At 32.3% G+C, this 72,089-nt stretch overlaps 1 protein-coding gene across 1 annotated transcript; it reads right to left on the bottom strand.

Moving 5' to 3' along the window:
• Positions 1–27,800: 27,800 nt before the first annotated feature.
• LOC115724588 (auxin-responsive protein IAA20) lies at positions 27,801–30,844 on the bottom strand. The gene is made up of 4 exons (XM_030653906.2): positions 30,319–30,844; positions 29,982–30,226; positions 29,704–29,785; positions 27,801–28,074 (listed from the first exon to the last, which is right to left on the bottom strand). The coding sequence occupies exons 1-4, from the start codon at positions 30,597–30,599 to the stop codon at positions 28,023–28,025; spliced, it is 660 nt and encodes a 219-aa protein (XP_030509766.1). The 5' UTR covers positions 30,600–30,844; the 3' UTR covers positions 27,801–28,022.
• Between the last annotated feature and the right edge of the window lie 41,245 nt (positions 30,845–72,089).

Genomic DNA, 72,089 nt, shown 5'->3' with positions numbered 1-72,089 from the left:
ATGATTGGTGAAGGGTAAAGGTGTAGGGCGAGCAAGAGAGAAAGAGAAGACCGATCAAGAGAGCGTCGCAGTACAATTTCATGATTATCCATTGTTACAATCCTAATAGTCAAAGATCCTCTATAGATGATCTACACTAAATAGGGACAAATTTACCGTTCTACCCTTCAATGTATTTTATCCTTAAAACACTTAGCTACCTATAAATGATACTTCAGTAAACTAATGTCATTACTAAAATGAGACCTCAATCATTTATCTCTATTCAGCCAAGCTCGAAGGAAATCATCGTTTCACTTCTAAATGCCTATAGAAGCTATAGATTCCATATCTATGATCAGCGCTCCCACTCAATTGAACTACCATGTCCTTAATCTATATGTCACGAGAAGATCTAATTGGTCGACTTTAACGAACAAATTGAAGAACATAAACAATACAACTAAGTTGAACCTAACAATATCAGGATTAACATCCATAGACCTAAGATCAACCATTGATATTGACTAAGAAAGATATACCGGTAAGTTTATGATATCTTATCTAAGATCAATATTGGTTCCTTCCAATGTATACTCCATACATCCGATACTAGTAAACTTTGCTAATGCCATGGAAAAGACATAACACTTATCCAAGGTGTAAGTATACCTTATCGCTGATTATCATGCCAGTCTAAATCCAGTGAACTGACAAATCATTGGAATTAAACTTTTAAACATATAATCATGATTACATTCCACTGTGCTAACGACAATATAATCATGAACAAATATATACATATTTATATATGCTCTGGACTTAATAAAATTTATACATTAAACATAATTATGAAATAAATCATGTGAACCATGCAACATAGGATGATTTCTGATCTTTATTAAAAAGTAAATCTAATTATATTGAAATGGGTTTATTTAAGGCACAAAGCCCAACAATGGGAATACTTTTTGCAAGTGCATGGAGAAGAGTTGAACTTGAGTAATAGTTCAACTCCCTCCGCACTTGCGACCCTGTAAAAGACTATTTTGAATGAAATAGTAGCTACAACGCCAGGAGTGAGCACGCTGGAAGTGGTTACTCAAGAGAAGACTCTATCATCATTCAGGAGAAATCTCCGGGCTACCACCCAGGTCGCCTAGTTAAGAGATGGCCAACAGGGCTAATGTCTTCGATCGCCTTGGGAAACAAAAAGATGTGAGGAAAAATGTCAACTAAAAGTTGTTGGTGGAAGCGGGATCTTCTAGCTGTGTCTCTTTCATACATGCAGCTAATACTCTGACTGGTACGCATACCACCACCCACGGAGTAGGTAGGGTTGAATTTGAAACTCCGGGCCTTAGTCAAGGATATGGCTAAGCTAAAGCCAACAGAGTATGAGTTGGAAAGAGAGCGGTGATCACCACTCTCTACATGATTGAGAACCTTTGAAATTCCCTCCATGTAAAAAAAAATCTAGTGTGGCACCTGTACACTGGTAAAGAAGACCCACTGTCTCATATACATAACTTTGTGAACTTGTAAAAGCTGTCTACAATTAGTTTGCCTCGTCCCATCAACAATAAATCGAGCCTAATGATTTTTTTGACATCAAACAATAGAACGGAGAATCCCCCAAGGATTACATCCAGAGATTTTTGGATGTCGCTACCAAGACAAAAAGTCTTAATGAAGATGGAAAAGTCATGGCCTTAGCAACTGAACTCAAGGAGATGAGTCCTCTGTGATCAGACCTTAAACTAAATTAGTGTACACTTTGCATGAGTTTCTTGATATAGCAGACTGTTGGAAATTATTTTACCAGGATCTTAGATCTACTCACAAGTATGTTTATTAACACCCTAAATAAGAACTTTCTAAAACGATGAAATAAACACATATAAAGTTTAGTAAACCTTACATTGGGTGCAGCGGAACATAATGACTCCTTCCGTTCAGATATCTAGCCCTTGATTCCTTTCTGTAGCAGAGCATTATCAATATCAGAACCTGGATCTCTTCCTCTGAATCTTTGATACTGAAACTCCTTCTTGCTGAAAGTCTTTCTTCACGATCTTCCTCACTATGATTGAGGTATCACTTGTTGTGTGTGGGCACTACTCATACACTAAGAATTTCGAAATCTCAATGAGGAAGAGAGAGAGAGTGGATTCGGCCAAAGATAGGGAGAGAGAAGGCTCAGGTTTTTCTCTGAAGGAAAAATAGAAAATTTAAGTGTAATTTTCCTGAAGCCTTCACTATCTATTTATAGCATTCCACTAGGGTTAGGTTTGAATTATTTGGCATTAAAATAATGAAAATATCAGAGGTAAATTCCTATAAAAGTGGCCGGCCCTATACTAGTGGATTTGGGCCTCACTTTTTGCAATTTTGCAGTTTTATCTTTTCTGCATCTGATTTTCTCAAAAACGCCAATTTTCTAATTCAACCATTTAAATGCCAATTCTAACTATTTAATAACTATAAATAATTATTAAATATTATTGTCATTTATCATATTTATTAATTGAACCATACAAAGTATCATAATTAACAAATATGCCCCTAACAACTCTTTCTTTACAATTTCGCCCTTACTTAGTTAAAAATTTCACAAATAGACATAGTCTAGTTTGTGAATTATAATTGAGTAATCAAAACAAATTACATGAGTCTTACAAGCAATATTATCTCAACTAGTACGGGGACCATGGGTCTATATAACCGAGCTTCCAATAAGTAGATCAAGAATTTAGCACTAAAATTCACTAACTTATTAATTCTTCGTTGAATCCACGCATAGAACTTAGAATTGCACTCTCAGTATATAGAATGCTCTATATGTTCCACCATATAGATGCATCATTAGTTATCCATTGTTATAATCCTAATGTGATCAATGATCCTCTATATGAATGATCTACACTGTAAAGGGATTAAATTACCGTTACACCCTACAATGTATTTATTCCTTAAAACACTTGACCCCGTATAAATGATATTTCAGCTTATGTGAAATGAGTACTCCACCATTTATGTTCGTTTGGTCAAGCTCGAAGGAGATCATCCTTTGCTTACTATTCGCCAGATAGAAGCTAGAGATTCCATGTTTATGATAGCGCTCCCACTCAATTGCACTACTGTGTTCCCAAAATGTACGTATCACCCTGACCTAAAAGTAGGCTTAACTAACAAATCAAAGAACACGAATAGCCTTTCAAGAATGAGCCTAATCATAACAGGATTAAGAACATTTGATCTAGGATCAACTTGGCGATATTGACTTGAATAGATTTTACGGTAAGTTTAATTAGATCAAAGTCAAAGTTCAATATCGGTCCCTTCCGATGCATACTCCATGCATCCAACCTGAGCTTTACTTTAACCAATGCTCTGGAAAGAACATAGCACTTCTCCAAATGCAAGTAAACTTTGTTGTAGATTATCATATCAGTAAAACCCTATGTCTGATAAATCTAGGAAACTTTATTCACATAGTCATGTTTACTTTCTAATGTGTTGACGGCACAATAAACAGGATCAAGTATGTGAAAAGGGTTTCAGATGAATTTATACATTATGTACATATAATCACGAAATAAATCATGTGAACCATGCAACATTAAATGTTAATTCTGATCTATATTAATAAGTAAATCTGATTATATTGAAATGAGTTTTATTTAGGGCATAAAACCCAACAAACTCCCACTTGCACTAATATAAAACAAAAAGTGCGTTTCAAATAATCTCAACACCTTGATATACAAATCAAGTGTAGTAGTAGTAAAGTCCTCGTAATAGGATCTGAAAGGTTGAATTAAACACAACCTTTTCTCCACCATTACTCTTCCTTTAATCACAAAATCATTGATAATGTGAAATTCCTCTCTATATGTCTACTCTCTTGGGATACTGGATTCTATATCTTTGGCAACTACTTTTGGTTAATCAGGAAATTAACACTAGTAGTTTAAGGCAATTTGGAATGATGCCAAAAATGTATAGAACTTTCCTTAGACTGAATAAGTACCTTTCCTGCAACTTTAACATTCAGTCCCTCTCTGGTAGACCTAGAGACTTCAGATAGGTTTTTACACTTCTCCAAAATCACTATTCCACCCCCAGAGTAACAACCATCTTATCAGAAAGATTTACTAGCACAAAGGCAAATTTCGAAATCTGATATGGTGTAGTATAAGAGTTTTAAACACACCCTTATAGACTAACATATAGTTCCTCTTCTTTATCTTAAGATTTACTTGATTGTCTTCCAATGTTCTTCTCCTGGATTAATCTGATACCTACTTATTACTCCCAGTCAACAGCAGGTGTCTGGTCTAAGGCATGCAAAAGCATATCTAAGACCTCTCACTGTTGATTTAAGAAATTCTTTCATGGCTTTATCTTTTCTGGAATAGTTGAGACTTTTCCTTAGATAAATAAAATCTATGCCTAAGAAGTTGTGAAGCTTCTGTAGATTGCCATTAGAAAGAAAATGCTTCAGCATCTTACTAAAGTAAGTTGCTTGCATTAGAGTAAGTAGTTACCAGGTATACCACAAGTCATAGGTTTAGATAAACTCAAACCTATAATACTAGGAACAGGAAGTTTTGTTAAGTCCATTGAATGGACTTATAAACGAAAATTTCCTTTTATGTCCTTGTAATAGAAAACTTTAGGTTATTCCATGTGAATGGATTAAACCATAGTTCTATTGGCTTTTCTTCTTAGTTTCTTATCTTGACAATCCATTACTTGTTTAAACTCACAATGGATTTTAATCACTAGTGTCTCCCAAGTCATAAGAAGGTGAGTTCCTAGAAACTCTCCCACTACGACGAGGTACCGTGAATTATGTCTAAGAAAACTAAATGGTATTGATCTCTTCGGTTGTCACAAGACAACAGAGGCAGTGGGATCATCATATATCAAATAAGATGATAGAACACTTTTGGAATCAAGAATTAAATATCTCCTTTATTTGCTACTTGTTTTCAGACTTAGTCATTATCTTAGAAAAGTAGTATTTGTTTGAACAAATACTTTCTTATCTATTGACAATGGGATGGTCCACCCCTAATCACTTAGAATAGCTAACAAACCATGGTTAACAGTTCTAGCTTTTCTTAGGATTTTGATTAGGTCATCCATGAATCTAGTAATGATTTACATTAAGTACCCAACCATTACATCATTCTCAAATTGTATTACCATAGAAGGATTTAGGCAACGACTAGTAACTAATCTTCAATATGCAACTCGAAATTTCTGGGGAGGTAAGTTTGGATATAATTCAAAAATCAAATTAATGATCTTTGAACTGCATATCTACTAACTATTTCTCCACCCCTATCAGTTCGCAAGATCTTTAACCACTTACCTTAATGGTTTTAACCATTGCTAGAAATTAATGAAATTTTTCAAACATTTCAAATTTCTTGCTAAAAGGTATGATCTAGAGTTATCGTTTTAAGAATACAACGAAAAACTCATATCCACCCCTGAATGTACATCCATCTGCGAATGAGATGAACTACTTTCAGTGGATATAGGCATATCAACTCTTTGCAGAGATTGATCTTGTCAAATCCACTATGAACAAGATACAAATGCCATAGATAAAAAAGATGTGGTAGTGTCTTTTGATGACATAGGTTTAGTTACATCAAAGAGTTCTTAGAATACTGCAAGTGGATCCTGGTCACAGAATACCTAACTCATATTCCATACAGTTTGAATCCATTAATAGAAGATGGATATCAAACACTTGAGAAAGTGTAACTGTATTGTATTCTGGAATTAGAAATATAAGAAAATTTCTATTTGGAATCTAAAATTAAAGTCAAAGACTTAAATTTATACCAAATATAATGAGTAATTCTATCTTGGACCAGCACTACTAATACAAACTCTAAGTCAGATTTGCCCATACAAGTAGGAGATTTCTAAGATTGAGGATTTATATCAATTGGGAATAGAATTTCGGGATTATAATCATATGTGTCATTTAATTTCTTAAGAGAAAATATAATGACATGAAATGATTTATAGACCATTCATCCAATGATATATTATTGAGCTAATTCGAAATGAATAAGCTAAGAGGAATTAGGATAATTTCGTTTATAAATAAGAATCCAACGATGCTTCGATTAGCGAAAGACAAAGTAATCTTATTTATGTAATCTTCTTGTTTCATATTGTAAAAATACTAGTCTAAGGTGTCATCAATTGATAAACAGCTAGATGTTGCATATACAATATTTATCTTTCGCGATCTTACACTATTATGTATGTCTAATGGTGAAAATCCATTAGGGATTTATCTCATTAGAAAAACAAACATGTTAGACCAACAATGAAGATTTGAAATTAAACTACAACTTAATAACAGAAAATAACATGGTTCAATATAAATTCATACACAATTCAGAAATTATAAACATATAGCAAGTAGGAATGACAAGTGAAAATACTAAAACATACAATCCTAAATAATTTCCAAGGTTTTCAACAAACTGATACAGTGTCCCGGTAGGCGAGAGTCAAAGTATCATTTATTGAATAGAGTTGTCAGCTCATCTAAAATAGAAACCATTCTAGCAACCTTTTATTCGATCAAAATAAGAATCCAACGTTGTCCCGGTAGGCGAGAGTCAAGGTTATTCTTATTTTATGAGCTTCCACCATTGTTTCATGTTTTATGAGTTTATCTCTAAGTAGTCACCGTAGGGGAGAGTCTAAATAGAGACGAAAACTCACAAAACACTTATCAAATGAAATCTTACGGTGTTAAATGCATTCAACGAATAACCATCCATAGGGGGACGAAGTCTAGCGTCTCGAGGTTATATTGAAAACATTTAACTTTTGTAAGACCAACAATGGAGATCGAATATCTTAATAATAATCAAGCTCATTATTTAAAGTGAGTTGTATTTTCTTTGATTCTCTTTATTTATTTTAAATATATATTTATTTAATTAAAATTTCCAATTTAGAATAAAAATTCTAAATGTAAATTTTAATTTAATATTTATAAATTTTACTTAGATGGATATGAAAATAATATGAATTATTTCCATCTTAGTAATAATTTCCAATAAATATTTAGAAAAATATTCAATTTAAGTTGTTACAAAATTAATTTAAATTAATTTACAACTCAAATTTAATTTTCTATAAATATATATTGCATTTCGAAAAATTAAAGTATTTAAGAATACAATTTTCGAAATTGCATATTAAAATAAAAAATTAATCTTGGAAAAATTATTCTAATTTAATGTTGGCCCAAAATTAATTAATAAAATTAATTTACAACAAAAAATTTAATTTTCCTATTTAATTAAATATATAAGAAAAAATTTCAAATATTTAAGTATGATGATGAAAATCAACTTAAATATTAATTTTCTATTTAATTAAATACACTAGAAAAATACTTCAAGCAAAAATATCATCTAGCTAGATTTTCCTTTGACTAATTAATTCAATTTCTAATAATATACTTTAATTCAGTTTATTTTAAATTAATCAATAAATGAAAAAATCATTGATTTAAGTTGATCCAAGAATTAATTAAAATAAATAATTAATTTACAACTGAATCTATTTTTCAAGATAAAATTCGAAATTCCAGCATTTAAGAAATGCAATTTCAAAAATTTGATTAATAAAATAAAGAAAAAATATATATTTTTAAAATTATTTAAATTTAGTTGAAAAATTAAATTTCAACTAAAAATAATTTTCTATTTAATTAAGTGTCATGAAAAAGAAATATTTAAGTATCATGATGAAAATCAACTTAGATATTTAATTTTCAAGTTAATTAAATTCAAGAAATAAATAATTAAGTGTAGAGAAGGCTTAATTATTAATCTCTAGTTTAATACTAGGAAAAATATACTTAAAATAAATTGTACCAAAATTAATTATATAAATAATTAATTTCACAATGTATAATATTTTCCTTTTAAATATTAGAAATAATAAGTAGTCTAGAAATAACTATCTAGAAAATATCTTATTTGACTAAGTATCTTTTCCACAAAATTTGAAAAAATATCTAATTTAGGTTGTATTAGAAAAAATCTAGAACTTAAATATTTTTCAAATTTAAATTTAATTAAATATCAAAAATTAAGTTGTAACCACTTAATTTAAAAATATTCCATTTTAAGTTAATATTCAAAAAGATATTAACTTAAAAAATATCTAAAATATTCCATTTTAAGTTAATATTCGAAAAGATATTAACTTAAAAAATATCTAAAGAATCTTAATAACCAATGCCTAAAATTCCTCAACTTAATTTTGAAATTTTAAATCCAAAAGATATTCAGATTTAAGTTGGTTAGTTGAAGATAACCAAATATCAACTTAAATAGGAATATTTAATGAAAAATTTAAATTAAGCTCCACAAAGAATCTAGATAGTTATAATTCTATATTTAATTAAATACAAAAAAAATACATATAGTTTAGCTTAGAATAAAAAATTCTTTAAACTATAATTTTCTTAAATTAAATTCAAAATAAATGAAATTAATTATGTTGCTAATCATTTTTATTAGGTTAAACTAGTTTAATTAACCTAGTACAGTTATTCAAATCAGGCAAATGGGCCTTCACAATTGGGGTGGTTCATGTGAGGGGGTGCTGGGTTCAGTATGTCGTACCCACTACTATGGCTCCCAACTCTCACACAAGGCCCAAAAGAGAAGAATTTAACCTTAATAAGAACAACTGTTATTAATTGAATAGGACCAAAAACTAAATGGGCCTAAATAAATTCTATCAAGAACTATGATAATTTATTTTAGCAACAGCAACCTATATGCATCTATAATAAAATTAAACACATAGGCTCACACAGACACACTTTGGATGGGTCCTATCATGTTGCTAGGTCATACACAGATGAAAGAAGATTGTAAATATACCTGTTACAAATTATTAACTTGACCAAGGGAGCCATGAGTTAAAATCAGATCATTGGATCTGTCAACAAGTTAACCATGGCTATTTGCAATCAAGCAATAATAGGTTTTGAAAACTTACACATAAGCTAAAACACATACTCCTGCAACAAGGTTAGCTGGATAGTTGGATGTAGGATTTATTTAATTTTAAATTAAATAATTAATTTCGAAAATAATTAATTAAAAAAAAATAATTTTTCGAAAATTTAAAAAAAATTTGAAAATTCGAAATTTAAAAAAAAAATTTAAAATTAAACCTACAATTTTGAAAAATTAGGTTTCAACCAACCTAAATATCATTTCAAAATTTGCTAACTACTTTTAAAAATTAAATGTTATTTTATAAATAAAAATTAAATAAAAAATTAAAAAAAGATAAATGAATATCTTTTTCAGATTTTAAATGTAATTTAAATAAGTAAAATAACAAAATTTAAAAGTTAGCAAAATATCTTACACCTTTTTAAAATTAAATGATTATAGTTATGTTATTTTAAATTTAAATAAAGTCAAATTATTTAAAAAAAAAATTAATTTAAAATATTTTAAATTTGACCTTAAATTTAAAAATAAGATAAGATATAATCAAATTTAAGCAAAAAAGATAGATTATTAAGCAAAAAAGATAGATACTAACTATTTTCAAATTCAAATTACACTAATATCTTGAATTAAATTTAAAAAATATTAAATTAATTCAAAATGATAATTAGAATTGAATTAGGAATAGTTTTAGTATAAATACAGAACTACACAAAAAATCGGAAGTTAATTCAATGAAAAAGCATGAAAAAACGAAGAAAAACGAAAAAATTGTGAGCTGTACGGACAGTTTTTGCGATCGCAGAAAAATTTCAACACAACTCCGATTTTTTCGAATCTTCAAAAAATCATAACTAATTCAAATTAAATCGAAATTGAGTTCTGTAAAAAAGTAACTTGCTTAATTTTTTCCATACTATCTAATAAAAATAATTTCAGAAACAGATATTCAATTATTTTTAATGATAATTCACAAACACCAATCAATCATCAAATAACACTCAACACAACATGATACCATCCAAAAACAAACAAACAATCGTTTTAAAGTCCAAATTTCTTGCAAGTAAATCAATTACCTTGGCTCTGAGGCCAGTTGTTGGAAATTATTTTACCAGGATCTTAGATCTACTCACAAGTATGTTTATTAACACCCTAAATAAGAACTTTCTAAAACGATGAAATAAACACATATAAAGTTTAGTAAACCTTACATTGGGTGCAGCGGAACATAATGACTCCTTCCGTTCAGATATCTAGCCCTTGATTCCTTTCTGTAGCAGAGCATTATCAATATCTGAACCTGGATCTCTTCCTCTGAATCTTTGATACTGAAACTCCTTCTTGCTGAAAGTCTTTCTTCACGATCTTCCTCACTATGATTGAGGTATCACTTGTTGTGTGTGGGCACTACTCATACACTACGAATTTCGAAATCTAAATGAGGAAGAGAGAGAGAGTGGATTCGGCCAAAGATACGGAGAGAGAAGGCTCAGGTTTTTCTCTGAAGGAAAAATTGAAAAATTTAAGTGTAATTTTCCTGAAGCCTTCACTATCTATTTATAGCATTCCACTAGGGTTAGGTTTGAATTATTTGGCATTAAAATAATGAAAATATCAGAGGTAAATTCCTATAAAAGTGGTCGGCCCTATACTAGTGGATTTTGGGCCTCACTTTTTGCAATTTTGCAGTTTTATCTTTTCTGCATCTGATTTTCTCAAAAACGCCAATTTTCTAATTCAACCATTTAAATGCCAATTCTAACTATTTAATAACTATAAATAATTATTAAATAATATTGTCATTTATCATATTTATTAATTGAACCATACAAAGTATCATAATTAACAAATATGCCCCTAACAACTCTTTCTTTACAATTTTGCCCTTACTTAGTGAAAAATTTCACAAATAGACATAGTCTAATTTGTGAATTATAATTGAGTAATCAAAACCAATTACATGAGCTTTACAAGCAATATTATCTCAACTAGTGCGGGGACCATGGGTCTATATAACCGAGCTTCCAATAAGTAGATCAAGATTTAGCACTAAAATTCACTAACTTATTAATTCTTCGTTGAATCCACGCATAGAACTTAGAATTGCACTCTCAGTATATAGAATGCTCTATATGTTTCACCATATAGATGCATCATTAGTTATCCATTGTTATAATCCTAATGTGATCAATGATCCTCTATATGAATGATCTACACTGTAAAGGGATTAAATTACCGTTACACCCTACAATGTATTTATTCCTTAAAACACTTGACCCCGTATAAATGATATTTCAGCTTATGTGAAATGAGTACTCCACCATTTATGTTCGTTTGGTCAAGCTCGAAGGAGATCATCCTTTGCTTACTATTCGCCAGATAGAAGCTATAGATTCCATGTTTATGATAGCGCTCCCACTCAATTGCACTACCGTGTTCCCAAAATGTACGTATCACCCTGACCTAAAAGTAGGCTTAACTAACAAATCAAAGAACACGAATAGCCTTTCAAGATTGAGCCTAATCATAACAGGATTAAGAACATTTGATCTAGGATCAACTTGGCGATATTGACTTGAATAGATTTTACGGTAAGTTTAATTAAATCTAAGTCAAAGTTCAATATCGGTCCCTTCCGATGCATACTCCATGCATCCAACCTGAGCTTTACTTTAACCAATGCTCTGGAAAGAACATAGCACTTCTCCAAATGCAAGTAAACTCTGTTGTAGATTATCATATCAGTAAAATCCTATGTCTGATAAATCTAGGAAACTTTATTCACATAGTCATGTTTACTTTCCAATGTGTTGACGGCACAATAAACAGGATCAAGTATGTGAAAAGGGTTTCAGATGAATTTATACATTATGTACATATAATCATGAAATAAATCATGTGAACCATGCAACATTAAATGTTATTTCTGATCTATATTAATAAGTAAATCTGATTATATTGAAATGAGTTTTATTTAGGGCATAAAACCCAACACAGACAACTTTAAAAAACTAAAAGAAGTTGTATCTTGCGGTAAAAACTCAAAGAATTAAAAGAAAAAGCAAGACTCTCTTGCTCTGTAGACTCAGGCGCAAGGGCAGTTAGAAAGGAGGGAACTCTGGGGGGAAAAGGGAAAAATGGTAAACCCAACAAGTCTTCCAAAAGAAAGAGACCCAAGACGAGGGATAAGACCTTTTAGGATTATGAGCCCCGGTTAACCACTTATTCCATTCTCTTAGCCCCTAGGGAAGAAATCTTTATGGGTGTCATATAAGAAACTGCGACCTTTAAAAAGAAACGGGAAATTATGATATGAACAAGTTTTGTCAGTTTCACAATAATTACAGTCATGATATCAATGAGTGTAATCAATTGAGGAATGAGGTCGAGGTCCTCATCCACCAAAAACATGCTGCCCCTAACGATATGTACCAACGACAACCCCTTAAGAGACTGTCGCACCTCTCTTACCTACAACCATTGTAAGACAGTTAGATGTGATTGTTGGAGGCCTACATCTAGCTGGAAACTTGAGAAAAGCATTGGAGAGATGTAACGCCTTATCCTATAGGGACGACACGTGTGTAATTTTATAAACTAGTTTAATAATAATTAAATAATTAATTATTAAAATCTGTGATAATATTACAAACTTCAGTAAATGAAAACACTAAAAATAGACATCATAACGACACTAAAATTGTGTTCCGGGGATGCCTGTTTTAAAAGTTTTACAAAAAGACTAAATACAACGACAAGTCAATATACAAAATCAAAATACACAGCGAATACAGCCCAAAACAACTCCTAGCAACTCGGCACACAGGCTGGTAGGGTCAATATTTACATTGTTGGAGAAGATTATGTTGGGTTTTATGCCCTAAATAAAACTCATTTCAATATAATCAGATTTACTTATTAATAAAGATCAGAAATAACATTTAATGTTTCATGGTTCACATGATTTATTTCATGATTATATGTATATAATGTATGAATTCTATTTAAGTCCAGAACATATCAATTTGTTAATGATTATATTGTTGTCAGCACAGTGGAATATAATCTTAATTATATGTTCGAAAGTTTATTCCTTGATTTGTCAATTCACTGGATTCAGACTGACATGATAATCAGCGATAGGTATTCTTACACCTTGGATAAGTGTTATGTCCTTTCCAGGGCATTGGCAAAGTTTACCAGCATCGGATGTATGGAGTATACATCGGAAGGGACCGATATTGAACTTTGATTAGATTTGTTAAAATTTACCGTAATATCTATTCAATTCAATATCACCTGTTGATCCTAGATTAAATGATCTTAATCCTGATATGTTTAGGTTTGATCTCAAGAGTATTATACATGTTCTTTGATTTGTTAGTTAAGCCTACTTTTGGGTCAGGGTGATATGTACATTTTGGGAACATGATAGTATAATTGAGTGGGAGCGCTAACATAAATATGGAATCTATAACTTCTATAGGGATTTAGAAGTGAAACGATGATATCCTTCGAGCTTGGCTAAACAGAGATAAATGGTTGAGATCTCATTTCACTCCGCTGAAATATCATTTATACGGAGCTAAGTGTTTTAAGGATAAAATACATTGAAGGTGTAACGATAACTTAGTGCTTTTTCAATGTAGATCATCTATTAGAGGGTCATTGATCACATTAGGATTATAACAATGGATAACTAATGACGTATCTATATCGTGGAACATATAGAGCGTTCTATATACTGAGAGTGCAATTCTAAGTTCTATGCGTGGATTCAACGAAGAATTAATAAGTCAGTGAATTTAAGATATAAATTCTTGATCTACTTATTGGAAGCTCGGATATATAGAACCATGGTCCCCATAATAGTTGAGACCATACTGCTTGTAAGACTCAGTTAATTGATTTTGATTAATCAATTATAATTCTAAAGTTAGACTATGTCTACTTTGTGAATTTTCACTAAGCAAGGGCGAAATTGTAAAGAAAAGAGATTCTAGGTTTATTTATTAATTAAGAGACTTTATATGTCTAATTAATAAATATATTAAATGACAATATTATTTAATAATTAATTTTTAGTTATTAAATAATTAGAATTGGCATTTAAATGGTTGAATTTGAAAATTGGCGTTTTTGAGAAAATCAGATTCAAGAATGATAAAACAGCAAAATTGCATAAGTGAGGCCCATTATCCAAGCCCATGGCCGACCACACTTTATGGGTTTTATCATTTATTTTAATGCCAAATAATTCTAACCTAAAGCTAGGTGGTTAGCTATAAATAGATAGTGATGGCTCTCATTCACACTTGAACTTCTGTCAGATGAAAACTGAGCCTCTATCTTTTCTCTATAGGCCGAACCTCTTCCCTTCTCTTTTCTTCTCTAAATTTCGAATTCCTTGAGTGAATGAGTGAGTGCCCACACACATTAAGTGGTATCTCAATCATAGTGTGTAAGACTGTGGAAAATCAACCAACAAGAAAGAGATTCAGCATCAAAGGAAGGAGAGAAAGAGATCCACGTTCAGATATTGATAATGCTCTGCTACAGAAAGGAATCAAGGGCTAGATATCTGAACGGAATGAGTCATTATATTCTGTTGCACCCAATGTAAGGTTTCCAAAACTTTATATGTGTTTATTTTATTGTTTTAGAATTCATATTAGGATGTTAATGAAACATACTTGTTAGTAAATCTAGATCCTGATAAAATATATCCAACAGATTTTCACCTCATGGTTGATCTCCTTCCTTTGCATTTACTTACCTACACCACATAGGACCCATGAGTCACAAGGACTCAATAAGAAAAGTAATATCAACAATCATATAATGTATTATTTGAATATTATCATTTATACTCAGACAATCAGAATCAAACGATCACGCATTACTCATAAGATGATTGGTAATACAAAACCCTTATGCCAATAATAGAAATCATATTCATTTAATAATATAAATTATATGTATGTTACCTCATAAAGTAACCATCTTTATTAAATCACACTGCCTAATCAGGCAAGTCGATGCTTTAATCTGATAATCCTGTATTATATTGCCTAATCAGGCAAGCCCATGCCATAGCTTGGCACCCATATATCGCACAATTGCATCACCAAACTAGGTGAGCTCGTACCATAATTTAACATCATACATAATATCATTGTGTCACCTAATCAGGTGAGCCCGTGCCATAATCTGGCACCAATATATCACATCACCTAATTAGACGAGCCTGTACCATAGTCTGGTACTCACATGTCACTGCCCCCATACCTAATAAGGTACGCTGCCAAGAAGAAACCCAACAACGAGTTTACTGTATGCCATGACCCGATATTCACATATCACTACCGACCGTACCTAATAAGGTACGCCGCTGAGAAAAAACCCAACAACAGTTTCAATCTATTCCATAGCCTAGCATTCTCATATCACTGGTGCCCGTACCTAATAAGGTATCGTTGACAAGTATATCGCATCACCTAATAAGGTGAGCCCGTATATCACATTCATGGTATATCATCACATTATCATTGCCTAATCAGGCAATCTTTTCATTACATAACAATAAAAACTGTATCTTAATCCCAATATTAATAAATTCTCAACAATAATAATTGTATTGCAATATAACATGCTATGCAATACAATATACTTTTCTTACCTTTAATCTAGATTCATGCACGTCGGCCAACTCAAATGGAGAAACCTGCCCGATAAGTCGGCCCTATGTCACAATAATGGTAAACCAATAAGTATTTATCTCAAAACACTGCTTAATATTCCCGTCACCATCTAGGGTTTTTCTACCAAACCCTGCGACATAAATACACTAAAATAATACTTATATTTTAGCTCTAAAACGTACACTATAATGTAGATCTCGTCGAAAGCTTCAAAATGGTATATAGAACACCCAAAACAGACACCCAAGTGAAAAATTATGACAAAAATACAATTTCTGATCTCCTAGGAATTTCTAAAAATAGTCTGGCACAAAAATTCCAAATTTTGTACTCACCGAAACACCCCATAAACCTATTCAAATCATTACAAACTTCACGCGGCACATATACACTACAAATATAACAATCCTTACGTAACATAAATTAAAATCAAGCCCTTGAATGAAAAATACCATTAATGTTCGAACTTAAGATTTAAAAAATTTCAAACTCAATTTCTAACTCAAAATCACCTCAAATTTCGAAACTAGTCCCATAGCTACCAAAGAACAATTTTACGAAGTCAGAATCTCCATAACCACTCTAAATCACAAAGCCACTATATAAAACCAATCGTTTTTAACTTAAAACAAAACCAACCCTTACCTTATGCTCTCCTTCTTCAATGATTTACTATCCTGCTACTACCAAAGCTTAAATACTAAGTTTCGAGTTAAAAATCAAAGAAAATGAATTAAAGGGGTAGAGGATTTTGTCGCACCGAAGGGGAGGATATCGTCGCTCTTTCAATGAATCAAGCCCTTATCATCCCCTCCAGCTTAATTCTCTGATATATTCTTCCTTTTTATATTTTTCAATGCCCTTTGCTGTGATTTTATATTTATTTATCTTAAAGTTCTGCTTCACCTTCTTACTCACTCCCTTTCAAACATCATTTCTTTATGCATTCTATTTATTTTTTCAATTTCATTTTTCCTTTCACTGACTTTCTACATCCCACTCTCCAACAATCAAAATTTGACACCTCAGTATACCCAAGCCTCCTACTTCACCTTCTTCACTGTCAGTACACCCACACCCACCGCTAGCCCCTTTTTCCAGTATCAAATCTATTATTTATATCCTCTCATTCGAAACCTCTCTCTCAAAAAACCTCCCTTCAAATCTCTCTCTCATTAAATTGTTCATATTTGGGTCAGCTATTATTCTTCCTCGATTTCTCTTGTTATTTTGTAGATTTTAATTATTATCATATTTATTTCGTTCCTCTTCCTTATTTATAATAATAATATTGTTGGTATTCGTAGTGCTTCTTTCATATTTGCAGTTTTAACTTTTAGGTTTTTAAAAATATACGTATTGCCTGATATATGTATACACATAATATATATAAATATATACATATATGTATGAGATTTATTTAGGTATCAAGTTTACTGGTTTACTGTTATTTTGTTATTTACCTGATACTATGATCTGTTATTACAGTTAGCATATTAGTTAGTATCTACCGTGTATTTAGGTGATTAGTTCAATTAGTTATGTTGGTTTCTTTTAGTGATTTTACTCTGTTCTCTTCTTATCTCCTTGTATATATATACCTCTTGTAATTACCATTTCTTTAATCAATGAATTTAGTTTTCTCTCTTTCTCTTTCAATCTCTTTTTCACTTTTTTTCTATCGCAACATGGTATCAGAGTGGAGAAGCAGACTTCTCCTCTGATCTTCTACGCTTCCGCCTCTTCCCACCAGGCCATGCATTCCTCTCTGGAAATGGTGGCGTACTGATTCGATCTCTCCTTCACTAAATTCTTCCCTTCTTCCTGGAAATTCTTTCCAGCGCTTTTCATAGTCAAGAATGTCTACTGGCGATCAAGAAACTGGAGCAGAAGCCAAAATTCAAGGCTCTTCCATCTCTGCAACTCGAAGCAATCAGGTCCTGAATTCAAGAAATCCTCTTGAAGATCCCTCCGATCCTTATTACCTTCACCACGGCGATAACCCCGGCAACATTCTGGTTTCTCAACCTCTAACAGGACAAGATAATTACACTTCATGGAGTCGAGCAATGCAACTAGCAATCTCTGTCAAAAAGAAATTAGGATTCTTGGATGGTTCCATCCCTAAACCTGATATTTCTGAATATAATCTTTACAATGCTTGGATAAGAAACAATAACATTGTTATATCTTGGATTCTTAATTCCGTTTCTAAAGAAATTTCCTCTAGTTTGCTTTATGATGAATCTGCAGCTACTATATGGACAGATTTGAAAATCAGATTTCACCAACAAAATGGTCCACATATATTCAATCTGAGGAAGAGTTTGATGAATCTTCGTCAAGAAAATCAAACCATAAGTATGTATTACACTCGACTGAAAACGATATGGGAAGAATTGTCCAATTATAGACCCAATTGTACCTGCAATGGATGCACTTGTGGTGGTGTAAAAAGGCTTCAAGAACACCACCACATGGAGTACATCATGTCATTCTTGATGGGACTTTCAGACCATTTCTCTCAGATTCGCAGCAGCATTCTTTTGATGGATCCTATGCCAGAAGCAAATCGGGTTTTTCATCTTGTCACCCAAGAAGAAAACCAAAAGGGTAATCTCTCTTCTGGAAATGATTCCAATACTAACATGGCTTTTGCTTTCCAATCAGATAGGAATACCAACTCAAAAGCCGATACTCAAGCCTCCAAGCATCATTCTTCGAAGAAAAATAGGCCCTTTTGCACACATTGTAACATGCTTGGACATACCATTGAGAAATGTTACAAGATCCATGGATATCCTCCAGGATTCAAGAACAACAAATCTAAGGATGCTTCGGCTAATCAAGTCCAAACCAGCACGGATTCTAAAAATTATAATGATGAAGGACACACCTTTTTACCTCAGCTAAATGCCCTGCAATATCAGCAACTATTGAATCTCCTTGCCAGTCAACAAACGGGTATGCCAAACACCGATCCTAGTTCCTCTTCAGGATCAACAGGTATCGTGTTATCTCACCATTATATTACTCATGATAATGGTTCCTGGATAATAGATTCGGGGACTACCCAACACATATGCAACAACATTAAAATGTTTCAATATGTTTCCAATATGTGTAAGACCAGGTTAATCCTTCCTAACAATGATTCTTTGTTTGTTCATCAAAGCGGTTCCATAGCAGTAAATAAGTATCTTACTTTGACTAATGTACTGTATGTTCCTAATTTTAAATACAATATCATTTCGGTCAGCAGCCTCACTAATAGTGGTTCTATTTCAGTAAAATTTAAGTCTAACAATTTCTCTATTCAGGACAAGCACAACCAGAGGGAGATTGGCAGAGGTAAGGCCATCAATGGACTCTATGTAATGGATGCTTCAACCAAAGATTCCTATGCTTTCTCTGTGACTGCTGAACTTTGGCACTCAAGATTGGGACATCCATCTCAAAAAACACTTGCCCTTCTAAGTGACAAAATAGACTGTAATGTTAGCTCTTTACATAAAAATGAACCTTGTTATATTTTCCCTTTAGCAAAACAAAGAAAGCTTCCTTTTCCTAATAAGAATGCTTTTGCTGTCAATAAATTCGATATTGTCCACTGTGATACTTGGGGACCTTACCACATTAGTTCTCATTCTAATTACAAGTACTTTCTCACTTTGGTTGATGATCTCACTAGATTCACATGGATTTATCTTCTAAAACATAAATCCGATGTTATTGAAATAATACCTCAATTTTTATCTTATGTTAAGACTCAATTTCAATGCACTGTCAAGAAATTTCGTTCAGACAATGCTCCTGAACTTGTGTTCAAGAATCTCTTTGCACAACTTGGAATCATGCATGATTTTACCTGTGTAGAGACCCCTGAACAAAACGCGATTGCTGAAAGAAAACATCAACACCTATTAAATGTGGCTCGTGCTCTTTTCTTTCAAGCAAAAATGCCAATAAAATTCTGGTCTGAGTGTATTATGACAGCTGTTTTTTTAATAAATAGAACTCCTACTCCTCTTCTTAAAAACAAGACACCTTTTGAGTTACTATTTGGCAATGCACCTGATTATTCTAATCTCAGAAACTTTGGTTGTCTTGCTTTTGCTTGCACTCTTACTGCTAATCGTACCAAGTTTGCCCCAAGAGCAAAACCATGTGTTTTTATAGGGTATCCACAAGGCATCAAAGGTTACAAACTTTATGACTTGAATGACAAACAAATTTTCATATCAAGAAATGTGACTTTCCATGAAAATATTTTCCCTTTTCAGACTCTTAATAAATCTGATATTGGTGTCAATCCTTTCTCTCATTTAGTTTTTCCATCTTCTAATATATCTAACACAAACATAAGTGATTTCTCTGCAGAAAATTATACTGATAGTCCTACTGCTGCTATACCAGAAGGGATTGCTGCTATACCAGAAGGGACTGCTGCTATTGATCTTTCAGAAAACACTGTTGCTGTCATACCTTCAAATATGCAGACCCAATCATCTCAGGATACCAGCCCTTCTCAGGACTCTCCTCTTATCCCTGACACGGTTCCAGCTTCACCCAACAGCAACATCCCTCACGACTCCTCAACTCATGATCTACCAAGAAGAACAACGAGAACAACTCGGCCCCCAACATATCTCAGAGACTATGAGTGTCACTCTATCATACAAGATCAATCATCCACACCACACTCTCTATCAAAGTTTCTTTCTTATGATAAGCTATCTAAATCTCACAAAGCCTTTGTTCTTGCAGTTACTGCCCTTTTCGAACCAAGAAATTACAACCAAGCTAGACAACATAAAGTGTGGAACGATGCTATGAACACTGAGATATATGCTCTTCTTCGAAACAAGACATGGACTGTGGTGAAACTCCCTCCTAATAGAAGAGTGATTGGCTGCCGTTGGGTATACAAGATCAAGTTCAACAGTGATGGATCCGTTGAACGATGCAAAGCAAGATTAGTTGCTCAAGGTTACAGTCAACAAGAAGGATTGGACTTCTTCGATACTTTCTCTCCCGTAGCAAAGATTGTAACCTTCAAATTACTACTAGCCATTTCCTCCATCAAGCAATGGCCCACTTTACAAATTGACATCAACAACGCTTTCCTCAATGGAGATCTCCAAGAAGAAGTTTACATGGCATTGCCCCCTGGATTTTCTCCTTCTACCACAGAGGACAGCCCCAACCTTGTTTGCAAACTTCATAAATCCATATATGGTCTCAAACAATCTTCAAGACAATGGTATAAGAAGCTCTCTGATGCTCTTCTAACAGCAGGTTTTTCTCAATCAACAGCCGACTACACTCTATTCACACGAGGTACCAATGACACATTCATCGCACTACTCGTTTATGTCGATGATATTATCATCACTGGCCCGAACATTCATCTTCTACAACAAGTGCAAGACTCCCTCAATGCACAATTTCAACTAAAAGCCTTGGGTCCACTCAAATATTTTCTGGGCTTTGAAATTGCTAGATCCGATGAAGGAGTGTTCTTATCTCAACGCAAATATACTCTCCAACTTCTCGAAGACACTGGATACACAGGCAGTTGTTGGGTTTTATGCCCTAAATAAAACTCATTTCAATATAATCAGATTTGCTTATTAATATAGATCAGAAATAACATTTAATGTTGCATGGTTCACATGATTTATTTCATGATTATATGTAAATAATGTATAAATTCATCTGAAACCCTTTTCACATACTTGATCCTCTTTATTGTGCCGTCAACACATTGGAAAGTAAACATGACTATGTGAATAAAGTTTCCTAGATTTATCAGACATAGGGTTTTACTGATATGATAATCCACAACAGAGTTTACTTGCATTTGGAGAATTGCTATGTTCTCAGGTTGGATGCATGGAGTATGCATCGGAAGGGACCGATATTGAACTTTGACTTAGATTTATTAAACTTACCGTAATATCTATTCAAGTCAATATAGCCTAGTTGATCCTAGATCAAATGATCTTAATCCTGTTATGATTAGGCGCAATCTTGAAAGGCTATTCGTGTTCTTTGATTTGTTAGTTAAGCCTACTTTTAGGTCTGGGTGATATGTACATTTTGGGAACACGGTAGTGCAATTGAGTGGGAGCGCTATCATAAACATGGAATCTATAGCTTCTATCTGGCGAATAGTAAGCAAAGGATGATCTCCTTCAAGCTTGACCAAACGAACATAAATGGTGGAGTACTCATTTCACATAAGCTGAAATATCATTTATACGGGGTCAAGTGTTTTAAGGAATAAATACATTGTAGGGTGTAACGGTAATCTAATCCCTTTACAGTGTAGATCATTCATATAGAGGATCATTGATCACATTAGGATTATAACAATGGATAACTAATGACGTGTCTATATGGTGGAACATATAGAGCATTCTATATACTGAGAGTGCAATTCTAAGTTCTATGCGTAAATTCAACGAAGAATTAATAAGTTAGTGAATTTTAGTGCTAAATTCTTGATCTACTTATTGGAAGCTCGGTTATATAGACCCATGGTCCCCGCACTAGTTGAGATAATATTGCTTGTAAGACTCATGTAATTAGTTTTGATTAATCAATTATAATTCTCAATTTAGACTATGTCTATTTGTGAATTTTTCACTAAGTAAGGGCGAAATTGTAAAGAAAGAGTTTATAGGGGCATATTTGTTAATTATGATACTTTGTATGGTTCAATTAATAAATATGATAAATGACAATATTATTTAATAATTATTTATAGTTATTAAATAGTTAGAATTGGCATTTAAATGGTTGAATTAGAAAATTGGCGTTTTTGAGAAAATCAGATGCAGAAAAGATAAAACTGCAAAATTGCAAAAAGTGAGGCCCAAATCCACTGTGTAGGGCCGGCCACTATTGTAGGGTTTTTCCCTCTGATATTTTCATTATTGTAATGCCAAATAATTCAAACCTAACCCTAGTGGAATGCTATAAATAGATAGTGAAGGCTTCAGGAAAATTACACTTTTCTTCTGACACTTCTGATTCAGAAAAAACTGAGCCTCTCTCTCTCTCCCTATCTTTGGCCGAACCCACTCTCTCTCTTCCTCTTGAATTTCGAAATCCTTAGTGTATGAGTAGTGCCCACACACAGCAAGTGATACCTCAATCATAGTGAGGAAGATCGTGAAGAAAGACTTTCAGCAAGAAGGAGGTTACAGCATCAAAGATTCAGAGAAAGAGATCCAGGTTCAGATATTGATTATGCTCTGCTACAGAAAGGAATCAAGGTCTAGATATCTGAACGGAAGGAGTCATTTAATTCCGCTGCACCCAATGTAAGGTTTCTTAAACTTTATATGTGTTTATTTTATCGTTTTAGAAAGTTCATATTTAGGGTGTTAATAAACATACTTGTGAGTAGATCTAAGATCCTGGTAAAATAAATTCCAACAGCAGTAAGCCTGCAAAGACCCCAATGGATCCAAGAACAAAACTCGACGCTGAACAGGGACAACTACTTGATGATCCTTCATCGTACAGACAACTTATAGGCAGACTTCTCTACCTAACACTTTCAAGACCTGATATAACATTTGCCGTCAACACCTTGAGCTAGTTTATGTCATCTCCTCGCACCACACACATGCAAGCCATCCACCATTTACTCAGATATCTCAAGGGCAGCCCCGGACAAGGTCTTCTTTATAGCTCCAAATCCTCTTTACATCTCTGGGGCTTCTCCGATTCGGACTGGGCTGCTTGTCCTACCACGAGATGATCGGTTACTGGTTTTTGCATATTCATAGGAGATTGTCTCATTTCATGGAAAACTAAGAAACAAACCACTGTTTCTAAGAGCTCTGCAGAGGCTGAGTATCGTGCTCTTGCTAGCACCAGCAGTGAAATAACTTGGATTCAATATCATTTAACTGATTTCCAAATCAATCAACCTGCCCCTGCCTTCATTTATTGTGATAATCAGTCAGCCATACATATCGCCAATAATCCGACCTTTCACGAACGAACCAAGCATATTGATCTCGACTGTCACTTCATTCGGGAAAAGATTAAAGCTTCAACTATTCGCCTAATACCAGTCAACACCACATTACAATTAGCAGACGCTTTTACAAAGCCTCTCCCCTCTACCATTTTATCATCCCATATTCGCAAGATGGCTGTTTATGATATCTACAGTCCATCTTGAGGGGGGGATATCAAGTTTACTGGTTTATTGTTATTTTGTTATTTACCTGATACTATGATCTGTTATTCCAGTTAGCATATTAGTTAGTATCTACCGTGTATTTAGGTGATTAGTTCAATTAGTTATGTTGGTTTCTTTTAGTGATTTTACTCTGTTCTCTTCTTATCTCCTTGTATATATATACCTCTTGTAATTACCATTTCTTTAATCAATGAATTTAGTTTTCTCTCTTTCTCTTTCAATCTCTCTTTCACTTTGTTTCTATCGCAACATTACGTACAAGGGATTTTGAATTTAGAATAAACTATTCAACATAGAAAAATTGGAGTATATATTATAAGAAAAATTTAAACTATATAGTTTGGTAGTTCAATTGGGGTTGAAGTTAGTTTAGAATTATAGGTAGTTAGGGTTGGTAAATAAAAGTAGATTTTAGTAGTATGTAAGCTTAGTTACATAGAGTTGAATTATACGTGGATACATAATAGGCTTGTCTGGAGTCTCTTATTTTCAGGACACTATTGAGTTTTGAGCTACAACTATATTGGATACATCCTCTTTATAATCTGGTTTTTAATCATTTTTTTCCATCTCTATCTGGAACATTTCTATTTTCATTGCTGAATTGTGAAGAGTTTGTTAGGAGAGATAATGCTAAATTATTAAATGATGTTGTGGCTTTATTAGTAATGATCTAAATTAAGGCTATTGAAATATATATATTTACTAAAATTATAATTATGTTGCTTATTAGTGGTTACTACTTAACACAGTCGAACTGCATATAGTACTAATGGTTTTGCAATTCATTATTGCAATGACTTGAATGTAAGATTTCACTTCTTTAGTTAAAGCTATTTGTTTCATGTTTTTCTCTTAATGTTTTTTATCCTTTTGATTTTGCACCACTTCAGTTAAAGTCAATAAAAATGTGGGTAAATTTTGTTTTATTATTACATTTTCTTTTTCTTTCATTGTGTTTTTGCTTCACTTGTGAATTTTTGTGTGTCATTGCATATGGAAATTTGTTCTTTGATTTTGCTAGTTTAATCTCAATTACTTATGCTTGTTGTTGGAGTTTTTGTTTTTTCTGATCGACTTATTATTTTCTTAGTAAACCTGACAACGAGTGAGAATTATGACATAAGAGATACATATATAGTTAATGAGTGAGAATGCTAGCATGAGGGGCTAAGTTAAACAGTATGATCAAACCTTTTATTTTGAGCTACTAGGCCATGCACCGTGCCACTGATAATTGTTATTTTTTGCATTGAAACAAATTGCAGGCAAAGGATACACAAAATCCATTATCTTATAGGTGACTTCTATGAGTAGTAGTAATTCCCTTCGATCTTACTGACAAGCTTAATGGTCGAAAAAAGAATTAGAACAGGCAGTGGACATGGAGTTCTATCTCCAAATTAATTGGCAATGGAAGGAGTAGTCCATTCATTTTATATATCACAATTTATTTCTACACATTAGCAATGTGGGACTTACTCTTAATACTAAGTGTACTGCTGCATTAATTGAAAAAGAGAATTTCCTTATTAATTTCTCTACACCAAATAATTAGAAATTCTGAGAAAATAACTTATTTATTTATTTTAGTTTTATTTCCTCTTTGTTAGGTATTCTCCACTTTTAAACTTGAATATTTTTTTTTTTTTGCTATATGTAATTGGGATGGAGTTACTATTGTTCTGGTTTCTAACAGGGTGCTTTTGTCATAAAAATTTAGCTATATTATTTCGTTTTTTACAGTGAAATAATATAGTATTAAATATTAATGTTGTTTCTCTATTTTATTCATTATGTAAGTAGGAACTGTTTATAATGACCCACTCTAGGGAGTTTTTTACACTTTAGGTAGCCATTTTAAGTTGGCTCTTAATATTACGTCAAAAAAAAAGTTGGCTTTTGATAGTATTAAATAATAGAAAAAACTTATCACTTTATATTATTTTTTTACAGGTTTGATCAACCTATGGGAAAAAAAATCTTCAAGTCATTTGGGTTATGGTCTAAAGCTCACTCATTTTCTAAAGGTTGATAGTAAATTGTGTGGAGGATTATAATTAGGTTACATAATTATTAATGATCATGTAGTTTTTTTTAGTAATTATTTTTTTTTTTTTTTTTTTGATAAATCAATGAGTTGGATTGCACAAACAAAATTACAGCACCCAAATTTAGTAATTATTTTTGAATTGCTATATGTATATATATATTACTTAATTGATATATTTTTTAAAACATGATATATATATGTATAATATATATTAAAATAATAAGAATAACATTTAATAATAATAATAATAATATTAATAAAAAATTTATTATTAATAGTTATCTTATCATTTTTTAACTATTAAGAAATCTAATTTTAAGGTATTTGGTCAACTCTGAGTACCTTAAAATACATTGATATTCTTGAAATCGATTTATTTCAATAATCACATTAATATTATTAACTAAAACCATTGTGATATTTTTGACCTCTAATCTAATCTCTAAGTTCGTCGAACCTTATAATATTTTTATTTCATAAAATAACTTATATTATATCAATATTTTTTTTAATTAAATTTTCGTAATTAATAAATTATGCCTATTAATTCACTTATCGGGTCTTCAAGGTCGCCGAACTTAAAAATATTTTTATTTCACAAATAACTTATATTATATCCACATATTCTAATTAAATCTCTGTAATTAATAAATTACGCTTATTTATCCACTTATAGTAAAATTTATAATTTATGTTAAATTACGTTAACAGGATCATAATCCTACTCATTACTACTTAATTAACCCATAATATATAATAAATCCTAATTATTCATAATTAGGTTTTCAGGATATTACAACCATCCCCTTCTTCTGGAAATTTCGTTCTCGAAATTTACCTAAACATATTCGGGATATTACTCCTGTATTCACGATTCTAACTTTCAAATTGTTTCTTCCATCTTGGTGTTTCTCTACAGCATTCCTTAACTAGTGAAATTGTCTCATTCCATATTACTTTCTTTTTTTTCTAGTTCTTAATGTTTAGGAGTTAAAACTGGTTATAACTTATAAGTGAAATGTCTAAATTTCTAAGTTTCACAATTATATTAATTTAAATGAAATAATTTAAATCTTCTTTTTTTATTTGATTTACTTTTGTAATTTAAAATAATAAAAAAATAGTGATATATTTTATAATTTAATAATATAATTTAATTATTTACCCATTTACGGCTTTATCTAGTATTTTTTTTTAGAGAATTATCTATTATAGTATTAAATAATAATATTTATAAATTATAATTAATATATATTATCCTAACATACTTATATTTATTAGGTAGCGTTTGGTTGAGAGGAATGAAAATATAAAAATGGAAATGAGAATGAGAATAAAATTAAAATACAGAAAAAAAAAATTGATGAAAAAATTATTAATTTTTTTTCTTATCATATATTGGAATGGTCTTTCCTTCCATTTCAAAATGGAATTATCATTCCACCAAAATGGTAGAAAGGTCATTCCATTGGAATGACATTCCAACACTTTAATATACAACCAAACAAAGGAATAGAATGAAAATTGTTTCCATTCATTTCCTTTCCATTCCATTTCATTACCTCTAACCAAATGCCAGTGTATATTATTATTTACTTTTGAAATTATGAGGAATTTTAATGTATGTTTTTTCTTTTACTTGTATTTTTTTTAAAAAAATTTATATCATAATTAAAATTAAAAAAATAAAAAAATCAAATAATATTAAGCACATTAACTTATCTAGTATACACTTAAGGCAGTGTAATGTGACAAAAAATAATAAATTAAATATGAGAGCAAAGTATAACTATAACTAAAGTTGTGTCTTGTTGGCAAAAAATAATTAAGCTAGACTGCTATATGTTATAAATTATACAACTGATTGGGATGTTCTACATAGAACTACATATATCTTACACGCATTAATTTCCAAGTTCATGTGATACATAAATACATAAATATATATATAAATATATATATATTATATTATATTAATTTTAAGATTGTTCAATTAAAAACAGATAAGAAAAGGAAAAACTGTGATGCCATCAGTGGGACCTCCTTAGCAATTTGAGACGTTGCACTGACCTTATAAAGGTTCTGCAGAATCAAATATTATTTAATATAATTAGTTAGAGGTTCTTCCTCTCATATTATAACATAAATATTTAATATTCATATGTAACCAAGATTATATAATACATTATAATCCACGGCCCTTAGATATATCTCATTTTGTACTCTCAAATCTCATTGGAACCATCCTCTTTCTACCCCTACATATAATAACTGAATAGCATATATAAAATTTAGATTGTATATAGATAGGGAAATTCTTTGTATACTTTTACCTTGATCATGAAGGCATTTTTTATTTTGAAACTTTGAGAAATAATAACAATATGGAAAATTTACAAAAATACTGGAATTTGGGTTAAGTTTTACAAAAATATTGTTATACGGAAAAGTTTTCAAAAATACTATATTTTTATAAAACACCAGTAGAATACAAAACAGAACAACTCAAAACAACAGTAGAACAACTAAAAAACACCTGTAAAACACCAGTGAAAACTTAACACAGTATACTGCAGTATGAAACTTATAAAAAAATACAGTAAAAAAGTAAAAAATACCGGCTGACAGTATTTTCGTAAAAAAAATGACAAAAGTTAGTATATCATGTAAATTTCACTAATAATAATAATATATACAGGGCCTGGCTTTGAGTTGAAATAGGTCATAGACGAAAAAAAAAATTAATTCTTACTATAAAGATAAATAGTATTTTTAAAAATTATTAAAAAAAATATTTATAATTTTAAAAAAAATAGTTTTCTATTTGGGCCTCTCCCTAAAATGTGAGTCTAAGCGTAGACCTAGCCCGCCTATATATATATATATATTCAGGGCCGGCCGTATATATATATTTAACCGTGTATGGTGTATTTATAGCAAGCATTTTCCAAGATTTTGAAACATTTAGAATAATTTTTATTATCTGTATATATAAAAAAATAAATTAATCTATTTGAACTTTTTGAACACTATAAATTATTCATATTTTTTAATAAAATAATATTTATTTCATTATATATATTATCAAATCAAAATTTCTCAACTGTCAACAAAAATAATACCTTTTAACTATAAACATTCCTATATATTTATACATACAGATGACATTCTATTAAACTTTTATTGATTACCTTTCAAAAAAATTATTAACTACAAGAAGGGGTTGTCTTATAAGAAAAGATAAAATATTTAAGCAAAGTCATATATGCTCACCTTTAATTCTCAATATGTATAGTAACTAATTACCTATCTAATCAACCTAACTATTACAATTTGTTCTTCTCATCAACTTAATTCGCATGAAATTAATTACTATGACCTATTTCCAAGTGACAAAGCAATAAATCCAATTCTTATAGAGCTACATATAATATAATATATTTATAGGGAATATAATTTTGTCCTGTTATTGTACTTTCACGGATTGTAATCCGTGATGTACGTCAGCCGTCAGATGAGGGAGTTATTTAATCTGACGGCTGAGATTGATCTAGAGGTAGTTAGGGTTAAAAAGTAAAAATTTACTCTGACACCCATTTAATGTACCTTAAGACCCATCTAATGTACCACAGAATACATTCCATGAAAGTATATTACGGACAAGGATTGAAATATATATGTGTGTGTGAAAAAGGATTGAAATATAAATACCTCCAAGGTACATCTTGAGCAAGTAACCAGTCTCCTTCCCTATCTTGATAAGTGAGTTTATAGTTCAATGAATCCTCTTGACCTGTTCCCCAACCAAACCAGCTGATATCATTAAATATTAATTATATAAAATAATAATCCAATTATGTATCTCCACCTTATTTTGTTTGTACCACCATAATTATGAAACTTTAAATCTAATCAAACACTATTTAAATATTTGAACATACGTTATAAATATATATATAAAAAATATAATATAAGAATTTCATACTTACATTTTCCAAACATGTCCATTAAGGTATGAGTGAGAGTGTTGAAAGAAGTATGGAGATTTAAGTCAATTTTTCTAGCTATGGCCATTCCTTCCATCTTGACCTTCACGTGCATAAACCTAGAAATTCTTCCACCACAGCTGCACCCATTCTCCACAGCTCGGCCGCCGCCATGGAAGCAAATAAGTCTCCTCTTCCAAGCCTTGACCGGCGGCCACCCCACCACTCTATCTCCTTCACCATCGTTCCTGTTCACAATTATATATATGGTACAGAAACGCTTAAGCCAAAAGATAGATTTTCGATGTGGGATCTAAATGATCATTACACTACGACTTACTTGATGAAGTTGTAAGTTGTGTCGTTGTTAAAAAGGTCTTTATTGGATTCATCATCTTCATCATTGGGTTTCCGGTTGTTCCATAACAACAAAGGAAGCGTTTTAGGCACCGTTACAATATCTTGCTCTGAAAACGCCTGGCCACACTTTCGTTTCTTCTTCTTATTACAAGACACAAAGCCCTGATGATTATAATTCAGATCAAAGCCCTCGATTGGAATATCTATGTGGAAATTAGAGGTGGGAAGAGCCAAACCAAGTTGAAGCTCCATCATCGGCATATATATTTTTGTGTAAAGAAAGAAAAATAATATTGAGAAGAGATAGTGGTGTATTTATAAAGTAGTTGAAATGTGAGAATGGTTTTTATTTATTTTACTTTTTAATGGAGGGTAGAGGGGGTGAGTTTTAGTGGGAATTTTATTATGTTGAAAGGAAGGGACCAAATAAGATGGTGAATAAGAAGAGAAGGCGTTTAGGAGAGACAGTGTGTTGGGGACATTGGGTAAGGTGTCCGTATCATTGTTCCTCTTTTGGGCGACCCATTTAGGACTATTGCTGTTACTTTCAGCACATTGTTTTCTGAACCCCCAACAATGTCCTGCTTTCAGCTACCCACGCGCCCATTACCCCACTCTCTCTCTCTCTCTTCAGTGTACGTGTTGAAATTGTTCTTCTTCATCACTTGTATCTTTCCTACGTGAAGATGCTGTGAAGTGTCTGTATCAATGAGTCTTCAAACCATCCACTCGTGAGGGACTGTTGTGCGCTTGCTCTTTAGTTTTGATTCAATCATTTTCGAAAGAGAATGGCAAGGTGGTGTCAAAGTTCCTCTTAACATTTTTCTTGTTTTTCCTATTGAGAAATCCCGGCCTTGTTTTCCTTACTTTTTCTATTGAAAAATCTCACTCTCATACATGATGATAATACCTTTTGATATTATTGCCTCTTTCAGTTAACTCTCAACACATACCACACCAGTATCCATGCCTCTTATAACAAACCTAACATTGCGACGATCTTCTAAAAGCAAACTCGATGCTTTGTATGAAGTTTCGTATCTTTCCAACGATGGAAAAATTGTACTATCCTACACTCCCTTAATAAACCCATATTAAACTTTCTCCAAACCACAACTTTTTTACTAGATTAATAAAAATTCTCATTAAACAAAACTTGAAAACACTCAAAGAATATGTCTAATTCACCAAATTTGACCAATATAACCTTCCTCTTTCCTGCTACAGAGTAAGAACAATTAATTACTTTACAAATTTCTCTTGAGTTTCCACAACAATGGATAGACCGAGGTCTAACTCACATCCATTTTGGAGCAATCAGACTTGCCTTAACCCATCATGGGAGGAAAAACTTACCAGTCTGTGCAACAAAACCATTGCTTGATACAAGAATGAGAAAATTCTAACATGCCTCTATAGGCATCCTAGAAGCAACACTCAATACAGGCACAGTTATTGTTACATTCTATCCTATTTTTTGCATAAAGGATAAACGATTATTAGATGCCTTGAAGGTTCAACTATAAATTGTGGGCATAGATCAAGAACTCGATTCCTTAAGATCTATATTACACTATCAAATGGCCTACAGGGTGCAAAATCATGCCATTGACATCTCGGCACCAGGAAGTTCAGATGTGCTAATGATAACAGTCGATACAAATCACGTACCGACAAGCACTCACATTCCTCGCCAGATCACAACAGAAAAACTCCAACAAATACTTCTAACTTTATGGATCACCACCGGTAGTCTACTCAACAGATCTTGTTTTCATGTCCAAAAATGATGATTTAATTGAAATATCCTTCCTAAAGAATGAAGGAACTTCAAGGATCTTCTCAACTCAATACATAATGTCGTTAATCATCCAAGAATGTACAAAAATATCTGTTAGTTTTATGGTACTAAATCAGGTACGTATAGAAAGAGTTTTGTATTATCTAATTATCATCATACTATATCACAATGAACCTCCAAATGTGTGTACATTAAATCAATAATAATAATAATAATAATAATTTTAAAGTATACATCTTGAAGCCTATCAGAGTATCCTCGAAACTTCTCGTATGTTGTATCCCTTAATCCAAATGATGATGAAATTGTAATTTAACTCACACTAGTGTCTTCTAAGTCAATCCACCACACACAAGAAATAGTGTGGGTTATTAGGATAAAGTGTATGAGATCTATTCTTGTTGAGTTCTCAACACATGAGCAAGAACATTGAGAGAAAAACTAATTTCTTTTTTCTTTCTAAATTTTCAAAATTTAAGTTTAGGAAGAGTGTTCTGATTTCTAAAATTAGGCTCCTATTTATAGTAGTTAAATCTCTTTAATTAAATTATATTATTAAAAAAAATATCTATAACTAAATTCAGTTACTAATATTTATGAGAGAATCTCTCAACTACTTCAAAGAATATCTCAACAAACTTAAAATATTAATAACTACTTTTCAAATTAAATAATTAATTACCCAAAAAAAAAATCCACAGGGACAAGAACAATAGTAGGTGTCTATACTAGTCTTTTAGGACAAGGATGGTGTCTTTTGTCTTGACAACTTTTGTCTTGACAAATCTTGTCTTAACAATTTTTTCCTTTTTCCTATTTAATTAATTTTAAAAAAATATTTATTTATTACAAAAAATAAATAATTACTATTTTGCCAATTCAAAATAGATTTTTTTGAACATCTTTATACAACTCTTTATCCATATCCTTGACAGTGTTTCAAGGTGCCAAATTCAGGGACCATTGACCTATAATTCTAAGCTCTAATAAACTAGATTATTTATCTCATCAATCAAATAACCCCTTATTTATTAATTCCATAATTACTCCACTATAAATATGGAATTGAACTCTTAGTAATTATAGAATTATATTTATTGAGTTTAATTGTAGTGTCCATTGATATAATCAATTCCAATGATTAGCCCTCCGTGAAATGGTTTGTAATTAGTGTTGATCAAATTACTGTTTTACCCTTCTAATTATTTATTTATCCTTTAGTTCCATTAATTCACTAGTGGAAGTATAATTCAAGATCCCATCTAAATTTGTGCCCAACTTTCCAGTACCAAAATTAACACATAAAGGGAACCAACATTCGATCCGTTAGGAAAGACAAGATTCCATAATTGTAAATCATGTTCCCAGCTATCCGTATTATTAGATTCTCAAAACAAAAGTTGTAATAATCATATCTTCTCTAAGAAACTTTAACGAGTAAATCAAAGAAACTAATAACATGAACATGACGAGTTCATGATTACTCAGGATTTAGGCGATCTACTATTAATTATTGTTATGATATGAATTGTATAATAAACGGCATGTTAATAAAGACATCTTCATTCATATCGGTCATTGCCATATATAATATCTATTATATACAACACCTTCACTTAGATGTCTCACTACATTAGTAATCTAAACCAAGATTACTTGCACCGAAGAACAGGCATCAGTGAACCGTACTAGCAACTATTGATTAAAGATTCATAACTATAATATGTCGCTCACTATTTTATTCATAACTAAGTGGCCTTAGTTCTCTGTATAGCTATAAGTCACAATCTCATATATGAATAAGGAATATTCTGATATATAATATAAATTATTCAATTATAAATATTAATAATTTAACATTCAAGCATATATCAATTATTCAATTCTTTATTTAATAATAAAAATGTCTTTATAGGCTTTTCAGGGCTTAAAGCCCAATAATATCATCCTTTGATAAGGATGGTTCCCCTATATATGCCTACAAATCCTCCTCAGGGAGCATATATGGGACGTTTGTAACTATCCAGATTGCACCACACCTGATGAGCAAGAAGAGGCACCCGAAAAGAAAAGCAATGTAAATAAGCTAAAAGCAAAATGGGAAAATAACCAAAAGGATATTGGCCCACTTGGCGAATCCTAAGGAAAATTTAACTACTTAGTCAAATATTCCTTCCTACAAACTATTGGTTCACGAGGACATTCAACCAACAGGATGGGAATGTGAAGAGGATGAGCATAAATCATTACTCCAATGTTACAAACCAAAGAAGTACAAACCAAATGACTCACACCTCTTCATGCTAAAAGGTAGAAATGATAGATTTCCACTTCCTTCCAGCTTTATGGATGAAATAAGAAAGCTCACTCACCAGCCAAAAGTCCACAACTCAAATATTTGAGAAGTTGATGGTACGTTAAAGAAAATCCCTCTGGCCGAACCTGTCCTTAATTAGCAAACAGACAACATGCTATCCCAAAACAAGACCCTCCAACAGATACATGAGAACCTTTATACGGTCACCCACAAAGTTACAAAGATCAATGAAGATTTTTTTAAAAGTCAACACCATTATGACTAGGCCCATCTACAAAATTTCACATATGCACGAAGAACTACTATAGATAGCCAAATCTAGGCAAGTTTTCCAAGAGATTTTTCTAACAAAAGAAGCAAAGCTAAAGGGTCTGAAGAGCCAGTACGTCTCTACTAAAACTCAAGCTCAATCGAAAGAAAGAACACCTCTCATTCCAGGCTTAGACTCTACACCATGGATATTTTCAACATTATCAAAATCTGTGCAGCCGTTAGCACATCACCCCAAAAAAGGGGAGACTGAATTCCCCGTCTAAAAAGAATTCTGGATGAAGAAGATCAACTAAAAAAATAAAGGCCAATGCAGTACTCAACACATGGTCAAAAAGAGAAATAACATTACAAACATCATCACCAGTACTATCTAAAGAATCTTCCACAAATCAATCTCAATGAAGAGATAGAAAACTCAGATGACAACGATTTGTCATCATATTCTAGCCAATCTGATGATTGGGAAACTAATGACCAAAGAAGCGGTGATGATGAAGCAAATCCACCTCAATTCATGACAACTAACCATACAACAGCAGTCTCGCGAATAGAAAGAGAACAAAACTCTGACCAAATAGAGTCGGTCATAGAAGAAGAAGTGTCTTCAGAAGAAAGGCATACCTCTACTAAACAGTAGTTTAGTGGCAAGCCCTACGCATTCATGCTTGATGATCTTCCTCTAAATCAATGGAGATCTCGCTCCCAAGAATTCAGAGCATGGACCCTTTTAGAAGCACAAAAACCAAGAGCAGAAATAAGAGACATCTTGCTAGAGTTAGTATCAAGATTCACAAGAATCCTACAAGATTGATGGAAAAGTCTTGGAGAATACAGGCAACTTCAATTTCTATAAGGAGAGTCCATTGAAGCGGCACTAAATCACTTGTACGTCGAATTCTTTAGACAAGACTCTCAAGTGGTCGAACATTTCAGGGCTGAATTTTTCAAAATGAAGAGTTGTTTAATAGAAAAAGAGGATATGGAATTGCACTTCCAAAGAATGACTGAGTAGTTTTATCTAATCGGCCGTATCAACGATCCAAACCTTAAATAAGTGTTCCTTGCATCTATACCTGAACCATTAAGAGAAGATATATTTAGACTCCTTTTAGCAAACAACAGAACACTGCAGAACACAATTTTTGGAGAGTTATTCCAAATGTTGATGAGCTCCTTAGAAAAGGTGTGCTCTTAAAACAAATTTCTACAGGAATACATGAAGCAAATAAAATAACTCGACAAGGCATGCATGCAACCAAAAATGTCTTACTATCAAATGTTCAACAAAAGACACATACTCATGCTCAAAGTAGAAGGTCAAAAAAAGAGAAAAGGCTTCAAGTATATATCTCCAAACAATAGGACTCCTTAAAAATTCTTTCAAAAAAAGAAACATCCTAAAAAAATCCTCAAACAGGTGTTTCTTGTGTGGAAACAAGGGCCATTTTACAAAACAATGCCCATAAGGTAAAATTGCCAAAATAATAGCACACATAAAGAACGCCACTGGGGTATCACTCTTTAATAACGATGTTGAGTCAGTCTTTTCAATCAAAGATGAAATATCCCCACATACTATGTGCGCATTATAGTCGGGGTCCAATTTAGACAATGAAAGCTATGCCAAAAATTTTCACATGGATACAATCACCACTAGACAACCGATCCCAATAGCAAAAATGCATGTCATCCCAACAAAATACTCGAAGCCAATCAAAGTAGTTGTATTTTTTAATACGGGAGCATCATATACAATTATGAACCCCAACATCTTGCCCCTAGAACTGTGGAAGAAGAGAAGCAATTTTTCCGAAATAACCAAGTACTCCACATCCAATTAATCAGTAAGTCGATAAAGCTACGATTCTTCCCCGATGTTCCCTTCCCTTGTCCACTTAGTCATTGGATCAAAACTTCCAAAAAAGGGTCTCATTGTGAGATTCGACCTTCACACAAAAAAGAAAAGGACTTAGAATACTCCCACAAGGGTTGGCCTACAAGCATTTATTCACCCAATGGGAGTAAATCCCAAATTACTTTCACATGGCACAAGACGTATTTTCATCAATCAAAGAAAATCTAATACATAGTTCATGTGAAAATTCTCACTCAAAATTCTCAATGAAGTGTAATCTCCAATTATGGAAAAATGATGAATTCTACATCTCTATACCATTCAAACAGAACGAGGATAAATAAGTAATTACAAGGGTAAAATAATAATTTGACTAAAACTAATTACAAACTGACACAAGGATGACTAATCACCAGAATTGATTATATCAATGGACATTGTAATAAAACTTAGTAAATATAATTTTATAATTACTAAGAGTTCAATTCTATATTGATAATAGAGTAATCATAGAATTAATAAACATGATTATTTGGTTGATGAGATTCAATAAATAATCTAGTTATTATAGGTTCATGGAACCCGGATCGCCAACTTGAAATATTGTCAAGGGTGTCGATAAAAGTTGTATAATGTTCAGGAAATAAATTTTGAAGTGTTAAAGTAGTAATTATTTATTTTATAATAAATAATTTATTTTCAAATTTATTAATTAAATAAATTGGGGAAAAGATAAAAACTGTTTGGACAAGGGTGGTGCCACTATTACTATGTTAGGACACAGTGATAGGCACTCCTATTAGTAGGGATATCCTATTAAATTTGTTTTTGGGTTAATTAATTAATTTAAAAGATAAATATTTATTTAAATTTGAATTCGAAAAGTAGCTATAGGTATTTAAGTTGGTTGAGATATTCCTTCAAAGTAGTTAAGAGTTTCTGTCCAAGTGGTTCAAATGTTTTCTCAAGTAGATCCTCCCGATCAAACCCCAACCCATCCAAAACAAATGGTCGACAGAGCCTGTCTGGGAGGAAGAAAAACTTCTTCGACAAACAAGGGTTATGCTAGAGAACCTAATACAGAGAATCATTTTATTACTTTTACTCACCCATATTTTCCTAATATTTTTTTATTTATTTATTTTGAAAGTCTTTTTTATTTCTTTTTAGTCTAATTGACCTGCCAACAAGAAATTTAAAAAATAAGAGTTACATACTTAACTATTATAAATGTAATAATATAAATATTTTAATGAATTTTCTTAAGAAAACAACACTTAAATATTACAAATATAATAATATATCTACTAATCCCATCAAAAATTTAAAAAAAAAAAAAAAATCAAAATTAACATGCTCAGTTATGTTTTCTTCTAGTACCCATTATTCATTATCTGTAGCCAAACACTTATCTGAAGCTTCTTCAAATGAAAATAATCATGGTTACATAACAAAAGGCAATAGACCATAATACCATGTCTTTAATTTATTAGTTATTATGATTTTAGAGAGAGAGAGAGAGAGAGAGAGAGAGAGAATATTTGATGATGGAAGCAAAAGCAACAAGTATGTTCGATGTTCCAATATGTCCATCCCAAAAAGATAATGATAAGAACAATAATGAAACGAAACAATTAAACAAAAACAAATGTTCTCTCAATGAGATTTGTTTTTGGGTAATGTACTTATGTTTGGTGTTTAAGGTCGAAATAAAATAATTTATAATAGCATACATCATGTTTTTTTAAGTATGGTCAATATCATTATTCTAATCTTACACAATATAACAAATTCCCAAAAAAGATTCATTCTTCTAATAATCCCACATTGCCTCCACTTTATCCATCATAGCTTCACAGTTTCAGTTAATTTGTCAGTTCAATTATTTTTCTAAATAAAGAATTAAAGTCACGCATATGTCACGTGATCCGGTCAGCTAAACCCACGAGGTCCGGTCGGACCGGCCAACCCGCACGAGGGCTCAAACTAAAACGTTTCTTTCTCAACCGACTACTCTTATCCTATCCATCTGGGCCGAGCCCATCTGCCCAATGGTCCATACTACTAAAGGTCCACTGTGGACCACATTTACCCAACAATTTTCTTTTTTTTTTTTTAACTTTTCCACTTATTTTAAAATAGTTATCATTTTTTATTCATTAAAAAAAAAATAGTTATCATTTTCCTATTAAAATATGCACTCAAACATTAGATATATATTGGGAAATTCTAAAGTGTGTTATCTATTTCGGCATTTAAAGAAAAAATAATCCAATTTATTTTTATTAGTAGTATACGTTGTAGTTATTTAAAATATTTTGTAAAATTTTTAAAATTTAGAAAAATTTAACACGCTGAAATAGGGTTGAAAAAATTTAGAAAAATTTTTATTTTATATTTGTGGAAAATGGATTGTTTGAACATTAAATTTTATATTGTAAATTATTCCGAATTTCTGAAGATTTTACAGGACGTCTTAAATAACTATAACGTACACGACAATTAAAAAAATTACACTAAAAAATTCTTCTAGATGACGAAACAATTAGGGATTACACTAGTCCACCAATTTTAATTAGATGCTTTTTTAATTTAAATTATACAAATAGTGTAACAATTAAAGCGATAATTACATTAAACACTAATTTTTATATTTTTACGTTCATTTTTTACATATATTTTTACGGTATTCTATAAAAATACAAGAAAACAATATCAAAACAACACAAAATAACACCAAAACAATATAAAAAATAATATGCAAATAACAAAAAGTCAATAACAAAATAACAAGAGTACAACATAAAAAAAATTATATTTTATGTAAATAAAATCTAAAAAATCGTAAAATATTAAAAATTTCGTACAAACTGTATTTTTGTAATTTTTTTTTTATTGTTTTGTGTTTTTTTTTTTTAAAATTTATCCCCAAATTAACACTAACATGTTATTGTGTATAATAATTGAGTGCATATTGTAAATGCACATATCATTATTCATTGTATAAAGAGATCAATTAGGGTCTGTTTTGAGTCAAATAAACAAAACAATTTTGGCTATGTATAAAATTTGAGTGGTTAATAAAACGGTAGAAATATCATCCACTCAATGTGTATCATATTTGGTGGCTATGGTAAGTTGTTTATATGGGTTAAATTTTCATTTGAAATGGAAGTAGTAGAGAGGGGACAACCTAGTGAAAAAGGAGTTTGTAATCTAAAATAGGCTTTTGTCTTCCATTGAGGATGAGGTCCCCCTATTTGGGTATTTTTCGGATCTCGTATATGAGGTGTTTGTGATAATGGTAACATCAATGTCACAAATTGTCAACAACAATTAAAATATATTCTTAGATTATGCCAAAGGGTTTTGTATTCATTATTGGTTACAACAAATAAAATTCTAAAAATTGGGTTTTATATATAAAAAAAAAAAAAAAAATGAAGACAAATATGTTAGTGTCAAATCAAATTTCATCTCTAACATTCACTTAGTTCTATTAGGCGTGTCCATTTCATTTGCCTAATGGGAAAAAGGAAAGGGCAATTTTCTTTTATTATTACTGAAAAGAAAAAGAAAAGGTGAGAGTATTAAGCAAGTTACTGATTCAAAAGGTAGGCCAATTAATTAATTTGGGTAGCTAAGAAAGGATGAGACCGACAATAAAAATAAGATGACTTAAATTGGGTTGGTCTGGTTTACTTTTGGTACAACATTTCATTTTTTTTTTCTTTTGAAGCTACTTATTTTTTTCCATGTTACTATTGAATTATATAATATATCACATAGTACAATAATGATGCTACAATACAATTTTCAACCCAAACCCATAAAGAGAAAAAGTGTAAAACCTCAACGATGAGAGGTGACCCAAGCAGCAATACCACCATTTTCGGGGCCTATAACTACCACTAAATAGTACAAACATCTGCATACATATACCAATATATAAATTTTCAACCACCATAAGTTTTTTTTTATTTATTTAGGTTAGTCCAACATAAGTTTAACTTATAGGGTAAAAGAGCCACTAAGGCTAGCTTAGTGGTGAGGGAGGGATGGGAAAAAAGGGAGAGGTCATGGGTTCAAACCTAGGACTTTGAAGCTATTAAGCTATTAACTGATTGTAAAATACTATTACGCTACACTCAAAAAAAAAAAACTTATAAGGTAAAAGTAATGAGGAAATTACAAAAATGTATGGAAATTTAATATAATTTCAAAAATATGATAGAAAAAAGTAATATAACAAAGTATGGTATTTTTTGATAAAAAAAAAGGTTAATTAGTAATTTTTCCCCCTAAACTTTGACATGTAGTAAATTGTGCCCCCTGAACTTTTTTGGCCGTTAAAAATTCCCCTCGAACTATTGAGATTGTTAAATTTAAGGACTTTTGTCTAATTTTATTCAATTTTACTGTTTCAATAATTGTTTATGTACTAAAGCATGCTCTCCAGACTTTGATATCTACCAAATCATGCCCCTCAAACTTTGATATGTACTAAATCACGCTCCTTGAACTTTCATCCATGTTAGAATTTTTTACTAAAATTAGACAAAAGTCCTTAAATTTAACAATCTCAATAGTTCGAGAGGAATTTTTAACGACCAAAAAAGTTTAGGGGGTACGATTTAGTACATGTCAAAGTTCAGGGGGAAAAATTACTAATTAGCCAAAAAAAAAAAAATTAAAAAAGGAGTTTTTTTTATAAATATGGAAAAATGTGGTATAATTTACTTTTTTATAGCATAAATAATTTTTCTACATTTATATGAGTTTTTTTTATGCTATATTTTTGTTAAAAAAAAAAGTAAAAATTCTATATTTGTAAAACAATAATAAGTTTCGCCGAAAAAAGTTACCGGAGCCAGAAAAGTCGCTAAAAAAGTTAGTGTCGCCGAAAAAGTCGCCAAAAAAGTCATTATCGCCGGAAAAATTATCGAAAAGTTATCGTCATTAGAAAAAGTCACTGCAAAAGTTACCAGAAATAGATGCCTCACATATAAACAAAAATAGAACTGATTCTATAACATAATGAATAAAAATAAATAACACAAAATAACTCAAACCGATTATAATAGAAATATAACCGATTCTGTAACATAATGAATAAAAATAAATAACACAAAATAACTCAAACCAGATATAATTAAAATAGAACCGGTTCTATAACAGTATTATAATGAATAAAAATAAATAACACGAAATAACTCAAACTAGTTATAACTAAAATAGATAACATAATGAATGCCTATTTTTGAAGTAGATATGGTATGAGTGTAATTATTTGGTGGGTGAGAGCATGTTGAACAGATGTTTTTGTTTGAATTATTTTATTTAACTATTTTTTGTGTATGAGTTTTTATCTTAGTTGCTTTACAGAACAAGTTTTTTTGTCATAAATTTTTAAGTAGTTGATAAATATAACCGGTTTCTTTATATTATATTTGTGTTATTTTGTGTTATTATTTGTGTTTATTTATTTTGTTATAGAACCGGTTCTTTTCATGTTTATGCCTCAATATTTTTCAGAATTGATCTCTATTTTTTTAAAAAAAAAAAATATAATCGATTTTTTGAGGTATTATTTATTATGAGGTATTTTGTTGTGAAACTAATTTATTTTTAATTTATGTTTTAGTATTTTAGGAACTAATTTCCTCTTTATTTTTTTAATTGTAATCAGTTTGAGTTATTGTGTGTTACTTATTTGTATTCATTATGTTATATAACCAATTCTATTTTAGTTATAACTGGTTTGAGTTATTTTGTCTTATTTATTTGTATTCATTATGTTACAGAACCAGTTATATTTCAATTATAACCGGTTTGAGTTATTTGTTTATATTCATTATGTTGCAGAACTAGTTCTATTTTTAGTTATATCTGAGACATCTACTTTTGGTAACTTTTCTTGTGACTTTTTCTGGCAACAGTGACTTTTCCGGCGACTGTGACTTTTTTCGGAAACAATGACTTTTCTAGTGACTTTCTCGACGACTTTTTTGGTGACTTTTCCAACACCGGCGACTTTCTTGGTGAAACTTATTATTGTTTTACAAATATGGAATTTCTATCTTTTTTTTATAAAAATATGGCATAAAAAGGCCATATAAATGTAAAAAAAAAAAAATAAAAACACATAACCCCATGGTATAATTTATTTATCCTATAAAAAAAGTAAACTCTTATAACTTTCTTATATATTGTGTAATTTCTACATTAAAAATATAGAAATCCAAAAAAATACCATAAATAAACTTAATAAGACTTCTAAGAACAATTATAGCTGAAAAAGTCGCTAAAGCAGCCATTATTATCAGAAATTTGTTGGAGTTGGCATTAGGGGTGTCAATAAAATGTTCAATCCAATCAAATCCGTACGATTTAATTCAATTCAATTCACAAAGAGTGAATATATGCACTTGTACTGATTGGATTGGATTAAATTAGATTAAAAAATCTAAATTCTATACTTATAGATTTAATGTTGATTAACATATAAAATTAGTCGATCCAATCCAATCCATATTATTTATATATATATTTTAAATATATATAATTAATATTTTAATGTATACAGTAGCAATTAAAAATCTAATACATATGATATAAATATATTTCAAAACACAGTATATCAATTGGATATATCCATAAATATTTCTTCATACATACAATATTTTTTATTCTTCCTTTGTATTTGTTATTATTTTTTTTTTGTTTTATTTGTTTAATTTATTGTTGGAGACATAAAATAACAATAATTTATTTTATTTTGTTGTTAGTTATGTGAAAAAAAATTAATAAATATTAAATAATTCAATATTAAAAAGTAACCAATTCAAAATATCTCATCCAATTTGTACTTTTGTGGATTAGATTTGAGTTAATATGTAGATTGGATTGGATTCAAAATATGAAATCTGTATTTAGTGTAGATTAGATGCGCTAAGAGCACAATAGTGCGGATTGAATTGGATGAATGCCCCTAGTTAGCATTGTCGCAGAAAAAATCACAAAATCTTCCATCATTATCTAAAAGTGAAAAAAAAAGTCACTGGAGTTATTATCATCATCAGAATAAGTCGCCGAGAAAATCATTCGAGTTGTCGTCATTACCAGAGATGGACGTCTTAGTTTTCATTAGAGTTGGACGTTAGAATCTAACACAGAATAACTTGCTATGTAAAAATACCAAATTAGAAACTAACACATAAAAACCAGTTACTTGAAATTCAAAACAAAATTAAAAACTTAATTAAAACTCAATTACGTAAAACAATAAAATCAATAATTAAATAGGGAAATCAGTTTCCAAATTCAACCAACTGAAAACTCAAATAAATACATAAAATACTCACATAAGCTCCTTCAAAATAGAGATAAATGGTGAAATAGCTCATCTATCATATGAGCTACTCTAAAGCTATTTTAAAAAATGATATTGTAGCTTCTCTAAATATAGCTACAACTATTTATTGAGCTATATATTTATTAAATTATTTTTTTACTCTTTCACTTTTTTCTCATTCCATCACTTTCTTTTTTTTATTGATTTTTCTCCATTAATTTATATATATATATATTAAAAATAATAATATTTAAATGATAGAAAATAAAAATAAAAAAGATGAAACATGATGTAATAAAAAAATTTAAGATAAAATAGGAAAAAAAAAATATTTTGGTGAAGTATTTTAAAGAATAAAATAGAAAAACATGAGAATTACATATAAGACATGCCACATATGAACTCTTAATAAATGACTTCCAAAATTAAATCATAAAAACCAATAATGTTTTCTATCTAATAAAAAATCTGACACTCAGAAACCAATTACGTGAAACAATTAAATTAAAAAATAACACACAAAAACCAATTACATAAAATATAACTAATTCAAAAACCAACTGAAAAACAATACCAAAAAAATACACATATTACAAAATAATAATAATAATAATAATAATAATAATAATAATAATTACTATCACACACTCATTAATATTGAGAAACTAGTTGTTAAAAAAAATTAAAAATATTACATATGATATAGAAACTAAATATTACAAGCATAGGGGAAATTTTTTCAAAAAAATGTAAAAATTAAAAAAATATATATCATGAAAATATTTATTATTAATAATAATAATAATAGCGATAAAAAAAATAATAACTATTTTATAATGATTATTATATTTTATAATGATTGAGAGACATTTAAATTATAAATATTAGAAAATTACTTCATATATTATTTTTTATTATTTTTTTAAAATTTACGATTTGAGTTGCTCTGGTGGTTTCTCTAGTGGTTTCTATGTGAGTTGCTATGTAGATTTTGATTACGATTTATGTTGCTCCGTTAGTTGATATATGAATTTCTATGTGAAATTCTGCAAAAATACAAAAAAAAAAAAAAAAAAACTATTTTAAAGTATAAAAATGAAAAAGAAAAAACTTCTATTTTCTTTTTACATACAATGATATATAATTAATCTCAATAATTTCATATTTAATATACTATACACATCATTGTGTAATAAATTTGTGTAATTTGAATGTGTAGCCTGAGGAAGAATAAAAAAAATAAGAATATGAATGAAAATGAAATGAGAATGTGAGTGTAATTTGAATGTGTAGCCTGAGGAAGAATAAAAAAAATAAGAATATGAATGAAAATGAAATGAGAATGTGAATAAGAATAAAATTAAATTTAAAATGTAAAAAAAAATATTAAATTTTATTAATCTTGTATTGGAATATCTATTCCTTTCATTTCAAAATAGAATAGTCCTACCACCAAAATGATAGAAAAATTATTCTATTAAAATGATATTTCAATACTATATAAAAATTATTTATTTTCCATTTTATTATATTTCATTACCTCCAATCAAATACCACATAAAATTTGTTTGTGAGATTGGAATGTCACTGCCTTTTCCTTTAAGACAAGTGAAGATTGAGATTAGGGTTGGGGTCTAAATTAATCAAATAGTATATTTATTGGTTTTTCACGATATTAATTACAAACACATGGGGGATGCATTAAAAGATAGAACATTATTAAGGTACTGATATTTTCAATGTGGTCTATGGGACTCCAATTCCATGAGTATAGTATAGAGTTTGTATATTTGGTGAAGAAATGAATGTTTGGAATTGAACAAACATATCGAACAATGTATTGTTTTCTTTTAACAAAAGAAAAGCAAAATTCAATTCAAACCTTTTAATAGGTAGACAACTCTTTGTCCCTCCACTACACAAAGACCACATTTTATAAATAGCCAAACAGAACTTCTGGAAGTTAAAGTGAAATACATAAATAAACAACAGAAATGTATTAGAATATGTTTAATAGAATCCAATGCTTGCTTCGTTTTCTATTTTATTTAGAGTAATTTGCAGTGAAACTTTTTTATGTTTTAACTTTTATACACTTAACTCTTTTTACTGTTTTTTTTTAACAAAATCTGCTTATGTTTTAATTTTTATACACTTAACTCCCTTATGTTTTCTTTGTGGAAAAACTCCTATATGTTTATTTTTCTTTACAAATTTGACACGCTAATTAAATATTACCGTAAAATATCAACTGGATGACCACTATATACACATGCGTATATGTAATAGTAAAACCTCGAAGTCGATACAATAGTAATCCAGTTAGTGTTTAACGGTAATATCTAACTAAAACAATAAATTTGCAAAGAAAAATAAACTTAAGGAGGTTTCGCAACCAAAATAAAAGATAAAAAAGTTAAGTGTATAAAAATTAAAACATAAGGGGGTTTTGCCACAAAAATATAAAAAATAAGGGAGTTAAGTGTATAAAAACTAAAACATAAGGGGGTTTTGCCACAAAAAAAAATATAAAGGAGTTAAATGTATAAAAATTAAAATATAAGAAGATTTCGCCGCAAATTACTCTTTTTTATCTTCTCCAATTGTCCTTGGATGGAGAAAATTGCTACATGAGCTTAAAGAAATAAAGTTGAACTAAAATAATTACATATCTATTATGGTTTGTATTTTTCAAAAAGAGAGAATAAATGGTAAATATTTGGATCCAAAAAATTACACAATATTTATCAATTTAATTGATTATACTTAAGGGAAATTTGATTTTCTATACTTACATATACCTAATATTTTATTTTTAAACTAATACATATCACCATTGAAAATATATGACCACTTTATCTAAAACCAAAAAATACCCCTCTCAAATTTTCCATACTTTTTTTTAGTGCAAAAACATAAAAAAAAAAAAAAAAAAAAAAAAAAAATTGGTAGTCCGATGGGGTCCGATGGTGGTCCGATGGTCACCTGATGCTACTTTTGTATGTACAAAAACATAAATAAAATTGGTAGCAGATTTGGTCCGATGGTAGTCCGATGGGTGGTCCGATGGGTGGCCCGATGGTGGCCCGATGGGGTGGTCCGATGGTGTAAATGGGGTGATGTAAATGGGGGTATTTTAGGGATATCATAAAAGTTATCATATCTTACAAATATTAATTATTATTTGTTTAGAAATTTTTTTCCAACCAAATGTAAGCATAAAAAATCAAATTTCCCATACTTAACTACTTACGATATCTAATAGCTAATTAATGAACAAGTCATCATGCTTTATACTCTAGTTTTTCACTAAGTCATTGTTGGATATAATAATTTAACTATCAAAATTTAAATTATTTTTTCAAATATCACAATCTTTTCAAGAAATAACGTTCATGTTTTTATTCTTTAACCCTCAATAAATTTGTAAAGTTTATGTCCAAAAATTGTATGGGTTATTTATTTTCAATTCTGTGTGCTTCCATTTTAAATTTGTAAAGGTTATTAATTGAAGTTTTTACTTTTTACGAAAAATATAAAATTTCAAAACAGAAAATAATAAAAGGCATGAGCTTGGGTTCTCTCTCTTTCAATGGCGAAGAAGAAAAGAATTCTACTAGAAGCATGTTCTCATATCATACCCATCAGATCTCCTTTCAAACCTAACAGACTTTGATGCCATTAATTATTAGAGAGATAAAGAGAAAATATTTCTTTATTATTCTGAAAAGTGTGTTGAATATCACAATAAATGTGTTTTCATATGGGGTTAGATATCCAACCTTAGAATACACACCAAACCAAAATAAGAATAACCTAATCCCTATAAGTATAACCAAACATGAAAAAGAATTATTTAATACTTAATATGCCCCCTCAAGATGATGTGTACAAATTTGTGACATTCATTTTGGTAAATAAACCCTTAAAATTGGATGTAAAAAGAGGCTTGGTAAGGAGATTGACAAGATTGTGTTTAGTGTTGACGTGGAGAAGCTTCAACTGACCACTTTGAACCTATTCAGGGACGATGTGGCAATCAATGAAAGCCTAGCAAAAACACAGTCAAAATTTATGAATGCGGTGAATGGCAATCTACCCTCTCTCTTGGAGGCATGCGAAGAAGCTCAGTTGGAACCTCAATCTAGCCAATTCTACATATTGAGAAAATCTTGGGCTGATGAAGCTATCGTTGTAGAGCTCCAATCAAAATCAAAGGACATGTGGGCCAAATTAATAGAGAAGGTTCCCCCAAGTGCTAAGAATGGTCAGGTATATGCTAAACTAGATCTTGATGAGATTGAAAGTGAAATAAATTATTAGAAACCGACTATAGTGTGTTTTTGTAATGGGTGCTAATCCCCCATTAAAAGTGTTTAAAGGTTTTACTAAACTTGTTTGGGGCAATCTAGGTTTGGAAAGAATTGCTAGGATGAATAATGGTGTTACTTTGGTTAAATTTTTTGATGAGGTTTCTCTTGTGTGGCTCATTTCGATAACAAGCCTGTGATTATGCGACCATGGAGTCCGGATTTGGATGTTGCCAAATTGAATAAGTCTGTTCCTGTTTCGGTGAAAATTCATGGGCTAGGTCTACCTTATTGGGGTATGAATTATCTCATCTCTCTTGTGAGCACAATCAGTACTCTAATTGTGGTGGATCAGATTACTAAAGACTGTTCTCAAGCTCAATTTGCGCCTGTCTTGGTGGATATATAGATTAAATAGAATATGCCTTTTGTGATTAATTTTGAAAAGGAATGGGGGTGTCTTGACTCAGCCCCTATTGCTTATGAATGGCTCCTTACTAAGTGCTCGAATTATGGAGGCTTTGGTCATTATGGAGATCAATGAAGGTTTGGGCACATAAGGCAAACTAAGAAAACAGTGGTAATTGATGAGAGGAAGAAAACTGTCTCTAAAGAGGAGATCTGTAACACCCTAAAATTAAGAAATGGATTAGCAAAACCCTAATTAGATAATTATGAAAAACTGAGGAATTATATTATTATAGAGTTCGATATATGTGAATTAATATAAATTTTATCATGTTAAGACCCCGTTGGTGAGCGAGGGGCATTTTAGTAATTATGACCCGAGTAGGGTAAAATGATGAAATTAATTTGATTACGTGCTTAATAGAACTATATTATTATATAGTATGCCTATGTTGTCTTTTTTAGGTGTGTTTTGACAGGTTGGCGCAGTATAGTCATAGTCGGGTATTTCGGGCCGAACTGGGTTCGGGCCTGAAATGTAAATTGAATTAATTTATTTGGCTTTATAATTTATGGGTGATAATCTAAAATTTTATTTGAAAATTATTGAGTATGAATTTACTAGAATGCCCTTGTATGTGTGAATAGGTGGAAATTAGCCATAGGGGCAAAATGGTCATTTGACCTTTATTTTCTATATTTGGTAAAAGCTCATTTTTGAGGGAGGTAAGTCAATTGTTGAATAATTGCTTGAAATTGGTTGTTGATTGGAGCTTTGGAGTTGTGAATTCTTGAGCTTGGAGTTGAGGTAGCTTCTTGCTAAGTTTATGTGAAATTTATTGTTGAATTCTTGCTGAAATTATTGGGGTAAAAGCATATTTTGAGTTGTTCTTCTTTTGAGGTTGCATGTGCTTGATTTTGATTTTAATCTTAGTAAATTGAGTGAGTAATTGCATGATTTGGTTGGGATTCATGTTTATGTTGAGTTTGGATTGTGATTATAGGTATTTATCTAGCTCGAATCCATGTTATTTTGATATGTGGCTGCTGGAAAATAGTTGAGTTTGATGGATTTCTTAGCTCAAGTTCTTGAGCTTGAGTATTGCTAGTTTGAAGCATGAATTATGTGTTTTATGTAATCTGAAATTGTGAATTTTATGCATGAAGTATGTGTTTTAAACTCCCTGTATGATGATTTAAAATCTATTTTATGGTTTGGGAGTTTTGGTTGTGAATTGGGGTGATTTGATTGTGTTTTGGAGCTGATTTTCGTGTTCTTGCTGCTGTTTTTCTGGGTTTTGAACCCAGATGTCGTGGCATGGTATTTAGCATGCCGCGGCGCACTCATTTCTTTCTGGGCAAATCCTTTTGCAAACTTCAAATAGCCATAACTTTGTGATTCGGACTCCGATTTGGGAGTTCTATATACCGTTGGAAAGCTCTTTTTGAGCTCTATCTGAATATCTAAATTTTAAATGCCATGTGAATACTTTATTAATGTGAAATCAGGAGTTAACCCTATTTGTGAACTCCCAGATTTGTGTGACTAGGATTACCGACACCTGATCAGGAGCACCCGGGGATTCAGAATCTTTATTATTGCAGGACAACATGTAAGACAGTGATTAGCACGTAGAGTATGCGCTGTGGCGCTTATATTGAAAATGATATGTATGATTGTTTAGTAACCGGGATTAGGGTTATTACCCTAATATGAGCGGTTGATGGCCTAGGGTTATTACCCTAGTGATATATGTGTATAAATGCAATGCCATGTTAAATGTAATGAGATTTAGGGATTATGCACTCAAGACATAATCAGGTTGGACTCGGTAACCATAACCGAGATGAACCATTCTAAGGCCTTATTGTATTTAGACGTGTGAGAGCAATACGTAGGTCTACGCCACGTAGATATAAATAGATGTGTGAGTGCAACACATAGGTCTACGCCATGTAGACATAAATAGGTATGTGAGTGTAACATGCAGGTCTGTGACACACAGACATATATGAATGGCATTATTGTTTAAATAGTATAATGAGCATATTAATATTGTTATGTTATATACTGTCTTGCTGGGCTTGGCTCACGGGTGCTCTATTGTGAAGGAAAGGGTAAGGCATTAGCTGATCAGCCATGAGTTTAGGAGCTGGGCGAAGAATGTACATGTCCGAGCCATATCAGACCAAGCGCGTTAAAGGTCTACCAGCGATGTATTTTGAAACATTTTTTTGCCGCTTAGGCCGGCTGAAAGATAAAGACTTGCAATAAAGTTGTAAATATTTTTGGGATCCCAACTGTTTAAATTATTGCAAGTTTTATTTTCATTCTGTTTAATATAAAAGTTTAAATTTTGCGCTATTTTGATTAGTAATCTCGTCTAGGGGATTAGGGTTTCATAAGTATTTTGGGTAGCGTGCCTAATTGTTTAGGGCGTTACAAGGTCGATAATTTATCTGATCAAGCTTTTAAGAACCCATTTTCAACTGATAAAATGGTCTCTTCAATTCCAGAGGATGGTGATTCGTCTACCTAGTTGGGTGATTCATCTACTAAAATGGATGTTATTACTAAGGCTAATTTGTGTATTTTTGAGTCTCTAGACAAGGGTGATGCATCTGGATAGTTGGGTAAGGTGAAACCAAGTAATGATACAAATGAAGTTTGGGAGATTTCTAAAAGGAAGAGTGATATAATTAAACAACAAACTACTAAACAACGAGATAACTCTTTTGGTGTATTGCAAGGCTCTTCATTTGTTTATGGATAACTGCAATTTACTTTGTTGGAATGTTAGAGGTTTTAATAAGAAAGAAAAACAGGTGAAAGCTAGAGAATTGTTAAGTTCTAATAAAGTAGGAATTGGAACAATGCTTGAAACTAAGGTTCGAGGAAATAAAGTAGCTGATTTGATGATTTTTAAGTTTTTTGTTGGGATTTTCATTCATGTTTGGCTATAAAAGGATGAATTTTACTTGTTTGGCTTAAAACTTTTGTAAAAATGGAAATTTTAGAGGATTCAAACCAGTTTGTTCATTTTTGTGTTAGAATGCCAGGATTAAACAAATTATTTTATTTAATAGTGGTGTGTGGCAGTAATGATATAACAAAGAGACATGTTTTTTGGCAAAAGCTTGTTGGTCTTACAATGGCAGTCAAGCCTTGGCTTACTTGTAGAGATTTTAATTTTGTCTTGAATGTTGATGACATAATAGATGGAAGACTAGTTTGTGTTACTGAGGTCGCTGATGCTACTTCTTGCCTGTTTTTGGGGTTAGCTGATGAGCTAAAGTATTATTCTAACGCCATATCCCCAAAAACGCCACATGTGTAGTTTTGGAACATAGTTTAGGGATAGTGGATTAATTATTTAATAAAATCTGTTGCAATAATAACAACTTCACTAAAGTAAAACCATAGCATAAATGGGATGATATCACTAAAAATTTGTTTCGGGGATCCCATATTACAAAAGTTTTTACAAAAATGCTATGTACAACAGTAAGTCAAAATACACATCAGGTACAACCCAAAACAACCCTTGACAACTCGACCATACAAGCCAGATAAGTTGATTTGTACATTTTCTAAAGAAGGTTGTCGTCTCATGGTTGCCCTAGTTTTTCCTAGACTCAGTAAGAAAAGTAAACAATGAAAGTATATAACAATCAAATATTTAAATTAGAATAATAACATAATTAAACATTAGTACTTAAGTACTTGTATAATAAGACCAGATGTAAGTGTTACTTCATAAAGTAACTATTTTTGTTGTTGCCTAATAAGAAAACCTTGATGTTTTAACCCGACATCCACATATCTCATTGCCGAATAAGAAAATACCAATGCCCTACCCTAGCATCCATATATCTCATTTTCTAATAAGATAAAGTCAATGCCCTACCATGACATCTATATATCTCATTGCCTAATAAGGCAAAGCCGATTTCCTACCAAGACATCCATATATCCCATTGCCTAATAAGGCAACGTCGATGTCCTACCCCAACATCTAAACATCTCTCTCATTGTCTAATAAGACAATCGACAAGTAGAAAACCTAACAATGGTTTCACTTGATATCATGACTTTAGTCCACTTAACGGTAATCACCGTTCCATTACCTTGATCATAATCGACTCATAATGATAATAATTATATCTTAACATGCTATGTTGAATGTACTGTTCTTACCTTGAGTTTCGATTCAGGTGTGTTGGTTGACCTAAATAGAGAAAGATCAACGATCTTGGGCCTTATGTCACAACAACGAAAAGAAAGATTAATCACTTGACCTAACCTGTTCTAAATGCATCACCATAAGTCTCCCTATAGGTCACTAGGGTACCAATACCTTAAACATGAAGAAAATATGAAAAATGAGGGTTCTAATGTTGGGTTTTGTGCCCTAAATAAAACTCATTTCAATATAATCAGATTTACTTATTAATAAAGATCAGAAATAACATTTTATGTTGCATGGTTCAGATGATTTATTTCATAATTATATGTAAAGACCGCTTAGTTTAATTTGGAAATTAGCAGTTAATTATGATTAATTACGAAATTATTTATAGCCATTTAAATAATTTATTATACTGTTATTTATTGAATTCAGAAATGCATTGCTATGTCATTCAGTGGTTTCATATTTTGCATTTCCGGTGCCCAGTATTTTGGAACTCGGTGTTTGGCTCAGTAGAAATCACAACTTAGTATGTTAGTAGTTTGGGGCAGTTTATTAGACATTGGGAATGTCGGGAATGGCCGGGAATTTAGAATTTCCCAAAAATACCCCTTTAGTGATTTTTATGTGGTTTTAGTGTGGAGGGGCAAATTGGTCTTTTTGCCCCATTAGTATTTTGTCTTCTAGTGAGTTTATTATTGAAAAATAAGTGTTTTATTGATATTAATGTTGGCTGAAACAAAGAGTAAGGGGTTGCATGTTTTTCATTTTCATTTTAAAAAAAATCACAAAGTTAGAAAAAATAGAAAAAACTCTCTCTTTTCTTTGTCTCTTTTCGGCTGGTTGCTTGGGGTTCAAGGGCTGGGATTTTCTTTGATTTTCAAGCTAGATTCAACCTTAATTTGTGAGCTCTTGATTGTGGTAGGTGATTTCTAACTTTCTCCCTTTATATTCTTGAATAAAAATGGTGAAAATATGAGTAAATGCATGCTTACTTGAGGTGTTGTTGCTGCTGTGTTTGTGATATAATTTCAGAGGTTTAATCTTGTTCAATTGAGTAGAATAGAGCTGGTTATGATGCATGCTAGTTGTGTTGTTCAAAGTTTTGATTTTTAGCTCAAAAATATGGTTTTCAAAGAGAAATGTCTATGTTCTGTTGCTGTGATATTGTTGATGTTTTTAATTGTTTTCAGAGGCTTAGTTAAGCTTGTTTAAGTAAGTTTAGAGTGATTTGATTGCATGCTAGCTAGGGTTGCTCAAGTTTGAGTTTAGAACTCAAAGCTTGAGCTCTAATGGTGTTTTTCATTTATGTGCAATCTGGGTGGTTTTGATGCTTTAGAAATGTTATTTGGGTTATATGGAGTAGGTCTGGAAGGTTTGAATCAATTTGGAGTTGATTTGGTTGAGATATGAATTTTTGAAATTCTGTCTGCGAGGAACCGGAATTCCGGTTGTGCATCCGGAATTCCGGATGGGCTTCGAAAATTCCCAGAACCGGAATTCCGGTTGGGCAACCGGTCTACCGGTTGGGAAAATTTCAGAAACTCGTGTTTTCCTCGTTTTTATGTTTTAGGGGGTATTGCCATGCTTTTTATCGATAGGGAAACTTTTAGTTCCTAGTTTAAGTCCCCGGGAAGTGATTTAGCGTGTCACTTATAGTGTTGTGATTTTTATGGTTTAGGAGCCTGTAATCCGCCGCTTGATTAAAGTTCCGTCGGAGTTGGCCAAGACACCGAATTCGGAATCCAGGTAAGATTAGTATAACAGTATGCATATGTAGATTACATGTTTAGCGTGCATGTAGGAAGCCTGTTAGATTACATTAGTTATGTATGTTGGCTTCGAACCATCCAACCCTGTCACGTCGGTACAGGCTGGAGTATGACCAGCAGCCGGAGTATGACCGGTTCGACCGATCAGGCTGACACTTGGTTGGTGGTTCCGTACTATTGACGTATCCCGTCAGTACAAGCTGGAGTATGACCAGCAGCCGGAGTATGACCGGTTCGACCGATCAGGCGGATATAGTAACACGTCGGTACAGGCTAGAGTATGACCAGCAGCCGGAGTATGAACGGTTCGACCGATCAGGCTGTTACGTGTCAATAGTACCGTCCCTATGAACGTTCAGAACTCAGTACCGTGTTGGACACGGCAGTAGTGGCTCAGTACCGTGTTGGACACGGCAGTAGCGGGACTCAGTATCGTGTTGGACACGGCAGTTAGGGTTATGATCAGGGGTATGGGCGTCTGATCATGACCGGGATTATGTATGAATATTATTATGCTTTTCTTACTGAGTCTGTCGACTCACAGTTCTACGTTTATGTGTAGGTAAAGGCAAGGCTAAAGCTGATGGACCGTGAACGAGCTTGTGAAGATTGTACATGTCGGGGCGGTTAGGCCTGGAGAGTACGATCCTCGGGACAGCGAGGCTGATTTTGTAACTAGTCGCTAGGTGACATTTATTTTGTATGAACAGTTAAATCTTTTTGGAAATGATTTTGTAATCGGGATCCCGAGTCTTTTGTAATATTATTTTATAAGTTTAATTAAAAAGCAAAAATTTTAATTAATCACGTTTTCCATAAACCTCGTTAATTAGCAACGAGCTGCACAGCATGTTTAAAAATCACGTAATACGCCTATGTTAGTTAGGGTGTTACAATTTGGTATCAGAGCCGCCAGGTTGTCTTCCGAAGATCGTCACGACATGTACAATCATCATCAGCAGTTAGCTCGTTTCACGGTTCAGTAAGCCTTTATTGCTTTAGTAGTTTATTTTATTCAGTTATGAAAAAGAAAAGCCTGTTAGGAAGCATGTTAGTAGCCTGATAGTAGAATAGGCGCATGTTTCATTTTTAATTTCCAAATTAAGCGGCATTAGTAAGCTCTCCTTGAATACGACCTGATATGCCAACTCTTGGTTTCGCAGGCGGTTCTAATCAGATGGACGTCAGGCGGACTACCAGGAGTCAGGACAACTCAGTGGGGTCGAACCAAGGACAAGGAGCTCAGTTTCCCCCACCTGTTAGGGGCCGAGGTAGAGGTCCCCGTGGCAGGGCTCGTGGCCGAGATGATGAGAACCCGCCACAGGCTGCCCAGGCTCCCCCAGCCGATCAGGGAGCCCAGAATTGGGAGGTTCGGTTTGCAAAAATGCAAGCCCGGATAGAAGAACAAGACCTCGAGATTCAGAGGTTGAGACAGCAGGGTGCTCTTGCAGTTCCAGTGCCCGTAGTTCCAGTGGCACCTGCCCCTGCTGCCCAGGCCGAGATAGTGGTGGCGGCTCATAGATTGGAACCTCTGTATGAACGGTTCCGGAAGCAAGCACCTCCGGTTTTCCTGGGAGGTCCGGACGTGATGAAAGCCGAGCAGTGGCTGACGGTGATTACCAAGATCCTGAACTTCATGGGTGTCACCGGTAACGACAGAGTGGTGTGTGCCACTTTCCAGTTCCAGGAGGATGCTCTGGTCTGGTGGGACATGGTGTCTCAGCTTCATGACGTCACCACCATGACCTGGGAAAGGTTCCAGGAACTCTTCAACGCGAAGTATTACAATGAGGCGGTCAGAAGCGCCAAGAGGAAAGAGTTCGCTCACCTGACCCAGCGTGAGAATATGAGCGTCACCGAGTATACTACTCAGTTTGATCGGTTGGCGAGGTTAGCCTCGGGAATTGTGCCGACTGACTTCAGCAAGAAAGAGAAGTATCTTGATGGTTTGAATGCGAAGATCAAGCATGACTTGATGATCACCACGGACGACAACACCACCTATGCTCAGATGGTGGAGAAGGCACTGCGAGCTGAGGGCGTAGTTGGGTGTATGTCGGAGTCAGCTAGTACTCCGGCGAGTGGCGGGGCTCCTACCCCTCCTGCATCAGGCTTTAGCAGGGGGAGTAGTGGTTCGGCCATTGATCAGAGGAAGAGAGCACCCACTGCTTCCGGTGGCTCGAGTCAGAACAAGAGGTTCCGGGGGAACCAGAACAGAGGGAGTCGTCCTGGTGGTACTGAGACCCGCTTCTCCTATCCCGAGTGCCCTAGCTGCAAAAGGCACCATTGGGGTGAGTGCAAAGGTCAGGGCTGCTTTCACTGTGGCATGCCCGGACACTTCAAGAGGGACTGTCCCCAGCTCCGATTAGAGGCACCGAGAGCTCCGGCGATACCCACTCCAGCCAGGGTGTTCGCCATCACTCAGGCTGATGCAGATTCCAGCCCATCAGTTGTCACAGGTCAGCTTTCTATTAATAACTCGATATATTCAGTGCTGTTTGATTCTGGGGCTACACATTCTTATGTGGCAGCCAGAGTCTTTAGTAAATTGGATAGACCGTATGATAAATATGAATCAGGGTTTGGAACCCTATTACCTGGCGGAGAGTTGGTTATCTCCAACAGGTGGATTAGGTCTATGCCGATCAGGATAGATGGTAGAGAGTTAAGTGCTGACTTGATAGAGATGAGTCTAGTCGAGTTTGACATTATTTTTGGAATGGATTTCCTATCTAAATATTCGGCGAGTATAGATTGTAAAAGGAAGATGGTGATCTTCCAACCGGAAAGTGAAGAACCATTTGTGTTTGTTGGTTCAGTTCAGGGATCTCGAATCCCGGTGATTTCGGCCATGTCAGCTAGAGATTTATTACATGGCGGATGCTTAGGGTTTCTGGCCGTGGTGGTGGACACCACTCGGCCAGATACCATTCGGCCAGAGGACATCAAAGTGGTTCGGGAATTTTTGGATGTTTTTCCCGAAGAACTTCCAGGGTTACCACCTCAGCGGGAGATTGACTTCGTGATAGATTTGGCACCAGGGGTGGAACCGGTTTCCAAAGCCCCGTATAGAATGGCTCCAGCTGAACTTAAGGAATTAAAGATTCAGCTCCAAGGGTTGCTTGACATAGGGTTTATTCGGCCCAGTGTGTCACCCTGGGGAGCCCCAGTTTTATTCGTCAAGAAGAAGGATGGATCTATGAGGATGTGCATCGACTATAGGGAATTGAACAAGCTGACGGTGAAGAATAAATATCCATTACCTAGGATCGATGATTTGTTCGATCAGCTTCAGGGGAAGACGGTCTTTTCTAAGATTGATCTCCGTTCGGGTTATCATCAGCTGAGAATCCGAGAGGAGGACATTCCGAAGACGGCTTTCCGCACTAGGTATGGACATTACGAATTTCTGGTTATGTCGTTTGAACTAACCAATGCTCCTTAAGCATTCATGGACTTGATGAATAGAGTATTCAAGGATTTCCTCGATATCTGTGTGATTGTGTTTATCGACGACATCCTCGTGTACTCTCAATCAGAAGAGGAGCATGAGTTACATCTTCAGATGGTACTGCAACGGCTTCGAGAACATAAGCTTTATGCCAAGTTCAAGAAATGTGAGTTCTGGCTATCTCAGGTGTCCTTCCTAGGGCACATTGTGAGCAAAGATGGGATCAAGGTGGATCCCAGAAAGATTGAATCCGTCAGGGATTGGCCGAGACCGAAGACAGTGACAGAGATCAGAAGCTTCTTGGGTTTAGCTGGGTACTACCGTAGGTTCGTGGAAGGGTTTTCAAAAATTTCAATGCCCCTAACCGAACTTACAAAGAAAAATCAGCGATTTATTTGGTCAGACAAGTGCGAAGCTAGTTTTCAGGAGCTAAAGCAGAGGTTGATTACCGCTCCAGTGCTAGCTTTGCCTTCGGACAAGGAGAAGTTCGTAGTTTATTGTGACGCATCCAAACAAGGTTTGGGGTGTGTATTGATGCAAGCCAATCGGGTTATCGCTTATGCCTCCCGTCAGTTAAAGGATTATGAGCAGTGATACCCGACTCATGATCTAGAGTTGGCCGCGGTGGTTTTCTCATTGAAGATTTGGCGGCATTATCTTTATGGGGAAAAGTGTGAAATCTATACCGACCATAAAAGTCTCAAGTATTTCTTTACTCAGAAGGATTTGAATATGAGACAAAGGCGTTGGTTGGAATTAGTGAAAGATTACGACTGTGAGATCCTCTATCACCCCGGAAAGGCCAATGTAGTGGCCGATGCCCTGAGCAAAAAGGGTCCCGGGCAAGTAGCTAGTATGGTTCAGATCTCACCTCAACTAGCAGAGGATATGGTTAGATCCAGCATTGAGTTTGTGGTAGGTCAGCTTCACAACTTAACGCTACAATCTGACCTGTTGGAAAGAATAAAAGTCGCTCAGATGACGGATCCAGAGTTAGTGAAGGTCAGAGATGAGGTGTTGGCTGGCCAAGCCAAGGACTTTTCAGTGTCAGACAGTGGGATGCTCTTGTATAAAGCTAGGGTTTGTGTTCCGGATAGTGTGGAACTTAGGAATGAGATCTTTGAGGAGGCTCATTCTACCCCGTATTCTCTGCATCCTGGCACCACTAAGATGTACCAGGATCTTAAACCGTACTTCTGGTGGAGCGGTATGAATGAGAATTTGGTAGAATTCGTATCGAGATGCCTCACTTGTCAGCAGATTAAGGCTGAACATCAGAGACCAGCAGGATTGTTGCAGCCTCTAACCCTACCAGAATGGAAATGGGAGGATATCACGATGGATTTTGTGGTCGGGTTACCTAGGACCACGAGTTTATTTGATTCCATCTGGGTAGTGGTGGATCGATTTACGAAATCTGCTCATTTTCTGCCGGTTAGAACAACATTTACAGTGGATCAGTTGGCAGAGTTATATGTCAGAGAGATAGTAAGACTTCATGGGGTACCGAAGTCTATAGTTTCGGACAGGGATCCGAAGTTCACCTCCAAATTTTGGCAAAGTTTGCAACGAGCAATGGGTACAAAGCTGAAATTCAGTACAGCATTCCATCCTCAGACGGATGGTCAGTCCGAAAGGACAATTCAGATATTGGAGGACATGTTGCGAGCCCGCGTTATGGATTTCGAAGGCTCGTGGAATAAGTATCTACCGTTAATAGAATTTTCTTACAACAACAGTTATCAGAGTACGATAAGGATGGCTCCCTATGAACTGTTATACGGTAGGAAATGTAGATCTCCTATCCACTGGGATGAGACAGGGGAGAGGAAATACCTAGGTCCAGAGTCAGTGCAGCGGACCAATGAGGCAATAGAGAAGATAAAAGCTAGAATGCTTGCCTCACAGAGCAGACAGAAGAGTTACGCAGATCCGAAACGCAGGGATGTTGAGTTCCAAGTAGGGGACCATGTGTTTTTACGGGTATCTCCGATGAAGGGGATTAAACGTTTCGGGAAAAGAGGCAAGTTATGCCCTAGATTTACAGGACCTTTCGAGATTCTCGAGAAAATAGGTCAAGTGGCATATCGGTTAGCATTGCCTCCAGCCTTATCCGCAGTTCATAACGTATTCCATGTCTCGATGTTGAGAAAATACGTTTCAGATCCCTCTCATATACTCAGTTATGAGAGCCTTGAGCTACAGCCAGACATGACTTATGAGGAACAGCCAGTGCAAATCCTGGATAGAAAGGATAAAGTCCTTCGAAATAAGACCATAGCATTGGTCAAAGTTCTCTGGAGAAACAGCTGTTGGGTTTTATGCCCTAAATAAAACTCTTTACAATCTGATTAGTTATCAATATAAGAAATTTGAAGTGATTGATGTTTGCATGAATTTTACATGCTAATGGTTTAATATGTTTAATATGTTTATTACATTCATACACACAAAATTAGTTAAATCCAGATCATATGTTTATTCACAATTACAGTATCGTCAACACAGTGGAATGTGATTGTGATCATATGAATCAAAAGTTTTGGTCCCTGTTTCATCAGTGTTATTGGATTTACACTAATGTGATAATTAGCGATGATGTGTACTTACACTTGGAGTAAGTGTTATGTTCTTTCCAGGACATTAGTAAAGTATACTAGTTTCGAATGTATGGAGTATACATTGGACTGGACCGATATTGCAACTAAGTTAAGATATTACAAACTTACTGTTATACATATCTTTCCAAGTCAATATCAGTAGTTGATCTTAAGATTAAAAGAATCTAAATCCTGATATGCTTGGGCTCAACTCAGGAGTGCTATTCATGTTCTTAGATTTATTAGTTAAGCCTACTTTTGGGTCAGGGTGATACGTATATTTTGGGAACATGATAGTATGATTGAGTGGGAGTGTTGAACATAAATATGGAATTTATAGCTTCTACTGGTGTATAGAAGTCAAATGATGATTCCCTTCGAGCTTAGCAAATAGAAGTAAATGGATGAGCTCTTGTTTAACTGACTAATCATTAGATCACTAAATACCATTTACAGGTAGCTAAGTGTTTTAAGGGGCAAAATACATTGAGGGGTGAGAACGGTAAAGAAATCCCATCTCGATGTAAATCATCTATATAGAGGATCTTTAAATCACAATAAGATTATAACGTGAAACATACAATATGCTCTATATAAGTCTGAGAGTGCAATTCTAAGTTCTAAGAGTGGATTCAAAGAAGAATTAATAAGTAGGAATTTACTTGGTAAATTTGGTTCACTTATTGGAAGCTCAGCATATAGATCCATGGTCCCCATTCTAGTTGAGAACATTATGCTTGTAAGACTCATTAATTGATTTGTGATTGATCAATTATAATTCTAAAGTTAGACTATGTCTAATTTTATGAATTTTCACTAAGCAGGGGTGAAATTGTAAGGAAAAGAGTTTTCTAGGTTTATTTATTTATTAATAGACTTTATATGTCTAATTAATAATTAAATTAAATGACAATATTATTTAATAATCTATTTTAGTTATTAAATAATTAGTTTTGGCATTTAAAAGGTTAGAATTGGAAAATTGGCGTTTTTGAGAAAATAGAGATAAAATTTGATAAAATTGCAAAATTAAGTGAGGCCCAATAACACCATATGGCCGGCCACTTAAAAGGCTTTTTCAAATTAATATTTTCATTATTTTAATGCCAAATAAATCCTAACCTAAACCTAGTAGTTGCCTATAAATAGAAAGTGATGGCTCAGTCAAAATACAAGTTTTCAGATTAGCTTTCTGACAGAATTTTCTCTCTTCAGAAAAACTGAGTCTTCCCTCACTTTCTACCTTAGCCGAAATACCTCTCTCTCTTTTCCCTTCATCTTTTTCGTGACCCTAGTGAAAGAGTAAGTGCCCACACACAGCAAGCAGTAACTCAATCATAGATTGGAAGACTGTGAAGGATCAAAGCTTGAAGAAGAAGGAGATTCGGGCTCAGATCTTGATTATACTCTGCTACAGAAAAGAATCAAGGGTTAGAGATCTGAGTGGAAGGAGACATTTATTCCGCTGCATCAATGTAAGGTTTTCTTAACTTTATATGTGTTTATTTTATCGTTTTAGAAAGTTCATATTTAGGATGTTAATAAACATACTTGTGAGTAGATCTAAGATCCTGGTAAAATAATTCCCAACAACTGGCCTCAGAGCCATGGTAATTGATTTACTTACATGAAATTTGGACTTTAAAACGATTGTTTGTATGTTCTTTGGATGGTATCATGTTGTATTGAGTGTTATTTGATGATTGATTGATGTTTGTGAAATTTTCGTGAAAAATAATTGTGATTTCGTTTCTGGAATTATTTTTATTGGATAGTATGGAAAAAATTAAGCAAGTTATCTTTTTACAGAACTTAATTTGGATTTTATTTGAATTAGTTATGATTTTTTGAAGATTTGAAAAAATCGGGTCTGTGCTGATATTTTCCTGCGATCGCAAATCTGTCCGTACAGTTTCGAATTTTTTCGTTTTTCTTCGATTTTTCATGCTTTTTCATGTAATTAACTTCCGATTTTTTGTATGGTTTTGTATATATACTATTACTATTCCTAATTCAATTCTAATTATCATTTTGAATTAATTTAATATTTTTTTTTTAATTTAATTCAAGATATTAGTGTAATTTGAATTTGAATAGAAATAGTATCTATCTTCTTGCTTAAAAATCTATCTTATTTTTAAATTTGATTATATCTTTTTTTTTTTTTAAATTTAAGGTCAGATTTTATGAGATATTTATAAAATCTTTTAAGATATTTTAAAATATCTTATCTTTTAAGATATTTTTTTTAATAATATCTTATCTTTTAAGATTTTTTTTTTTTAAATCAAATCTTTTTAGATATTTTGACCTTATTTAAATTTAAAATAAGATATTTATAATCATGTAATTTTAAATAGATATAAGATATTTTGCTAACTTTTAAATTTTGTTATTTTATTTATTTAAATTAAATTTAAAATCTGAAAAGATATTTCATTTATCTTTTCTAATTTTTATTTAATTTTTATTTTTAAAATAACATTTAATTTTTAAAAGTAGTTAGCAAATTTTGAAATGATATTTAGGTTGGTTGAAACCTAATTTTTCAAAAAGTAGGTTTAATTTTAAATTTCGAAATTTAATTTTTTTTTATTTCCGAAATTAAATATTTTTTTTAAATTTTATTTTCGAAATTAATTAAATATTTTATTTAATTATTTATTTTTCGAAATTATTTATTTAAAATTAAATAAATCCTACTTCCAACTATCCAGCTAACCTTGTTGCAGGAGTATATGGTTTAAACTTGTGTGTAAGTTTTTCAAAACCTATTATTACTTGATTGCAAATAGCCATGGTTACCTTTTGCTAGATCTAATGATCTGATGGCTCCCTTGGTCAAGTTAATAATTTGTAACAGGTAAATTTTACAATCTTCTTTCATCTGTGTATGACCTAGCAACATGATAGGATCCATCCAAAGTGTGCCTGTGTGAGCCTATATGTTTATTTTATTATATAGATGCATATAGGTTGTTGCTAAATAAAATGTCACACCATGATAGATTTTATTTAGGTCCATTTAGTTATTGGACCTATTCAATTAATAACAGTTATTCATTTTAAGGTTAAATTCCTCTCTTTTGGGCCTTGTGTGAGAGTTGGGAGCCATAGAAGTGGGTACGACATACTGAACCCAGCACCCCCTCACATAAACTACCCCAATTGTGAAGGCCCATTTGCCTGATTTGAATAACTGTACTAGGTTAATTATATTAGTTTGACCTAATAAAATTGAATTAGCAACATAATTAACTTTTAAAATATATGAAATTTATTTTCATTTTAATATTTTAAAGTTAATTTTAAGAAAAACACTTTTAGTTTAGATATTATTTCTAGACAAACTATTTGTATTTTTCTTGTATTTAATTAAATATAGAATTTTAACTAACTAAAATTCTTTCTGGAGCTTATTTAATTAAATATTCCTATTTAAGTTATAAATTAGTTATATCAACTGATTTTTCTTATCTAACTTAAATTTGAATATTTAATTTAAATTTTAAATCAAGTTGAGGAATCTTAGGCATTAGTTATTAAAGATTCTTAAGATATTTTTTAAGTTAATATCTTTTCGAATATTAACTTAAAATGGAATATTTTAGATATTTTTTAGGTTAATATCTTTTCGTATATTAACTTAAAAAAGATATCTTCAAATTAAGTGGTTACAACTTAATTTTTGATATTTAATTAAATCTAAATTTGAAATTATTTAAGTTTTAGATTTTTTCTATCTAACTTAAATTAGATATTTTTCAAATTTTGAAAAGATACTTAGTCAAATAAGATATTTTCTAGATAGTAATTTCTAGACTACTTATTATTTCTAATATTTAAATAGGAAAATTATACTTTGTGAAATTAATTATTTAAATAATTAATTTTGGTACAATTTTATTAAGTATATTTTTCCTAGTATTAAATAGAAATTAATAATTAAGCCTTCTCTACACTTAATTATTATTTCTTGAATTTAATACATTTAATTAACTTGAAGAATCTAAATATCTAAGTTGATTTTCATAATGATACTTAAATATTTATTGATTTTTCATGACACTTAATTAAATAGAAAATTAATTTTAGGTTGAAATTTAATATTTCAACTTAAATTTAAATAATTTTCAATATATATATTATTTCTTTATTTTATTAATCAATTTCGAAATTTGCATTTAATTTATGCAATATTTTCGAATTTTTTTTTTGAAAAAAAAATAGATTGAGTTGTAAATTAATTATTTATTTTAATTAATTCTTGGGCCAACTACAATCAATGATTTTTTTTTCATTTAATTGATTAATTTAAAATAAATGAATTTAAAAATATATATATTATTAGAAATTGAATTGACTAGTCAAAAGAATATCTAGATCGGTGATATTTTTGCTTGAAGTATTTCTTTTCTATTTTTATTATTTTCGAAAATTGTATTTTTATATACTTTAAATTTTCGAACCCAATAAATATATTCTCAAAGGAAATTTTTAAGTTGCTAATTATTTATTTAATTCAACTTAAATTAATTTCCTTAATATTTATATTTAAGATTATTACTAAGATGGAAATAATTAATTTTATTTCAATCACCATCTAAGTATAATTTTATAAATATTATATTAAATTCTTATTTTTGAATTTTAATTCTTAAATAGAATTTAATGAGATTTATTTATTAGAATAATAAAGAAAATACATTTTAAACAATGAGCTTTATTATTATTAAGATATTCGATCTCCATTGTGGGTTTTACACCGCGTTTGTTTTAGTGAGTAATCCTCCCTAATGGAGGAACGTTCATTAGCAATTTCGCACCGTTTAATCTCGCATGATAAGTGGTTTGTAAGTGTTTTATATGGTATAGATTACCCTAATGGTGGCGACCATATTTGACTTGCAAATTGCGAAACAATGGTAGAAGCTCATGAGATAGAATAGCCTTGACTCTCGCCTAAACGGGACAACGCTGGATTCTGATCTTGATCGAATAAAAGGTTGCTAGAATGTTTAACATTTTAGATGAGCTGACAACTCTATTCAATGGATGGTAGCTTTGACTCTCGCCTAAACGGGACACTGATATCAGTTTGTTGAAAACCTTGGAAATTATTTAGGATTGAATTTTTTTTAAGTATTTTCTCATATCATTCCTACTTGCTATGTGCTTATAATTTCTGAATTGATTTTGTGTGTTAAACCATTATTGATTTCCATTTGTTGATTTCTATTATTTTGTAGTATCCTGTTTTGTCAAAATGAATCCCATGTTATCACTGTTGACTGAAAATAAGCTGAATGGATCTAACTTTAATAAATGGAATGAGAACATTAATATCGCTCTCATAGGAGAAATGCCTTGTTTGTTTTAACTGAGCCGTCACCTGAAGTGCCTGGGGACAATGCATCCAAAGCTGTGAAAGAAAAATATGAGCGTTGGCAGAAAGCAAATGACAAAGCTCTATACTTTATGCTTTCTAGCATGGTTGAGACCCTCAAAACTCGGTTTTCTAAAACTGAGAAGGCTGCTGAAGTTATGACGAAGTTAAATGAGCTATTCGGTAAGTCATCACTTCAGTCACGCTTTGACGCGACTAAGAAGTACATTAATGCACGGATGGAACCTCATCAAAACGTGCGTGATCATGTTCTCCTCATGTCCAGATATTTCCAAGAAGCCCAGGATCATGGTGCTGAAATGGACAGTGCTACTCAAGTTAGTCTTATCTTGAATAGCCTGACTCCAGCATTTCTACCATATACATCAAATTATGTCATGAATAAGAAGGAAATTGACTTTCATGAATTAGTCAATGACCTTCAAACTTATGAAAATTTGATTGGAGGACCCAAGAAGAAAGGGAGTAAACCTCATAATCCTGGTAATGGTAATGGGACGATGAAACCTGAAGCAAATGTTGCCTCTGCTTCAAAGCCCAAATCGAAGAAGAAGTGGAAGAACACCAAGAAGCGAACAAAAGCCATGAAAAAGGCTGCTCCTTCTGGTGATGCTACACTTAAAGGAAAGTGTTTCCACTGCAATGAAAAAGGTCATTGGAAACCCCAGTGTCCTAAACTTCTTGCAAAGAAACAAGGTATTTCCATTTATAAACTTTAAGAGTTTAGTGAATTATTATCCAATTGGATTTATGATTCTGGACTAAACTTTGTTTATTTGTTTTCTTCTTCTTATAGGCCAAGCTACTTGAACTCAGATGAGTTGGATCAGAAAGCTGGACCAAGGGTGAAATCGTCCAGATGAAGATGAAGCTCTTCAATTTTTTGAATTAATTGTTTTAGTTTAAAGACAATTTGGATTTCAAATTTTAGTTAGGGATATTTATCCCTGTTTCTCTCATATTGTTGCAATACATTTTTTTTATTAATAAAGTTTTATTTTCGATATTCCCTATTGCAATTTATGAGATTGAGCTTCATTTAATTTTATCTTCATCAATTATTACCACATTATATTTATATGTTTGTATGTGTAAGTGTTTTTATTATTGATGCAAATTCTATAATATTTACAACTCTTCATAGAGTTATATTATATAAACACTAGAAATTATTTCTATGTTTATCAATAATTGTTAATTCTCATACAATTATTAAGAATTTGTTTAATAAAAGGATCTTATGATCTGATAGGGGTGGAGAAAAGTTAAGAAAACTATGCAGTTCAACGATCTTTTATATCTAATGAACTCTGGATAGTATTCAACTCCACATAAACTCTATCACACTTAGAGAATCATGATCTTCACAACCTTTAGGGGTGGATCATAATCTCTATATATACTTAGGGGTGGAGGTTATCCATAGTACCCTATATGTATATTCTTAGGGGTGGAGTCCATTCCACAATTCCCTATGAAACACATATCTTGTTTAAACATGGAAGTAATATAATGAGTCAGCTATTGTCAATATAAATTCTTGATCTTGATTGTATGTTCCATTTCGTTTTTACTGTTGTAAGTAAAAGTTTGATACCTTTGAAAGTTCTTTGTTAAAGTTTCACACTACCTTAATTGAGTGGGAGAATTTTAAAGTTCTATACCCATCTTCATTAGGTTGATACTTGTGATAGATACTTAAGAACACTACTGAAAAGCAATCTAACCATTCACATGGATAGGAATAGCTTATCAGAATTATGAGAATAAGATAAAGAACTCTAGTTCAGTCCATTCGAATGACTTGAACCAAGAATTCTTAATCCTCATAAAATTTGATGGTATCTTAATTTTGATTACTTTATCTCTGACATGTATTTTTCACTTCAAATACTAGTCTGCTATGTTGATGACTTAGTCTTGACTTAAAGTTTCAGACTAATACAAAAGTCACAACTAGGTAACTCTCCAAACAATCAGAGGTTAAAAGTATTATTTAACCAGACATCTGCTATTGAGTGGGAGCTATCTGAGATGTAATCAAATAGGGAACATTAGAAGATATTCAAGAAGGATTTATGAAAGTGATCTATATGTCAGATATTAAGGAACTGTGTATCAGTTGTCTTTGTATCTCACCATCTAATTTTAAAATTCTATAAGATGGTGCTTACTTTGGAGGTGGAGGAATTATTGTATAATAATTCAAGCTCTACCAGAGAAGAACTATAACTTGGTCTATTCGAAAATACCAGAAAGTTATATCACTGAAGAAAAGTCTACACTGTATTATCTCAATTACATATTTTAAAATATGAGAGATATATCTTCTGTTAATTCAGATGTACTTTTAAAACAGTAAAGATTTCAGTATCCCTTGATGAGTAAAGCATATAGTAAAGGATGTTTCATAAGAGTTTTTATGAACTGGTTTCCAGAAGTTTGGGTGGATTCAAATATACTACACTTGATCTGAAGGTCAAGACATCAGATTGACCTATTTGCGCAGTTTGTTTTATATTAGTGCAAGTGGGAGTTTGTTGGGTTTTATGCCGTAAATAAAACTCTTTACAATCTGATTAGTTATCAATATAAGAAATTTGAAGTGATTGATGTTTGCATGAATTTTACATGCTAATGGTTTAATATGTTTAATATGTTTATTACATTCATACACACAAAATTAGTTAAATCCAGATCATATGTTTATTCACAATTACAGTGTCGTCAACACAGTGGAATGTGATTGTGATCATATGAATCAAAAGTTTTGGTCCCTGTTTCATCAGTGTTATTGGATTTACACTAATGTGATAATCAGCGATGATGTGTACTTACACTTGGAGTAAGTGTTATGTTCTTTCCAGGACATTAGTAAAGTATACTAGTTTCGAATGTATGGAGTATACATTGGACTGGACCGATATTGCAACTAAGTTAAGATATTACAAACTTACCGTTATACATATCTTTCCAAGTCAATATCAGTAGTTGATCTTAAGATTAAAAGAATCTAAATCCTGATATGCTTGGGCTCAACTCAGGAGTACTATTCGTGTTCTTAGATTTATTAGTTAAGCCTACTTTTGGGTCAGGGTGATACGTATATTTTGGGAACATGATAGTATGATTGAGTGGGAGTGCTGAACATAAATATGGAATCTATAGCTTCTACTGGTGTATAGAAGTCAAATGATGATTCCCTTCGAGCTTAGCAAATAGAAGTAAATGGACGAGCTCTTGTTTAACTGACTAATCATTAGATCACTAAACACCATTTACAGGTAGCTAAGTGTTTTAAGGGGAAAAATACATTGAGGGGTGAGAACGGTAAAGAAATCCCATCTCGATGTAAATCATCTATATAGAGGATCTTTAAATCACAATAAGATTATAACAATGGTTAAATGAGATAGTATATTGGTATCGTGAAACATACAATATGCTCTATATAAGTCTGAGAGTGCAATTCTAAGTTCTAAGAGTGGATTCAAAGAAGAATTAATAAGTAGGAATTTACTTGGTAAATTTGGTTCACTTATTGGAAGCTCAGCATATAGATCCATGGTCCCCATTCTAGTTGAGAACATTATGCTTGTAAGACTCATTAATTGATTCGTGATTGATCAATTATAATTCTAAAGTTAGACTATGTCTAATTTTATGAATTTTCACTAAGCGGGGGTGAAATTGTAAGGAAAAGAGTTTTCTAGGTTTATTTATTTATTAATAGACTTTATATGTCTAATTAATAATTAAATTAAATGACAATATTATTTAATAATCTATTTTAGTTATTAAATAATTAGTTTTGGCATTTAAAAGGTTAGAATTGGAAAATTGGCGTTTTTGAGAAAATAGAGATAAAATTTGATAAAATTGCAAAATTAAGTGAGGCCCAATAACACCATATGGCCGGCCACTTAAAAGGCTTTTTCAAATTAATATTTTCATTATTTTAATGCCAAATAAATCCTAACCTAAACCTAGTAGTAGTTGCCTATAAATAGAAAGTGATGGCTCAGTCAAAATACAAGTTTTCAGATTAGCTTTCTGACAGAATTTTCTCTCTTCAGAAAAACTGAGCCTTCCCTCACTTTCTACCTTGGCCGAAATACCTCTCTCTCTTTTCCCTTCATCTTTTTCGTGACCCTAGTGAAAGAGTAAGTGCCCACACACAGCAAGCAGTAACTCAATCATAGATTGGAAGACTGTGAAGGATCAAAGCTTGAAGAAGAAGGAGATTCGGGCTCAGATCTTGATTATACTCGCTACGTAAAGGAATCAAGGGTTAGAGATCTGAGTGGAAGGAGACATTTATTCCGCTGCATCAATGTAAGGTTTTCTTAACTTTATATGTGTTTATTTTATCGTTTTAGAAAGTTCATATTTAGGATGTTAATAAACATACTTGTGAGTAGATCTAAGATCCTGGTAAAATAATTCCCAACAACAGCAAGGTGGAGGAAGCCACCTGGGAGCTAGAGTCAGATATGAGAGCTCAATATCCAGAGTTATTCAGGTTAGATTTCGGGGACGAAATCCTTTTAAGGGGGGGATAGTTGTAAAGACCGCTTAGTTTAATTTGGAAATTAGCAGTTAATTATGATTAATTATGAAATTATTTATATCCATTTAAATAATTTATTATACTGTTATTTATTGAATTCAGAAATGCATTGCTATGTTATTCAGTGGTTTTCATATTTTGCATTTCCGGTGCCCGATATTTTGGAACTCGGTGTTTGGCTCAGTAGAAATCACAACTTAGTATGTTAGTAGTTTGGGGCGGTTTATTAGACATTGGGAATGTCGGGAATGGCCGGGAATTTAGAATTTCCCAAAAATACCCCTTTAGTGATTTTTATGTGGTTTTAGTGTGGATGGGCAAATTGGTCTTTTTGCCCCATTAGTATTTTGTCTTCTAGTGAGTTTATTATTGAAAAATAAGTGTTTTATTGATATTAATGTTGGCTGAAACAAAGAGTAAGGGGTTGCATGTTTTTCATTTTCATTTTACAAAAAATCACAAAGTTAGAAAAAATAGAAAAAACTCTCTCTTTTCTCTCTCTCTTTTCGGCTGGTTGCTTGGGGTTCAAGGGCTGGGATTTTCTTTGATTTTCAAGCTAGATTCAACCTTAATTTGTGAGCTCTTGATTGTGGTAGGTGATTTCTAACTTTCTCCCTTTATTTTCTTTAATAAAAATGGTGAAAATATGAGTAAATGCATGCTTACTTGAGGTGTTGTTGCTGCTGTGTTTGTGATATAATTTCAGAGGTTTAATCTTGTTCAATTGAGTAGAATAGAGCTGGTTATGATGCATGCTAGTTGTGTTGTTCAAAGTTTTGATTTTTAGCTCAAAAATATGGTTTCAAAGAGAAATGTCTATGTTCTGTTGCTGTGATATTGTTGATGTTTTTAATTGTTTTCAGAGGCTTAGTTAAGCTTGTTTAAGTAAGTTTAGAGTGATTTGATTGCATGCTAGCTAGGGTTGCTCAAGTTTGAGTTTAGAACTCAAAGCTTGAGCTCTAATGGTGTTTTTCATTTATGTGCAATCTGGGTGGTTTTGATGCTTTAGAAATGTTATTTGGGTTATATGGAGTAGGTCTGGAAGGTTTGAATCAATTTGGAGTTGATTTGGTTGAGATATGAATTTTTGAAATTCTGTCTGCGAGGAACTGGAATTCCGGTTGTGCATCCGGAATTCCGGATGGGCTTCGAAAATTCCCAGAACCGGAATTCCGGTTGGGCAACCGGTCTACCGGTTGGGAAAATTTCAGAAACCCGTGTTTTCCTCGTTTTTATGTTTTAGGGGGTATTGCCATGCTTTTTATCGATAGGGAAACTTTTAGTTCCTAGTTTAAGTCCCCGGGAAGTGATTTAGCGTGTCACTTATAGTGTTGTGATTTTTATGGTTTAGGAGCCTGTAATCCGCCGCGCAGTTAAAGTTCCAGTCAGGTTGACCGGCACACCTGAATTCAGAATCCAGATAAGATTAGTATAACAGTATGC

Source organism: Cannabis sativa, chromosome 6 (assembly GCF_029168945.1).
Source record: "Cannabis sativa cultivar Pink pepper isolate KNU-18-1 chromosome 6, ASM2916894v1, whole genome shotgun sequence".
Taxonomy (NCBI): domain Eukaryota; kingdom Viridiplantae; phylum Streptophyta; class Magnoliopsida; order Rosales; family Cannabaceae; genus Cannabis; species Cannabis sativa.
The sequence above is the reverse complement of the archived record's forward strand: the minus strand, read 5'-3'. Positions and strand labels throughout refer to the sequence as shown.

Bases quoted from the DNA above. Each gene is read 5' to 3' on its own strand.
- LOC115724588 (XM_030653906.2), bottom strand. From the start codon at position 30,599: ATGCCGATGATGGAGCTTCAACTTGGTTTGGCTCTTCCCACCTCTAAT. The intron at 30,227-30,318 runs GTAAGTCGTAGT...AATTGTGAACAG, and splicing joins ACAACTTACAACTTCATCAA to GAACGATGGTGAAGGAGATA. The intron at 29,786-29,981 runs GTAAGTATGAAA...GTTGGGGAACAG, and splicing joins AATGGACATGTTTGGAAAAT to GTCAAGAGGATTCATTGAAC.